The sequence below is a fragment of the Euprymna scolopes genome, chromosome 40 (assembly GCF_053919585.1).
Source record: "Euprymna scolopes isolate OS-2025 chromosome 40, ASM5391958v1, whole genome shotgun sequence".
Lineage (NCBI taxonomy): Eukaryota > Metazoa > Mollusca > Cephalopoda > Sepiida > Sepiolidae > Euprymna > Euprymna scolopes.
Genome location: NC_136521.1, coordinates 47,804,920 through 47,877,008, shown reverse-complemented (window position 1 = coordinate 47,877,008; position 72,089 = coordinate 47,804,920). Strand labels below are relative to the sequence as shown.

At 34.3% G+C, this 72,089-nt stretch overlaps 1 protein-coding gene across 1 annotated transcript; it reads left to right on the top strand.

Annotated features, from left to right (window-relative positions):
* Window positions 1-24,169: 24,169 nt before the first annotated feature.
* Window positions 24,170-65,699, top strand: LOC145265546 (uncharacterized). The gene is made up of 8 exons (XM_080121511.1): window positions 24,170-24,546; window positions 31,562-32,769; window positions 38,978-39,126; window positions 41,288-41,419; window positions 45,891-45,974; window positions 49,141-49,324; window positions 52,655-52,753; window positions 56,192-65,699. Exons 2-8 carry the CDS (start codon window positions 31,584-31,586, stop codon window positions 56,314-56,316), a joined length of 1,959 nt encoding a protein of 652 aa, XP_079977637.1. The 5' UTR covers window positions 24,170-24,546; window positions 31,562-31,583; the 3' UTR covers window positions 56,317-65,699.
* The last annotated feature ends 6,390 nt before the right edge of the window (window positions 65,700-72,089 follow it).

Genomic DNA, 72,089 nt, shown 5'->3' with positions numbered 1-72,089 from the left:
CAATATTTCAGAGGCATAGAGTAGGGATGGCAATACACGTGCTTGATATACTGAAATTTTAGTTGTCAGAGTTAGATCACCGTCAGACCAGACTATCTTGTAATCTTCCAAAAAACATTTGATGCTTTGCTGATTCTCTGTCTTAATTCCGCATCAAGAGTGCCATCATTTGATAAGGTACTACCAAGGTAGACAAAATTTTTTATGATTTCAAGGCGCTTTCCACAGACGAAGATATCTGACTTCAGTTTAATTAATGCTGTCAGTCCGAAGCAGGTACAAGCATTCGTAAAGAGATCCATCACTAGTTGCATATTTACAAGGGTGTGTGTTACCAGGTCAGCATCATCAGCATACAACAGTTCCCTAACAAGTCCATCACTAACAAGTGTTTTGGCTTGGAATCTTCTGAGGTTGAACACCTTTCCAGTCAGAATCTAATATAAACACCCACATCGCAATCGTGGAAACCATACCAGAGCACAGCAGTCAGATAGAGCGAAAACAATGTTGGTGCAATCACCCTGCTTGACACTATTATCAATGGGGAATTCTTCCAAAAGTCGACCATTCATACTATGATGAAGTTGCTTGAACTTTTCTGTAAAAGCAGGTGTACAGCCAAATTTTTCCAGCACTTTCCAGAGAGCCTCACGGTTGACTGTGTCAAACACCTTGGTTAAGTCCACAAACACATGGCAAAGAGGCATACGCTGCTCAATACACTTTTCCAAAAGCTGTCTAGCAGAAAACACCATATCCACGGTTCCTCATCCATCTCTAAAACGAGACTGGGATTCCAATCGGTTTAGCAAGAGCCGTGCAAATACCTTTCCAACTGCAGTCAGCAGCAAGATACCTCAATAATTTCCATAATCAGACCTTGTACCCTTTCCTTTGTACAACATAACCAGGATTGCACCTACCCAATCTTGAGCAACCGAGTTACCCTGCCATACTGACAGTATCAAATAGTGGACCACACAATGTACATTGACACCACCATGTTTCAGCAGCTCAATAGGGATGCCATCCAGCCCAGGGGCTTTGTTCGAGTTTATCTGTTTAATGCAGTCAACTGTTTCCACAAGAGTCAGTTCAGCATCAAGTTCCAGACAAAAGGAACATTGAGGGATGCTTTCTACTGCAGCAACATCAACATTGGATGGGTTGTGAAAAAGATCATGAAAGTGTTTGTGCCATCGATGCATAATTTTATCTGAGGTTTTTAGCAGGGTTTTCCCATCCTTCGCCAGGAGTGGTGTAGTTGAAGAGGATTTTGGACCATAAGCCTGATGAACCAAAGTGTAAAATGTCTGTATCTCCCTGGAGAGGTCAGACCACCATTTGTTTTTTATTTGACGCACACAACACTGAACCTCACTCCGCACAGAAGAGAAGTGGACAGCGAAAGATGGCTTGTTCAGAGGTGAAGAGTTAAGAAGTTTCAAATAAGCTTTCCACTTTCTATCAATTTGAGGGTTAATGTGATTGAAATTATCAGCAAACCAATCTCGATGTCTGGGAACCTTCAATCCAAGAACTTCAACACCTTTTTGGTATATTGTATCTCTTACTGTCTCCCAATCACAATCTGAGAAATCCACCTGGTTGAAAGCAGATTTCAAGGAATTTTGTATGACTGGATCCTTCAATTTGGAGACATCAATACGCTTAGGCACTTTGACTCCATTGAAACGGCTTTTTTTGCGAACTGTAATTTTCAGTTTAGCTCTGACCATTAAATGATCAGTACCACAGTCGGCATCACGCATTACTCTAATTTTGCAAAAATTTCCAAGGTCACCATGTCTACACAGTATGTAATCAAGCAAATGGCCATATTTAGATTGGGGATGGAACCAGGTCTCCTTGTTTTTCTGGTGGGAAAAATTGTTGGTGATAACAAGATTTAGTTCACTGCAGAGATGGAGAAGCAGCATACCATTTGAATTGACTCTACCAATGCCATATTGACCCAATGGAGACCAAGTCTCATTGTCTGATCCAACCCGTGCATTGAAGTCACCAAGAACCACCAAACTCTCAGCACTTGGCAAACCGGTAGTAATAGATCTAAGCATATGATAAAAGGAAGTAATATTGTCTTCAGATGAAGTAAGAGTCGGCGCATAGACTGAAAGAAGATTCATGTAATGATCAGCAGCAAGGGGCATTCTTAATCTCATTGCACGATCATTTATGCCTACTGGCTGTTCAATCTTGTTAATTAAGGAGTTCTTAACTGCAAAGCCAACACCAGCCTCACGCCTCTCCTTTTCAGATCTACCAGACCAGAAGATCGTGTAGCCCGACTCATGCTCAACCAGTTGATCCTTACCTGCGAAACAGCCCTGTCGGTGGGGCATTAGAATACGCCGACTGATCCCCTGCAGAGGGTAAAAGTCCCTCAACGGGGGTCTTGGATATGACCTTAAACTATATCCAGTGGTGAGGCCCCGGCTTGTGGGCTTTGGGGAGTGTGGAGCCACCCTTTAATTACAATTGCTCCCAGGTCCACTCTGACCCGGAATGGTAGTACCTGTTAGAGTCCCAACTATGGGTTAAATAGAAATCGACTTGAAAACAACAAATATATTCTATTACAAAAAATTTTCCTTCAAAATCTTTGGATTCAGCATTAAATAACCCGAAAAGGGTTGATATGCCGTAAAACAAAAACAACCAACCAGCCAATCACCTGCGAAACGTGTCTCAGAAGGTGCAGCAATGTCTATATTGTATCTTTGCAATTCCTTACCTAAAATTGCAGTCTTCCGTTCTAGTCTTTTACCATTGTCAATAAGTGTTCTCACATTTCAGCTGAAATGGGTGTCCTTTAGCATAATATCTTCTGTTCCTGTTAATATGGACAGCCATCAGCCACAGGTTGCTGATCAGCTGGTCAAAGGCAGCTTTGTTTAGGACGCATTTTCTTGTTCCTTCCCAAATTCTTGGGTGAGCAGTACTATTCTGAAAAGGCTGCTCAGTCACAAAAAGCCCCACCAAGCAAACAACTGTCTAAGTATTGAAGCCATGTTAGGCTTTTTGTCACTTGTGTGTAGATCAGATATTACATGCTTCCAGCCTATCAGGCTAACTTGCGCCATAATTTTTCATCACTATAGGTCTTTTTGTTTTTTTTAGAAAAATGTCTGAGGGAGTACCTGTAGAAAAATGTTATTAGAGAGATTTAACTTTTTACAACAGCTAGTCTCTCTCTCGGTTGAAAATGTTGATATCCAGAAAGAAGCAAGAGCAAGATAACCAGCAACAAGTCAAACTGTAGACCAGCTTAATGCGGGTACTGGTCTTCCACTTTCTGGTTTTTTAAAATCAGAGATTTGCTTCTCCTAAAGAGGCTGCCTTCACCATGGCTTGCGGGAACTCTCTCCACCCCAATACCATTTGTCTAGAACTTAGGTTGCTGGTCATCACAGCATACTTCACATGCCTGTGGGTCATGCATGCCGCAGCACACAGGGCCTAAGCTCCTCTGGGGGTTTCTGTCAGGGTTGCCTCACCCTTAGCCTTTGGTTAAAAAACCTTGGCCCGCAAGGAAGTGGGGGACCAGTTATATGTTCATCAGAGCCCCAACAATGAATAAATAAAAACAAATCCAACAGACGCAACACGTAAAAAAAGCAGTCATGAATCTCGGTGTTAATTTTGAATTGAGAGAAGCGTTTAAAAACGGTAGAATTCCTCAATGATCATGACAACAGTGATGATGTTTAAAATTAAATGAATCCAAACGATGAATAAAAATAAAAACAAATCCAACACATGCAAACATACATAGATGCATGCATGCATACATGATGATGATTGCAACGTCTTGTCAGACGAGTGCCACTCCCTCAGTCGCTGAAAGTCCATGAGCTCGAAGATGACCTTCTTTTTTTTTTTTGTCCTGCCAGCGAATTCACCCGCTCAAACAGACATGACATTGAAGACGATCATTGGCATACATACATATATATACCTACATGCATACATATACACACATACATACACATGCATACCCATAAACATACACACATGCACACATCCATACATGCATACATAATACACATACATACAAACATATACATACATATACATCCACACACATATACCTACATATGCATACACATATATACACACATATACAAATACATACATACATATATATATATATTCACATACATATACGTACACATGTATGCACATATACATACATACACATAAATGTACCTACATATACATACACATACATATATATGCACTTATATGCATACATATATATGCATATATACATATACATACACACAAACAAATATATATACGCATATACATACAAACACACATAAACATATATACAAAAAAATAAATTAGTAAATAAAAATATATATACACATACATATATACGTACATGTACACATAGATATACATACACATACATACACTAGTACATATATAAACATACATACACATATACATATATACATACACACATAAACATACATACACATATACATACATACATACACACATTCATATATAGAATGATGGCAGATCAATTATTACATGCTTTCAGCATTTCAGGCCTACATGCATGACAATTTTTTCATCGCCATGGACTACTTTTTATAGACAAATGCCTGAGGAAGTATCTATACAAAGATGATGTTACAGAGTTTTAGCTTTGTACGACAGCTAAGTGTCTCTCTCGGTTCAAAATGTTGAGATCCAGCAAAAAGCAAGAGCAAGATAGCCAGCAACAAGTCAAACTGCAGACCAGCTTAATGCAGGTACTGGTCTCCCGCTTTATGTTTTTTTAAATCAGAGATTGCTTCACCTAGAGGGGTTGCCTTCTCCAAGGCTTTTGGGAGTCCTCTCAACCCCACACACACACATGGAAATAAACACATACACGCACACATACAAGCATGCATACATACAGATGGACGCAAACATACATACGCAAGGACACACACACACACATTCATGCAAACGTACACGCATGTACATACATATGCACATATACGCACACATACACATACATGTAGAATATACATAAAGGAGCTTTCATGATGACGATGATGATGGTTAGTACGAATAAGTGAATTTAACAGGAATAAGCTAACATACATACATACATACATACATACATATATTTAAACAGACAGGTGAGATTTATATTATAGATAACCTATATATGTATATATGTCCATGGATAAATAAAAATAAAATCATATAAACAAATATATATATATATATATATATATATATATATATATATATATATATAATATATATATATATATCAACAATAAAAAACACTGTATAAAAACAACACTAGCAAATAAATACTGGGAACTCAAAGAAAGCGGACATTCGCCGGTAGTCGAATGGAAAATAATAAGACAAGCTACCACGTGCAGGGACCTAGACGACCCATGTAGATTATGCCTTCATGAAAAATTTGCTATCCTATACTTTAAAGAACCCCAACATCTATTAAACTGTAGAAGAGAAATAGCAAATAACTGTGTTCACAAGATAAAATTTACTCTAGGATAGCGATACAAAATAGTTTTAAAACTAACAAAAACAATAGAAAATAAACAAATAAATAAATTAAATAAACATGAATATACATAAACGATCACACATATATGTATGTATATATATATATATATATATATGTATATATATGTGCATATATGTATGTACACATATATATATTTATATATAAACTAACAAAAAAAACAAAAACACTAACCTAGTTTTAAAACAGATCCTTTGTCTGATAAAATGCATGCCCATTGGCTGATAGGAAGGGCGTGGTGGATATTAGAAAGATGATTGGCTAACTAAAATCTCAATACAAGAGGAGCATATATAAACGATAAACAAACACAGAATTCGCGCATAAGCCTGAGGAGTCCTAGAGTGGATGAAACGCGGAATATTCAGTGTAGCTTAATCGCCATATATATTTTATAAATTACTAACTAGCTCTACCTATGTATTGAGCACTTTTGAAGTAAATACTTAAAGTTTACGCATAAATCTATACTTTTGTATATTAATTTTATGTGAGTAAATTAAGTAATTATATATATATATATATATATATATAAGACGTTAGTTTTTTTTTACACCTAATTTTCCTCCTACGGGTGTCGAACCTGCCTGCCTCCTACTACTACTTTTTAACACCTCTCTCCACCCGGACTGCCTACTATTGTTTTGATTCCCTCTCCGCTACTACAGCTTTTTTTAGCACCTCCCTCCACCCAGGTTTCCTTACTACACTGCCTCTACATACTCGAGCAATGCCAGGTATCCCTGCTAGTATATATATATATATATATATATATATATATATATATATATATATATATATATATACTAGCAAAGTACCCGTCGTTGACTGGGTTCAAAAACAGCCTACAGAAAATGGACTCTGATTTATGAAAGTATGATAGGTTATGAAAAGGAAAGGTTGTAAAGAGATAGCTTCGAATTTGGGGGTATCAAAACCAAAGCAAAATATAATGAACGTAAAAATAAAATAGATAAACTCCATAATTTATTATACCATACCTGTTCATACTGAAACACTTATCACAATATTCTGTGGATCTATATTAAAAACCTTGTTAAACTTTGTGACATATTTCCATTCTATGGAGGTCAGGCCAGAACGAACACCCCATAATTTTATTATAGCATATTTCTTCAAACTGAAACATAATTATCAAAGTATACTTATGCAGATAGATATAAAAAGTCTTTATTAAAGTTTGTGCCTATTTCCATTCTATGGAGGCCAGGCGCGAACGCAGGCCCCACAATTTTATTATACCATCCCTATTTAAGTTAAAACATACTTATCAAAGTATTCTTATGTACATCTATATCAAAAACATTTGTAAACGTTTTTTTTTAATTTTTCAATTTTTTATTTCCATACTTTGTGGACCAGGCGCAAACGCAGACCCCACAATTTTAATGAACCACCGTTCTGCCAGATCAAACATATCCATTCCTGTGTTTCAATACATCTTCTATCATTATATGTAATCAGTTTTTTAAAATAGACAACCATATAGGAGTCTATTCGTGACCAGACACACACACACACACACACATATTCAGCTTTATATATATACTAGCGGGGGTACCCGGCGTTGCCCGAGTGTTTGTTTCCGGGACGGGGGGGGGGGGGTTAAAAAATGTTATGGTAGGTAAGTAGGAAGGATCAAACCCGGAGTCATGAGTAAAAGTAGGAAAATAAAGTGTGAAAAAAAAAGAAAAACATCTGCAACGTTAACAGTTCGGCCACCAAGAAAAGTCCATTCCAGTTGTTTAGGGAAAAAAAAAAAAAAAAAAAACGACTACGGTAGGTCAGCGCAAACGTGAAAATATAATGTGAATTGTCCAGCATGCTAACCACTACGCCACAGAGCACTGCAGCTTAGTTTAGTGATTTTAAATAACTTCACATGAAAGAACTATGAAGCCAAACCGGTGTTCTCTTCTCAACTGTTCCTTGTGAACGATCCCTAAACGGTGTTAAGAGGTGGCAGGAGGAGGAGGAATTTATTAGAGAGAAAATATTTTACCACTTCCATTGATCTTAAGCGATTTTGGCCGTGACTTCTCAGCAGAAAAAGTATAGAAATCTAAGATTATCGAGGAATTTGAGAAATAATAAGCCTATAACACACCTCAGATATTGTTCTGCCGTTTGTGCATATTATATTTGCATGAAATATCTTGATTTTTAATTCTATTAATGTCAAAATCAGACGGGAAAAAATGAGTTCATTTTATTTATATATATATATATATATGGTTAAATATGTTTATTCAATTATATTTCAAATATAACAAATAAATGACAAAAGTTTATATTCCAAATTTTAAGATGTTGACTATCTTACTATTTATTTATACGTTGTATTGGACCTGTTTCGTCAGGAAGAATTGTTCATGTAATTATTATGTCAGTTTTTAATTTATTCCACCCTTAACTCCTCAGAAAAAAGGAACATCAACTTTAAAAGAAAATAAAGGCATATAGGCATGATTACAAAATCCGAAAATTGGAAGTTGCAGTTATTTTTCAATGTGTTTGGCCATCTTTTAATTTTAATGATTAGTCACTTACTATAAATTCCCATAATTAATAAATTGTATTCATATTGATATATATTAACATAAAAATATTTTATTTAATATTTTGTAAATTGATTTTTTATAATTGGTCTATATTTCTTTACTTAAATAACATTGATAATTGTCAAATCTATAATTTATGTTTAGTTTTATATGCAACTAATTATCAATCCCATCTCAGTGACTACTGTTGCTACCAATTCACTGCTCTCGCGAAAAGAGAAGTAACAAATGAAACAGAGAGAATGAAGGAATGAAAGCAAGATAATTGGGGGGATTTTACTGAAAGCAGACGAGTGCCGTACATTGTTATTACATATGTGTATGTTATGTTTATGGGGGCAAAAAATTGAGGCTGAAATTAAACAAAGAACAAGTGAATTTATTGGAAGCCTGCAAAAGTCATGGATTACAATAGAAAAATGCGAGCATGAAAAGTAATAGGGTTAAGCTTAAACATGGAAAAGTAAAGGACTAGTTGTTAAAACTGGAAAAGAAAAGGATAAGATATTCTAGTAAAAACTATAATAAATTTATAATTTAAAATATTGCAGCATTAAGAATTTTTTTTAATTCAATTTATAACATTATATAATCAATTCTTAATGGTGCAATATTTTAAGTTATAAATTTATTATATTTTTTATTAGAATATCTTGTCCTTTTCTTTACAAGTTTTAACAACTAGTCCTTTACTTTTCCATGTTTAAGCTTAACCATATTACTTTACATGCTCGCATTTTTCTATTATAATATATCAATATATTTATATATATATATCTATATATTTATATATATCTATATATATTTATATATATATCTATATATATATATATATATATATTTATATATATATATATATATATTTATATATATATATATATATATATATATATATATATATATATATGGAAGGAATTAAAAAATTGCAAATAATGACATATAACATTTATTGTTCGCACACAAGGAATACAAGATAAAGATAATTATTTCCTTATTCCATGGAGTTTCAAAGATTTAGGTTTTTTTCTTTAGAGGAAAAGCAGTTAGCAAAAGAAGTTTTATAGAGATTAGCTATAATTCTGCTAATTAGCACAAAAATCGAAACCTTCAAAGTTTGAAAGAAAGTAATGTTCGAAAGATTATATAGAAATATACAAAAAGGATATTTAAATTGATGTTCAAGTATGAAGATGTATTTAGACAGTAACAAGATCCAATCAATTGGTAGAAACTTGGTAAAATCTGTAAATTCATTGCTGGTATGTAGATCTGAAAATTTGCGGTAAGAATATTTAGATCGGATTTTCATGCTAACCAGCAAAATTATTGCTGATCAATATAAAACTTCTTTTGCTAGGCATGCAAGTTCTCTACTATAGACATTCCAGATTTTTCTAATAGCCATTCAAGTTTTCTCTAGTTGGCATTCAAGTTCTTTCTAATAGCCATTCAAGTTTTCTCTAGTTGACATTCAAGTTCTTTCTTTTTGGCATTTAAGTTCTCTTCAGTTGGCATTCGTTTTCCCCTGTAGTCATTCAAGTTCTCTCTAGTAAGCATTCAAGTTCTCTCCTATGGATATTCAAGTTCTCTCCAGTAGATATTCAGGTTCTCTTCTGTAGACATTCAAGTTCTCTTCTTTTGGCATTCAAGTTCTCTCCTGTAGGTATAAAGTACTTTCCTGTAGACATTTAACTTCTCTCCGGTAAGCATTCAATTTCTCTTCAGTGGATATTCAAGTTCTCTCCAGTAAGCATTCAAGTTCTCTCCAGTAGACATTCAAGTTCTCTCCTGTAGACATTTAACTTCTCTCCAGTAAGCATTCAATTTTTTCTCTTGAAGGCATTCAGGTTCCCTCCTTTTGGCATTGAACTTCTCTCCTGTATGCATTCAACTTCTCTCCTTTATGCATTCAACTTCTCTCCTTTTGGCATTCAATTTCTCTCCAGTAGGCATTCAAGTTCTGTCTTGTATTAAAGTTCTCTTCTGTAGACATTTAAGTTCTCTCCAGTAGGCATTCTAGTTTTCTCCTGCAGGTATTCAAATTCTTTCCAGCAGGCAATCAAGTTCTCTATAGTTGATTTTCAAGTTTTCTCCAGTTGACATTGAAGTTCTTTCCAGTAGGAATTCAAGTTCTCTCTAGTAGGCATTCAAGTTCTCTCAAACTTTTTAAAAAATTTTCTTATTCTCTTATTATCTACTGAATGCCAGTCATTCCTCCGCTACCTCAAATATTCCAACTGAGAGATCTTTTTAAGATTCTAACAAGCCCTTTAAACGCAATTGTTTGCATCTCTCTGGCACTTGATTCATCGGGTATATATTTGCTGGGTAGTTTTTGTGATTCCTTTCCATGAGTCCGGTTTCTCTCCTAAAATTACTGGAATGATTGAAATTGCTGAAAATGAGTTTTATGTGTTATAAAACTTTTTAATACGAACATTTAAAATTTTATTTGGATATAAATATATAAACAAAGCGGTTTATTGCCCTGTTCAAATTCTATGCTTGTCTAGAAATAAAGTTTTATTTAAAGAGTTCAGAATGTAACTTTAATCCAATGTTTTAAACAATGGCGCACACTATCTTTCTGTTTTAGAATTTTAATACGTAAAAGAACGATAAGGAGGATTTCAAATATGGAATGCAGCAGCAAATGCTGGAAATATGTTTACCAGAAAAAACAGTTGGAAATAAGTCATACACCAACCACTATGATTATGTAATTCCTACAGCTAAGTACCTAGAAACCAGAGCTATTAAACCTGACATAGTGATCTGAGATAAGAAAGAGGAAGAAGCAACCTTAGTTGAAGTAAGTGTCCCCATCAATGCTGGGTTAAACAGCGCTCAGAGAGAAAAGATAACGAAATATGTAGGACACAAAAAGAAATTGGAATCTTAGGAGGATTTCCATCATTCTAGTAATTATAGAAGGAACCGTGCCCTTGTAAAATAATTTTAAAAACCACCTGGAAAATATACCCGGCAAACCAAGTGCAAGAGAGATACAAACAATTGCACTTAAAGTGGAGGTTAGAATCTTGAAAAGATCTCTCTGTTGGAATGTATGAGACAGTGGGTGAATGCCTGGTATCCAGTAGAAAGCCCCCCCCCCATCCCCTGCTAGGACAAAATAAAGATTCCAAAGTAATCGACGATCATATTAATTTGTGTGCGATGTTCTTTGTGTTTATCAATTGTTTGTGTAAGTTAATTACTTTCATTCCATGGGAAAGAGGTTAAAAACAGTTTCCATTTGTTATCAACAACAAACCAATATTTATTCTTTTATTTTAGGAGTGATTAAGTTTTTACTGTCCTCTTCATTAACTCTTATGAAATTCCTGGATTATTATATGATAGTGTTGCAAGTGTTGCAAGGCGAGCCTCAATACTCATGAGATCGCAGATTGTGTAAGGCACGGTAGCACATAAAAAAATGTGAACATTACAACAATGAAAAGGAAACGATTCATATATTTAGTTAACGGCAATAACGCAGCCTTTGCTCCATGATAAACAGACAGAAACTAAACGGTGTCAGCCTATTTAGTATCCTGATGAATAAAGTTCCACGAGTTATTGTTTGTTTCATTCCAGAATTGACTTTAAATATAATAATTAGGAATATCCGATTATTACAGAGGGAACAATAAAGTTGTCATCCTAAAGAAAACAACACTACAGCTTTATTTTATTTTATTTTTTTTACATGGGGGTCACCACTTATCAAGGCCCAGGAGCCACTCGGGGATAAGGGTTATTGTGTGTACACTAATTAGTGGGATAGTATCCTAGTAATAGTTAGTATTGGGGATTTGATAAGTGTCATTACTTAAGGGGGCGGTTCATCAGGAATTTGTTTGTGTTGGACTTGAAGACATCCAAGTTGAATTCGGGGGAGGGGGGAACAGGCAAGCGGCAGAGAGTTCCACAGAGGAAAAACTTTTATTGAAAAAAATTAATTCAGCTAACTTGATTATGTAGTAGAGTTGACATCTATTCAAAGTAGCCACTTTCAGCCTCAATCACCGCCTCGATACGGGTCTGGAACTGGGAGCATGCCTTTTCCACAAGCGACGGCAGGAACTAGGAGAATACTTGGCACATGGCGGTGATCAGGCTGGTTTTGGCATTGTGGGAGATCATGTCGACTTTGAAGATGTGTGGTGACATGATGTGGTTCTCAGAGATGCACCGCTGTACAGTTCATGCTCTCTACCAATCCAAGTTATGACAACAGGATCATTGCTAGCACCCTCAAAATGTATCACTGGGTTGCCATGAATAACAGGGACGTGCTCAGAGTGATGAAAACAAGTTCTGGCCACAGTTATGGTCTTAAGTGTGGTTTCAAGTGTTGGACACATCATGCCACCTCACATCTTCGAAGACGGCTTGAAAAATTACTGCCATCTTGTTTAAATCGAAATGGAAAATTATCTCCCTTTTGGGTTCTCCTGTGTCTTACTATCGTTTTCATCAAATTCTATTTTTTATTTTCTTTAATTAATAATTTTCTACCTCATCAATTTTTTGTAATTTTTTGATATAATCATCTTAAAAATACAAGGAATACGTAGATACCATTGTTTTTATGTGAAATTCAGTTTTATGATTTCCAAAATTTCGTCCTAATAGTGTAGAAGCGCCGGGACTTTTCTAGGGTATTCATTGTAAACCATGATTGTACTTATATATTGAATTTTTGGAAAATTTTTACTTACTTTCCACCTTAACAATCATCTTTAAAATGACGAGGTATGCTGAAAACGAATATCGCATTTAAATTTTCCGCAAACAAATAGTTTTCCGCTCGAATACAACAATGGTCACCACTCATAACTGCAAAAAATTCTACAGAAATAAGCAGACACCTCATTCGTCGGTTTGACCGCCCACAATTTTGTTTGGACCAATCAGATTGATTGTTGTTATTAACTGCCGAGTCGTATTTTGGTGCTATTTTTCTGTTTTAGGTGGCGTCAGTTTTTCTTCAAGACAGCAGGCCGAATGGACATGAAAAATTCATCTCCTTATCTGAAGCATGGAGCCTCCAAACCCATTTGTCTCTTTGAGATGTATTAATGCCCTAACATGAGGTGAAACGTTATTATCATTTGCAAACACTAATGCCCTTATGTCAGACGGCATATTATCTTCTTTGTACACTGATGTGCTCTTACGATTGAACTGACTTTCATCATTACATATTTAATGTCTCTCCAAGATGATTCTTAAGGTCTACATTTTGACCTGCCACTCGTCCGCCATTCGGACAGTTTTTACTGGAACTCCATGATGACAACCGCACTTGAAGTATTCATCCTTGGAAGGCATCACTTCAAATCCATCGACCTGCTGCAATTATTCTTCAGACAGCGTAGAAACTTGAATCGTGGCCTTCGGTATAAAGATGGCCGGCCAGCTGAAAAAATGACGTCATCGCCGAGGTCCCAACAAGCAAGATATGTGGAACTCGTAGACTGTCAATAATGAACAGTAATTTTTACAGACAGCGTTACAAAACTTCAAAATTGGATTAAAATAAAGAAATAAAGAAAGAACACGATGATTTATACTGAAACTCATCTAATATTAATAATAAAAAATAATAAAAAAAACACAAGTTGTTTGTTTAAGTATTATAAGCAATTGAATATTTCGTTGTATTATAGATTTTAAAGATTAGAATGCGTTCTTTAATTACTTATAAATTACATTTTAAAAAAGTGAAGGAACATGATTTGATTTGTAGTAAACTTGAAGTTTATTTAATATAATTAAATGAAAATTATGCGTGTAAGATTATGAATATTTGAAGCAGAACACAAGCAAAACATTTGATATGAGTTAAGACAATAAACAAATATTAAAATTAAACTATTTTTTTAATCAAAATGAATATTTTTTAATCAAAATGAACAATATTTTTTAAATCAAAATGAACAATATTTTTTAAATCAAAATGAACAATATTTTTTAAATGAAAATGAATTTTTTTTTAATCAAAATGAATTTTTTTAAAATCAAAATTAATATTTTTTAATCAAAATGAACAATATTTTTTTTTAAATCAAAATGAATATTTTTTAATCAAAATGAACCACAATATTTTTTAATTGAATTGACATATTTGAATGACTCATCTTGTACTAATAACAAAAATGACAAGATTAATTTTAATAAAGAAATTGTATTTGACGTTTTGGTTTGCTGTTCTTCGATGTCCATTTTTTTCATGTTTTCCATCAAAATCTGTAGAGTATTTTTATCGGTTACATGTTTAGGAACCTTATACTCTCCTATAGAACTCATTTTAACATCATTGCAGAATACTGCAACGGGCAAGTCCGATTCAATTACAAGGGACATTTTTATCTTTGGGCATGGGCATCTGTATATATGATATATCATAATGGTATTTTCCTGCCTAATAAAAGTCCAATGATTTTTATTTAGGAAGTTCAATTTTGTTTCCAAATCATCGATGCTATGGAAAGTGTTACGTTTTTGTAACTCTAACTCGTCAGCAACACTTTCACATAAGGCACGCTTAAGGGCAGAGTTTTCTAAACGCATTTTCTTTGCGTTAGGGGACTCTCTAAAAGTGGTTGATGATGATAAATCGGAGGGACAGTTTGGTAGTATTCTAGGAATAGCACCATCTCTAAGACATGGATTTTTTAATTTAGCAGTGATTGACTTTCCGGTTTTTTCATCAAATGCTGTAGTCTCTCGCCGTATGTCTTCAGGTCGAAAATGAAGTTCACATACCTAAAGAAATAATTTAAAAGAAAACCGTACCATATGTTTGACTTTTATAAAAATTACATGACAAAAAAACGATAAGATAGAAAAATAATTATTAATGAACTTTTTTTTGTTGTTGTTGACTAAAATAGTCACAAACAGTTTTTGGTAAATATGAAGAATTACTTCACCTTGGAAAATTCCTGTATAATTCCTAATTTTATAGATTTTTGAGGTCGCTGTAAACGAAAATAACATTTAAAATTAAGGCAAACGAGTAGTTTCCAAGAAATGTTAGTTAAAAAAATGGGGGATCACTTTTCTATAATAATTTAACGTAAACTGACCATCCACTTTGTGGCCACTATTTACCCTCGGAAAATCCTTTAAAATTCCAGGAAACAAGTAGTTTTTTTTTTTAAAGATATCTTAGAAAATACTCGTTTGTCTTAATTTTAAATGTTATTTTCGTTTTCAGCGCACCCGAAAACCTATAAAAGTAGTAATTTTAAAGGAATTCTCGAAGGTGGAGTTATTCTTCATATTTAACCATTTTTTTAAAACTTTAATAAATTCATGAAGTATTGCACAGTAAAAAATAATCAACCTAAAGAAAAAATCATGTTTCTTATTTAAGATTATTTCACCACATAACAAAAATAACATGCAAAATCATTTTTTTATATCCATATTTTCAGTTTGTTAATGAAATGAACTGTAAGACCACGAGTGAACGCGCGTTTTTTTTTTTTAGTTTAGTTTCATATATATATATATAAAAAATAAGTATTTTTAAATTTTATCTTTCTAGCTTTAAAAAAAAAGTTTTAAAATTTTATCAGCCGCCATAATTTATTTTTAAATATTGAAAAATTTCAGGAAAATTAATTTTTGCTAGATTTTTAAAACATGTGTGTCAACAGTTTAAAAAAATCGTCTCTTCAAAAGAACGTGTTTTAAAGAGTCGATAATATAAACGCAAATGTTGTCTCGCATTTTCATTAGTTTTGTATGCAGTGAAAAATTTTTTTTTAATATTAGCAATTTATTTGAAGCTTCTTCTTTTGAATGGTAAAAATCTTAGGATGATAATCTTGAATTAAATTGTAGTTACATCGTGTTAAATACAGGGGGGGGGAACACGTTAAAACTTACTTTGCTGAATGGAGATGGTGTAAAATCTTTTCTTTTTACTGCATTAATCCATAGGCAATATAATTCTTTATCTTTCGGAAATGAAAATACTGTCACTTTTGGTCCTTTACGATAATTTCCTCGGCAATTTGGAACGATGCACCGTGAAGGCATTTTAATAAAAAAAGAAATATTACACTGACTTCAAGACATTACGATATCCACGAGTGACTACCGGTGACTACCGGTGTCAAGCAACCAAATGTTAAGGGACTATCCGTGATGACGTCAGCAGATTAAATTATTTTTGCCCACCGGCCATCTTGTCTTTTAAGATGGTCTTGCTTGAATCCTGCAAACGCGAAGATAGACATGAACTATTACCATTTATGGGTGTTACCCGTTCTGTTCTGCAGAAAGCTAAAGATGGCACATCTTTTGCAATTAGATCTTTTACTTTAATAAAATTTGCGTTGAATGTTAAAGGTGAGCCTGTTACCTTTTTTTCACTCTGCCAAGAGCAAAACCGAGGTGGGAAAATATCTCACATAACATAAGGAATTACATTGCTTAATATCCAGAAAACTACTTGTTTGCAGAAATTTTAAATGTGATATTCGTTTTCAGCATACCCGAAAACCTAACAAAATCGTCATTTTACAGCTGATTGTTAAGATGGAAAAAAAGTAAAAAATTTGCCGAATTTTCTGGCTTCCTTCAAGATCAGCATTTTTTTGTGTTGACAAGTGATTTCAAAATGCTCTGTGCAGTCCTGTCAGCCGGGCAAAAAAAAAACAATACTTTTAAAAATCCGATCACATTTTTTATGATGTTTAATTAAAAATAAAAGGGTGCTTGTTCAGATTGACACTTATAGCGATAACCAAAAATGAAGAAAAACTTTTGTATTGTACTTACTTGTCGTGGAATGAACATTGTATATTCGAAGAATTGATCAACCATATTTTTTTTTTATTTTATTTTTACAAAAAACAAGTTTGCCGTTTTTTACTTATCAGTGACAAACGATGCCATGTTTCTCGAGAGACCAAAATAAGGGGAAATAATCAGTTGTTGGTTGGTCGTTTTTGTTTTACGGCATATCAAACCTTTTCAGGTTATTTAATGCCGAATCCAGTGATTTTGAAGAACAATTTCTTAATAGAGTATATTTGGGTTTTTTTTTAAGTCGGTTTCTATTCAACCCATAGTTGGGACCCTAACAGGTACTACCAGTCCGGGTAAGAGTGGACCTGGGAGCAATGGCAATTAAAGGGTGGCTCCACATTCCCCAAAACTCGCAAGCTGGGGCCTCACCATCGGATATAGTTCAAGGTCATATCCAGGACCAGGAAGTAATCAGTGATTAGTTTTGAATTTCTACTTGCATTAGGAATGTCTGCCCTTATCCACCGATTTGATTTGATTTTTTTTTTTTTTTTTCACACTTGTCGAAACAGTAAAATTTGATTGTCTTGAAGTTTTTTTTTTGTTCAAGAAAATCAAATTTTACTACTTGATCAAATTACATGATTTTTGGAATATTTCATCTTAATCCCGTGACTGATATGTACATCATACAAACATAGGTGTTAATGTGAATAAGCACCAAAAAAGTAACACTTTGTTTCATGGGTAAATTTTTACTTTTTTTTTTTAAATTCCATTTTCACCCCAAACAAGCCACAGTGCCACTTTGATGTAGGGGGCTACTATCAGGGACATAAGTTGCAAGGATACTATGTAGGGAGTTGAGCAGCAAGATGTCTGTTCACATTACACTTGAACTTCTGCATGTCAGTACGATTGGGGAAGCAGGAACCCGGAAGGGAATTCCAGAGTCTAACAGTTCTGAGGAAGAAACTTAGAGTAGAAGGCTTTCTAGCATATGGGGATCTTTACTGTGTAGGAGTGGGACTTAGCTGTTTATCGGGAGTATTTACGCTGATGGGGTACAAGGGCTTGTAGTTTATCAGGTTGGCGACTCTCTTTTGAACCCTGTCCAGGAGTGAGAGACTAGTAGCAGGTGCACCAGCACAAATATTGGTGGTTTGGTTGGTTGTTTTGTTTTACGGCATATCAACCCTTTTCAGGTTATTTAATGCCGCATCTGGTGATTTTGAGGAACGATTTTTTTATATAGTATATTTGTTTTTTAGGTCGTATTCTATTTAACCCATAGTTGGGACTCTAACAGGTACTACCACTCCGGGTCAGAGTGGACCTGGGAGCAATGGCAATTAAAAGGTGGCTCCACACTCCCTAAGGCCTGCAAGCTGGGGCCTCACCATCGGATATAGTTTAAGGTCATATTCAGGACCCCAGCACAAATGTGACAACAATACTCCATACATGAGTGAATGGTGGCTTTGTAGAGGTACAGAATACTTTCAGACAGCTGCCCTGGCAATGCTCTCAATGTATTTGTTCCAACTCATGTTCCCTGTGAACATTAAGCCGAGGAGCTTGAAAGAAGTACTTTTAGGTAATGTATCTTTAGACATAGCTATTAATGGTTGAGAAGGTTTCTCTTGTAATTGTTGAAGGAAACAAGCTTAAGTCTTGGTAGCATTGAATGAGAACATCATTTTTTTCTTCATTCTACTTCAGGTCTGCTGAAAACGAATATCACATTCAAATTTGAGGAAGACAAGTAGTTTTCTGGATATGAAAACATTTTTTGTTAATGAATTTCAATGGCCGGCACATTTCTTAAGCTAGGGAGGAGGGAGTGTTTTATAACATGCATGCGCATTAGTACTTGTCCAGTTGAAAATAAAACATGGCCACCAGTGAAGACATAAGGGATTAGATTGGATAATAAAGATCTCAATATCCAGCAAACTACTTGTCTACCTCAAACCCAAAAACTTATAAAAGTTGCCAACTTAATGGTGAATGTTGAGTTGCAGTTAAAGTTTAAAACATATCGTTTCACAAATATATTTTTAATTATAAAAGTTCAACTGAAGATTTTTTTTGTCTAGTCGGTAAGACCGCAGCAAGCCTTTTGAAAACCTTTGTCAACACAGGGATGCTGATCTTGAAAAAAGCCAATTATTTTTCTCTATCCTTTCTATCCGAGCAGCGCCATATCCCCCCCCCCCCATTAAATTGAGCTCGTGTTAAACAGGTTCTGGTTTGGCCTTCTGGCCAAGATCAGGGTGTAGCATCCGTTCTGATACAACACTTCACCTTTTCTGTCCTCGGTCAGTGGAGGAGAAATCCTTCATGACTGAGACAATTTTAATTTTTGTTCCTATCCAGAGTGCCCCTTTTTGGGGAGCTGGATTTTCCCCACTTTAAAAACCAATTTTGTGTCTAACTCTGCCCTCGTGGGGAGGTAAGTAAATAGGAACCAAAACTCGGTCCTCCTGTAGGAGACGTTTTTCTAAACTACTTTGCTTTTTCACACTCACATGCCGCTATTCCGAATTCGTAGCAGCAGGCCGATATCAATTTTTCTTGCTTTCCGAGCTGTTGGAAAACTGCTTCTGTAGTACCAGTATTCAAGAATTCTGGCGAAAGAACTGACCCATTAAATTATCGCCCTATTAGCCTCCTCCCACTTTTTGCCAAAATATTTGAGACCTTAATTAACCATGCTCTAGTCCAGCACCTTACAGATGCTAAACTTCTGACCGACCATCAATATGGATTTAGACAAGCCCGTTCCACGGCAGACATCCTCACTGTAATCTCTGAACGCATATACCATTCACTGGACAAAGCGGGAGAAGGCAGAGCGGTAGCTCTAGATATATCTAAGGCTTTTGACAGGGTATGGCATGAGGGTCTCCTCAGGAAGATTAGATCTTACGGTATCACTGGTAGAATACTTAACATAATTAAATCCTTCTTAGATAAGAGAAAAATCCAGGTTGTCCTCGACGGTCGTACATCTAAACAATATGATATAAATACGGGAGTGCCCCAGGGATCTATCCTTGGACCTCTGCTGTTCCTGATATTCATAAATGACCTCCCCGACAAAATTGCCTCTGAGATGGGTATATATGCTGATGACACCACACTCTATAGCAGGCACGACAGGAAAACAAATGAACATATATCTAAAGTAATGGCAGGAGCACTAGAGGATGACCTCCAATCAGTAGTGGAATGGGGACAAAAATGGATGGTAACGTTCAATGCCACCAAGACAAAACTGGTTTCATTCAATAATTACAAGAAACCTTCTCTACCACCTATAGCAATGGCCAACGACTCTTTATCTGAGAGTACGTCTCTCAAGCTCCTTGGCCTAACGTTCACAGGAAACATGAGTTGGAACAATTACACCGAGGGCATTGCCAGGGCTGCTGCAAGGAAGGTGGGCTCTCTCTACCGTGCTAGAAAACTTCTAACACCCGAAAGTATCCTGTACCTCTATAAGGCCACTATTCGCCCATGTATGGAGTATTGCTGTCATATTTGGGCTGGTGCATCGGCTACTAGTCTCTTGCTCCTTGACAGGGTTCAAAAGAGAGTCGCAAATCTGATAGGCCCTAAACTGGCATCTAAACTTCAGCCTCTGTCCCATCGTCGAAACGTTGCATCCCTCTGCCTGTTCTATAAGTATTATAATGGTGAATGCTCTGAAGAACTGCAAGCACTTGTGCCCCCACGACGTGAACACCCTCGAGAGACCCGACAAGCTGCAAAATCCCACCCCCACACTGTAGAGATCCCTAGATGTAAAAGATCTTTCTACTCCAGTAGTTTCTTCCCCAGAACTGCTAGACTTTGGAATTCCATTCCAGGTCACTGCTTCCCCAACTGTACTGACATGCATAAGTTCAAGTGCAACGTGAACCAACATCTCGCTGCCCTAATCCCTACATAGTGCCCCAGTAGATGTTTCCCCTGACAGTAGCCCCCTACACCAAAGTGGCAATGTGCCTTGTTTGGGGTGAAAATGTAATAAAAAAAATTTAAAAAAATAAAAAAAAGGTACCGTGTTGCTAGAATAACTTTTGAAAATTTAGTAATCAAGTAAAAAATGGAACTTTTGATTAAATAATATAAATGATATCGGGCCGCTGCTATGAATACGAAACAGGAGTGTAAAAAAGCAGAAGTAGTTTAGGGAGACGTCTCTTACGGGAGAACCCAAAAGGCGCACGTATGGAAGCGCCGAGGCGATGTCCTCCTCTGTATTTTTTCTTATTTTCATCGTTGTTGCATTTTTTTTTTTCAGCAGATTATTATCGAACAGTCACAGTCACTAATCTACCAGATTATTTTTAAAAATACAAAAAAATTCAATTCGTTTCTAATACAACGTTCTAGTCAAATCGATCCCCATTTTGGAAGTATCGACTTATTTCGGCTAAATTTCGCGAATTAAGTCTTTTTTGTTTAAAAAAAAAAAAAAAAAAAGAAAAGAAGTTTGGCCTTTAAAAAATAGGTTTAAAAAGGCTAAATTCGCGAAACTTGGCCGAAAAAAAGTAGCTACTTCCAAAATTGGGGGATCGATTTACAAGAACGTTGTATCAGAAACGGAGCAGAGAGCAGCAGTGCTGAGCAGAGCATCCATAAAAAATGTTAAAAATCGATGGGGGGGGTGATAATCTAGTAGATTAGTAACCATTCGATAATAATCTGTTGAAAAAAAAAAAACGAAAATTAAAAAAATTACAGGGGGGGGGGCGCTTCCAGACGTGAACGTGCGCATTCTTTTAATTTGACACAATTTTAATGTTGATTTCAATCCAGAGTGTCCCTTTAGGAGGAGTGGAGTGGGGTATATTAGAAAATAACCTTGAGTTATAGGTACCTCCAACGCGCGCCATAGTTTTAACCCCCTTTGTAATTTAATATTATCATAGTAATTTGTTTACCATTTTAAAAAAGCTTCAAATAAACTGTTAATATTAAAAAAAAAAAAAAAAAAATGGGTTTGTATTACTGTACACATAGATTCGAAAAAGTTGTCAAAAAACAAATATAGAACAAATAAATGTTATCAAAGGCAAGATAAGTTACTTTTCTACCTAACTGGATATATTTTTTGTGTTTTTATTCAGTGTAACATGTTTATTCAGCTCGAAAAACATGCAATGTTTACCGATGTATTGGAAAATTCAAAATGGCAGCCGACTGTCTCTCGGAGAGGGTACGTTTGGGATAGGCACCGCCAAAAATGGCCGCAAAATCAAGTTGTTGTTGTTTTTTAAAACTAAATTACATTTATTAAAATCCATTATTTCTGAGTAACTTTTTTTTTCCAGAAAGATAAAACCCTGAATTTTATCATATAGAAAACAGAATAATGTAAAACTTTTTCTACTATTTTTAATTCAATTTTAAATGTTAAATTTTCCCAAAAAGTTAACAATTGTTATTTTTTGTCTTGCACAAAAAACGTACTTAAATATTTAAAAAAAAGGGTTTTTGAAATAATTTATTTATTCATTTATTGTCTAACTAAGATTTAGGATGATTTTCTAAGAGAATATGCAAAAATATTATAATATAAGTACCTGAATTTCAAATAATTCCACTTATTCATATATGTAACCAGATATTTCGCGTCGCCGAAGAGTTCAGATCGACTCTGTTTACGTTTTCTTTCGATGAGACGAAAACTATGGAAGACTAAACAGGCCAAAAAAACTTATTTTTCAGTGACGAAAATTTCAATGTATTATTAAGCTGAGGCTGGCCAGTACCAGATGGGTGACCATTTGTATGAGTTTGGTTTTTAATGTGTATGTGTGTGGGGGCCAGGCTCCCCAAAATGGGGGGAGGGGGCAATTTAAAGCAGAATAAAAAAAAATTATTTCAGCGCGTTTGGTCCACCGTAGTCGAAAGGCGGCAAACGTTTTCAAACGAGATCGAAAAAAATGATGCTATTTTTAACACAAAGGGCACAATATTTATCGAATGTTTTTTTTTTTGTATCGATTATTCAAAGCATGCTCTGTTTAATAATGGTCATGCATTATTCGGCTCGCTAAAAAAAAATTGTTAATTTATTTATCAAAAATTTTAAAATGGCTTTTTTCGTATAAATATAAAAAAATTTTTTTTTTTGTTTTGCTTAACTTAAATTAATTATTTTACTTAACATATTCACCGAATTTCACACTTCAAAACTCAAAAGCGGGATAATTAAACACAATCGAAGTTCTGATATTCAGACGTCAAAATAAGGTATGCAAACAATTTTTTTTTTTTTTTTTTTTTTTTAATCTATAATTCTGTCCCTTACAACAACACAATATGTTTTGTTCAGTTTCAGATGATTATTTTAAGCATATTTGTTCCCACTTCAAAACAAGGGGGGGGTTTGTAAGCAAAAAAACATATATATATAAATATCGTTTATGAGAAATAAGTACATTGTTATAAAGTTCATTCTTCTCCTAATAATCGCTGAAAATTTCGTATTGATCGGATAATTACCTGATTTTTGGTAGATTTTTAAAAAGACGGTCCGTCAAAAAGTACTGACCTGCCCCCCCAGTTTTGGCGGTGCCTAGTTTGGGAAAAGGTATTATAAATAATAAACTAGACAAAATACTGTTAGAAAACAACCGAATACATGTCAACTTATGTCACGGTAACATATATTGACCGAATTTCTAACAGTATTTTGTCTAGTTTATTATTTATAATACCTTTTTCCAAACGTACCCTCTCCGAGAGACAGTCGGCTGCCATTTTGAATTTTCCAATACATCGGTAAACATTGCATGTTTTTCGAGCTGAATAAACATGTTACACTGAATAAAAACACAAAAAATATATCCAGTTAGGTAGAAAAGTAACTTATCTTGCCTTTGATAACATTTATTTGTTCTGTATTTGTTTTTTGACAACTTTTTCGAATCTATGTGTACAGTAATACAAACCCTAAACAACGTTCCTATGTAATAATGTTTTTGAAGCCGTAGACATACGCATGTTTTAAAAATCTAGCAAAAATCAAATAATAGTCATATTTTCCTGAATTTTTTTATATTTATTCATTATCAAATAAACTTACATAATAAAAGTAGGTTTCGTTAAATATATTAGAGGAAATATTTAGAGTTATATATATATATATATTTCTATCTCCTCTGAAGACTTGCACAAGAAAACTAAAGTAAATACGAAAACACGTGGTTCCAGAAATCGGAAGTAAAAAGAAGAAAAGACAATCCCGTTTTTTAAACCACATTTTCTGTCGATAATATTTGGCAAAAGAAAAAAGAAAAAAAAATAATGATTCAATTGATTTTAATTTTATTTTTAAAAAATCAAAATCAGAATTAATTTCATGAAAATAAATACTTTTTCCCTTAAATTTCTTTTTAAAAAATATTTTACGAAAATAATTCTAAGTTGTTTAGTTGGGGTTGTTTTTTTTTTTTTAGTACCAATAAATCTTTCTTCTTAAAAAAATAAATAAATCCATTTTGTTGTTTATCCATATGAATTTTTGACAGAATCGTTAATCTTAGTATCTTTGACGGTGCAGAAAATTCCCCACAGGTAATTATTTTATTTTCATTTCTTTTGTTTGTTTTTTTAAATATTTTCACATGTTTTCATTCTGTTTTATCGGTGTGTATTATTTATCTCGCCTCATATTAAAACCACTTTTATATTTTAATTTAATTATTATACTGTTTTATTCTGCAACTAATTGTACCTAATCGGCGTTGTCTGGGAGTGTTTTATTTTACTAAACATTTTAATAGCATTTTGATTATCAACACAGTTTATTATTTTCAATTCTACAGTTTAAATGCTTTCAAATTCCATTCAAATTTGAAATGTTTCGAAGTAATCCAATCCATTCAGGGTATTTATGAGTATAGACAACAAACTGAAAAAAGTGTCCAAGAAACAAATATATAAAAAATAAATGTTACCAAAGGCAAGATAAGTTACTCTTTTACCTACCGGAATAAATATTTTTTTAATGTTTTAACTTATTTTAAAGCCTTTATTTACTATGAAACGCAAATAGTGCTGAGTTTTAAATTAGAACAACAAAATGGCTTACATGATCGTTCAAAAATCGAAAATAAAAGAAAATACTGATAGAAAGGCTTATATTAAACTTTTAGCGAACCTGAACGAGCTTTCCCTTTTTGGACCTGAACGAGCTTGCCCCCTGCCGTAAAATTAATTCCTTTTTACGTTTTTTTTTTTTTTTTTTTTTTTTTCTGCGCTTCCATCGTCGACAACAGACTTAACTTTCATATTAGCATGGAAAATATTTTACAAAGTTTATTTAATGACTTTTAACATGAGTGATCACTTTTCAGTTAGAACGTTCTATTAAATTGAGACCCCACTTTGCAGTCCATCAGTAGTACACCTCTCCTTCTTTAGATGCCACGTGTCCACTGTGGTATAAAATGAAATTGTAATAATTCAAACTGAAATAATTTATTAAAGAAGTCAGCTATCAATTTAATAGAACGTTATAATTGAAAAGTGATCCCCCACATTAAGTCATTAAATACACTTTGTAAAACAAATTTCGGTACTTGTACAGCCATTTAAAAAATGAAAATATCGAGAAAAAAAAATGTATATTATATGTATCCGTTATGGAATGAAGTTCTCTGAAAAAAAAATTTCACTTAATTTGATCAAGTGTTGTTGTTTTTTTTTTTTATGATACCGAGCAAAACGTTCGATTTTTAGGAAGAAAAGTTAGTATTAAAGATGGGGAGGGAGTGTTGGCGCTTTAAACTGAGTTATCTCCTCATGGCGTGTTCAAAAGATTCAAAGATGGCTACCTTCAACGTGCTGTCATAAAAACATGTTTTTCCGCTGTAAAAAAAAACAAAAACAAAAGACTATTCGATCAAATTAAGTGAAATTTTTTTTGGATATCTTCAGTCCAAAACCGATACGTACAATATAATCTTTTATCGATATTTTCATTTTTTTTTTTTTTTTTTTTTTTTGATGTCTTCATTCAACTGTACAAGTACCCAAAAAAAAAAAAACCTGAAAAAGAATTAATTTTACGGCAGGGCGGAAAGCTCGTTCAATCCCACCAAATTTTTTAGCTCTTCAGTGGCTGCCAAATGTTTGCGATTCGTTTCATCTTATTGCAATGAGGAGAAAAGGTACAAAAATAAAAAATTGTCTCAATTGTGAAGGATTTCTCCTCCACCGAAAGAGAACAAGAAATAGAAGTGCAGCAATCTGAAGAACAGATACTACACTTTGATCTTGACCAAAAGGCCAAGTAAATGTAAGATAATACATTGTATTGCTCCATTCACCGATTGCAATGTGAAATGAAAATAATCGCAAAATTTGGCAGTCATTATAAAGCTAAAAAGTTCAATATAACCAACAAGAATTTAAATGGTTTACTACAAAGAAATTGAAACATATTCTGGTTGATTTAATTTCGTATATATTTTCTTTTAAATAAAACTAGGATTTTTTTAAGATCTTTTACACTATTGAATTTTTTTATTTCAATAAATAAATATTTGATTAAAAATATTTGTTTAAAATATTTTTTTTGGAGATTCACGACGTTTCGGCTAAGTATTCCTCTGGCCTTCGTCAGGTGATAACTACAACAGGATAGGAACTCCAAATCTCCTAACTGCATTCTCAGCAATTACTGCCTTCCTGAGTAACTAACGCAAAAGACTGAATACCTGGGTTTTCCACGTTCAAATTTAGTTTGTTCCACAGAAACACTTTCATCAAACTCGCACATGACCTTGTGTCTAACCTATGAGAGAGAAGGTAAATAAAATGGTATCCAAGATAAAAACAGTCGTCCGAATATCCGAATTATCAATCCTTACCTTTTTTTTTACTCGCATTCACCCCTAACAAGGTATATCGTCACGTGGATGTAAGGGGCTACTAATTCGAACCATGCCTAGGAAAAATTAACAAGATGTTGGTTTACGTTACATTTAAACTTCTGCATATCAGTACAATCAGGGAAGCAAGTAACAGGAAGGGAATTCCAAAGTTTAGTTGTTCGAGGGAAGAAGCTATTAGAATAGAAAGTTTTCTGACACTTAGGGAACTCAACAGTGAAGGGGTGTGATTTTGTTTCTTAGCAGGTTTGTTGGGTATATGTACATCAAGGGGACACACGTGCAACAAGTTCATCAGAGCACATTCCATTAAAATATTTGTAAAACAGGCAGAGAGATGCAACACTGGTGATGGGACAGGGGTTGGAGCTTAGTTGACATAGTGGGACCTATTAGATTGAAAATTCTTTTTCGGACCCTATCCAAGAGAGAGACTAAGAGTAGATGCACCAGTCCAGATGTGGCAACAATACTCCATGCATGGGCGAATGGTGGCCTTGTAGAGGTACAGGATACTCTCAGGTGTGAGTAGTTTTCTAGCACGAAAGAGAGAACCTACCTTCTTGGCAGCAGCCTTTGCAATGTCCTCAATATATTACTGAAAAATTATTAGCAAAAATTCATTTTCAAGTTTAATATTTCGTCCAAGTATGTCTGAAGCAGTTTATGGATAAACAGTCACCAATTTTTTTGTAGTTGTTCTATGAAAAATAATTTTTTTTTTTCTTTTTTTTTTTTTTTACACAGTGATCACCACTTATCAAGGCCCGGAAGCCACTCAGGGATTAGTGGGACTCATTCATATGTAATATATTGATGTTGGTATTCTGAAGATGTTCAGCGTAAATGGAGACGCTCTGATATTATTGTAGCTCATAAAATTTGATTATTTAAAAATGAAACTACTTGATCAATTTACATGACTCTAAAAAGCAATAAAAATGGTGGCCACTCAAGGATAAGGGTTAATGAGTGTACAGTTGTCAATGGGACAATATCGTAGTAATCGTTAGTAGTGCGAACTTGGTAAATTGGATTACTTAAGGGGAACGGCTCATCAAGAACTTGTTTACATTGGACTTGAAGATGACCAAATTGTAGTCAGCTGGAAAGCAAGGAAATGGAAGAGAATTCCACTGGTGTGCAGTTCTAAGAAAGAAGCTTTGTTCATGGACTCTACGTTTAGGTTTAGGTACAGATAAAGAGTGGGAGAAATTATCGATAATGGTTTCAGCTAGACGAGTATATTTTCGTAAAAAGTCAGGCAAGAGGAGACCATAGATTGGAGCTCAGCCGAGCACTTGCCACGAAAATAACGATAAAGCAGAGACAGGCTCGCAACATCTCTTCTGTGGGAAAGAGGTTGCAGGTAAGAGAAAAAGGCATCTCCCACTAAGCTACAAAGTCTATTTTGAACTCTTCCAAGGCAGGATAAGGTGCTTCTAGCAACTCCTGCCCAGGTGTGTCAGCAGTAATCCATTTTTGGACATACTTGACTCTTATACAGTTAGAGAATTGCGTCAGCAATTAGATATCTACTGGAGCAGTGGAATGATCCCACCATTTTTATTACATTCTAAAAATCATATAAATTGATCAATTAGTTTTATTTTTTTTTTAAAAATCAAATTTTATGCGTAACGGAAGAGCGGCTGTCTTGTCTGCCATTTTGAAAACATGAACAAGGGAGATAACTCAATTACAACCTTGCGAGATTTTTGTAATGTCTATGAATTTCTAATTAACCGCTTAAAAATGATTTTCTACTTGATCAATTTATATGATTTTTGGAATATGATCTTTTCATTTCATCGTGGTACTGTACATCCTGCTGATTTTTTTTGTATTATTATTCTTATCTATTATAATAAATTCATATTTCTGTTTGTTCACAATTTTTTTTTTTTTTTTTATTCAATATTCATCCCAAACAAGGCACAGTGCCACTTTGAAGTAGGGTCTACTATCGGGGACATAAGTTGCAGGGGTATTATGAAAGGAGACTAGTAGCAAGATGTCTGTTCACATTACACTTGAACTTCTGCATGTCAGTACAGTTGGGAAAACAGAATCCCGGAAGCTACTGTAGTAGAATGCTTTCTTATACCTAAGGATTTCTACTGTGAAGGGGTGGGATTTAGCTGCTTGTCGGGTTTGTCGGAGGTATTCACGTCGAGGGGGTACAAGTGCTTGTAGTTCGTCAGAGCATTCACCATTAAAGTACTTGTAGAACAGGCAGAAGGATGCAACATTTCATCGATGAGACAGAGGCTGTAGCTTAGATGACAATTCAGGACCTATCAGGTTGACGACTCTCTTTTGAACCCTGTCCAGGAGTGAGAGACAAGTAGCAGATGCACCAGCCCAAATATGACAACAGTACTCCATACATGGTCAAATGGTGACCTTATACAGGTACAGGATACTTTCAGGCGTAAGTAGCTTTCTAGCACGGTAGAGAGAGCCCACCTTCTTCGCAGCAGCCTTGGCAATGCTCTCAATGTATCTATTCCAGTTCATGTTCCCTGTAAACGTTAGGCCAAGGAGTTTAAAGGAAGTACTTTCGGGTGAAAGGTTGATTAATATGTACAAAAGGTACACTTTTTTATTTATCCTGTCTGTTATCCTCATCTTTCATAGTTGTTGTTTTATGACGTTTCGGACAACTAATCCTCTTGTCTTCGTCATGTACTTAACTACGATGGGATAGGAATGCTGAATTGCTTTACTGTATCCTCCGTAATTACTGCCTTCCATAGTTGTTGTTGTTGTTGTCCTATCATATTTTGGCCAACTAAACCTCTGGCCTGCTTTGGGTAGGATTGAAACCGCTATCTTCAGACAATAATCATCTGGAACCATAGAGATTCAACACCTCTATCCATGGGCCATAAAAGGAGGTGATCACGGTTGGATTTTTTGATTTTATAAATCCAAGTTTTTTCATTCTTATCTGGTCTTCCATCGTCGGGTCCGTACTGAATGGCATTATATATTATGTTTTTATTGTGTTTTTATTATTGTTTTTATTATTGTTTTTATTGTTGTTTTTATTATTGTTTTTATTATTGTTTTTATTATTGTTTTTATTGTGTTTTTATTAGTGTTTTTATTAGTGTTTTTATTATTGTTTTTATTGTGTTTTTATTGTGTTTTTATTATTGGAATCCTTTGTGATGAGTAATTTGTATATCTCTACAGTTATATTAACCCTTATCCTTGAGTGACCTATCGGCCTTGATAAGTGGTGACGCCTATGTAAAAATATATATATATATATATATATATATATATATATATATATATATAAATGCAACTTTGTGTGTGAGTTCATTCCTTATAGACTCCGAAATGGCTGAACAGATTTTCTTTAAAATTTACAGAATTTTAGGAGTGATCTTAGTTAAGTTTTGTCTCAGAATACCTCTGATAACTGATAATCGAAACCGTTATTTTAATTTATCTATCATCGGTAAATCCATTTTTTCCATATCATCAGTTAGCAACAATGATAGAAAAATTGACTGTAAAAATACTATTCTGGGTAAGTTGATAATGTTTTTTTTTTTTTTTTTTTTTTTTTTTTTTTTCATGACATGGTCTGTAGGTTCAAAACTCGCTCGCAAATTTCTTAATGTTCTTTTTTTCATTATCTGGAAAGAAGTTTATATAAAATAACTTTATAAAAGAAACAGTAGATTCTCTAGAGTGCGATGTGGAATAACATATATTTTGGACTAAGTTACTGCATGGAGGCATGTGAAGCTTCCTCCCGGGCGATTTCACAGATTTCGATGACAATAAAAATATAGGAGTGTGAAATATTTGTTGATCATCATTCGATCCCGGGCAACGTCGGGTCTCCCTGCTAGTTTATTTATGAACAAATTCTTCATCTCAAAGGTACACTGTTTCACAAATAAACTTTTATACTAGAAAACAGACGTTTACACATTTTCGTTCCAGAAGGATTTCTATCTAAACTATTTATTCAGATGGAAATCCACATTTAAGAAGTAGCCTCTTTTGCATATTACATTATAGCCGCTGTTTTACAATTTGTCACTGTGTAAAGGGAAGACAACTCTCGTTTACTAAAAGATCCGTTCATTTTTTATCTCATAATTTAGAACGCAATATTTTTTTTTTACTCAATCAAAACATTAAAAAAAGAATGCTGCAACGATTTTTTTTTTTAACATTAATAATACAAAATGTAGTCATTACGCGACTATTAGGAGAATCGTTTTGTTTTCATATAATTTACGATGGTCAAAGGAATGAACAAACAATATTTGCATTAGATGAAAACATTTAAAAATAAACCGTCGTAAATTATGATATGAAAGCAAAACTATTTTTTTAATAGTCGTGTAAAGAGTACATTTTATAATTATTAATGTTATCAACCTTGTTATTAAAAAAAAATCGTCGCAGCTTCCTTTTGCAATTTAATAAAAAAATCATTGAGCGTCCTAAATTATGAGATGAAAAAATGAACAAATCTTTTAGTAAACGAGAGTTGTCTCCCTTTGCACAGTGACAAACTGTAAAACAGCGCCACATTGTATATAGTTAGTGTTTTTATGTAGGGGGAATTCTGGGTAAGAACCTAAATATGGTTTGAAGAGCAAGAAAGCAAAGGGGAGGTAACTGCGTTTTTAAATCATTTTCATACTTTTTGTATTTTTCAGGAAATTCCTGTGAATATCAATCATGAATGAAACAACCAATCGGGATTCAGATGATAAAGATTCACTGACAAACCGGGTGAAGAAAAAGCGAGTACGTTCATCGCATTCCAAAAAAGGTCTGACCAATGGGAAAAAGAAAAATCCTAAGGATTCAGAACCCCTTAGTAGAAAACCTCGACACAAGGCGTCAAAAGGCGCCTCAAGATCAACTCCAGAAGATGACGTTACAGATTTAACATCAAATACGATCCAGGAAGGGATTTCTGAACTGCATATTGATGGTATTGATAGCCAGGACTGTAACTATCCAAGTTCCAACCTTAAGTCTTGTAGTACCCGAAGTAACGGCTTCAGACAATGTGAAGAAGTTGTGGTCGAATCAGTTGAGGAACTACTTCATTTATTACGGCATAGTTTAGGAAACTTGGAGGATACCTTTATCCGTGACAGAGTGACAGTTTTAAAACTTGTTGATTGTAATTTATCAGTGCTGCCCTATGAACTAGGTTGTCTCGTTAACCTGAAAATTATAAATGTGCGGCAAAACAAACTAAAAAAGTTGCCAGAATCAATCGGAGGGTTGACACGATTAGATTCCTTAATGGCGGAGTACAATTGTCTCGAGTGTCTTCCCGAGAGCCTCAAAAACTTGAAATCGTTATCTTTGCTTAGCGTCAATGATAATGTGTTAAAATCCCTGCCGAATGGTATTTCCGAATTGGAACAATTGAACACGCTCGACGTGTCCAACAACATGTTACTAACTTTGCCGGACGTATTCAAATCAGCCGAGACAATAAAACGGATTTACGCGCAAAAGAATCAGCTCAGATCTTTGCCTTCTTGGTTGAGTCGGGCTAAGAACCTTCAAGAGCTCCACCTTGGAGAGAACCAGATCTCTGCCTGGTCGGAATTTAAGACCTTCGGAAAGACGGCTTCGAATCTGCAAATGCTTGATCTCAGTGAAAACAAGCTGTGCAAGCTGGCCGATAGTTTTGACGGCCTTTCGGAATTGTCCTGCTTGAACCTGGGTCGGAATCCATTTGAAAACCAGAAAAGACCGTGGGCTACTGGAAACTTCCTCACGTCGCTACCGCACACGTTTTGTCAGTTGAGGAAAGTTACTTTGCTAAGTCTCGATGGAAACCAGCTGAAAAGTCTCCCGAATAATTTCAGTGATCTTGTTAATCTGAGAATGATTAACCTTGGTAAGTTAATGGATGTAGAGATTGAAATTCTTTCTTTTTTTTTTTTTTTTTATTAAACCCCAAACAAGGCATGTTACCATTTAGATGCAAATGGGGCTATTATTTTGGATTGTGTCTAGTGGGGAGTTGAGCAGCAAGATGTCTATTTGTATTACATATAAATTTCTGCATGTTAATACAGTCAGGGAAGTAGGAAACAGGGAGGGAATTCTAAATTCTTACAGTCTGAGGGAAGAAGCTATTAAAGTGGTATCTAGGGATCAAAAAAGTGTAGAGGTAAGATTTTGCTGTTTGTCAGACTAGTCAAGTTACATACGTCGAGGGGTAAGAAGTGCTATGAGTTCATCACAGCATGTTTCATTAAAGTACTTGTAAAACAGGAACAGGGATGCAACATTGCTGGGGTCCTAACCTCTAGACGATCACGGCTAACATTGACGTCTGCCTGTTCTTGCAATAATAACCATGATTACTGTGAACCAATTGAAAAATAAGAAAGCAAAATCAAGTCTCATGACTAGAAATATTAACTGTTACTCAATGTCATCTATATACATGTTAACAAAGATGAAGTAAAAAATCAATGTTTTAAAAGTGTACAGTGATGGGACGGAGGTTGGAGCTTGGCTCACAGTGTGGAACCTATTAGATGTGAAACTCTTTTTTTGGACCCTGTTGAAGAGTAAGTGATGAATGCAATAACTCAGATATAACATGTATGAGTGAATTGTGACTTTGTAGAGATATAGGAGTTTGCTTACTTTTTAGTGGAATTCTGTTTTTTGGGGGTTTTTTTTAATCCAGAAAAAGCAGATTTCCTATCAAATCATTAGAACCTTTTGTGAATGTTGGGTTTTTCAGTTTTTAGTCGCATGCAAGCGACTCTATAAGTCACTCTGTAGGTCGGTCTGTAACTCTTTTGTGCTTGGTCTTTTTGGTTAAGATCAAAAGTCTGTTGTTAATAGATGCTGTTCTTAGCTTTTCAAGCTTTTCTTCGCCTTTTGGCCGAGATGCTGTACTTATGTTTGTAACTTTGTGATATAAAGTGGGGGATTACTTTTCTGTATTAATTTAATGTAAAATGATCACCCACTTTACAACAAGTCAGTCTCAAAGCCATTCAAATCATTCTCCAGATCATTCTAGTTGTTTTTGAAGGATTCCAATTATTTTTTAAGCATTCAAGTCATTCTTAAGGTCATTCAATTCATCCTTAAGTTCATTAAAGTCATTCTAAGTCATTTACTTTTTATTTATTTAAGACATTTCAACCCATTTTTCGGTCATTTTACTTTATCTTTAAGAATTTCATGTCAATCCTACATTCACGCATTCATTCATTACATGAGAGCACGCAACTAATGGCTATCGGCCTTGTTTGGTTGAGGTCTGCTTTTTTTTTTTTTTAAGAAAAAAAAACAATTCCTGCCAAATCACACACTACTGTCAAAGCTTCTCAAAATCCATTCCAACATACTGCTGTCAAAGCTTACTACTCCAAAATATTTTTAATAGAATTCTGCTCTTTTTGTTAAATTCGGGCAAAGTAGTTGATTTCCACTCTAAGCATTAGAGCCAACTATGGATGTTCTGTTTGTTTGTTTTTTTTTATCAAAATCCGCATTTTTTTTTTTTTAAAATAAGAAAAGATTGACTTTTTAGCTTACTGTGTGGTTAAATAATCAATTGTTAACTATTCTGTACTTTCCCAAATGGATTGTTAACTATTCTACCCTTCCAACTAACAACTTCTGGGTTAAATTTGACACACTGCTGTCAAAGCTCCCAACTCCAAATCTGACATGCTGTTATCGATGCTTGATACTCCAAAATACGACACACTACTACTCCCAAATCCCCGCAATCTCTGAAAAATATGTTTTTTAGCCAAACTGGCAGCATCTCATTTTTATATGAGGTGATATCTTACTGCAGGAGTTTGCCAGCATCTATATATAAATAGGATAGCATGTGTGTTATTTATTTTGTGTGTCAAGCTTACATCCGAGTGACTGTCATTTGTTATCGACTTCCTGTGGGGTATATGGTTAGAAAAGAAGAAAAAAAAAAAAAGAAAAAAAAGAAACGTACCGGGCGTATCTGCATCACTCTTTGGGAAAGAAGAAGGAAAGGATGGCCACCGCATTTATATACGCGAAGGGCATCTTGGGAAGGCAGAGCATGATGGGAGAAGCTATTTTTTTTCCTGTCTCTTCCTTTTTTTTCTAGATAGGATGATATAAAAGCTGGGAAAAATTCCCTGGGGCAGCAGAGAGAAAAGAGTCGTGAACATCTTCTCTTGAAAAGAATTTTGTATTGCTGGCATTTGGATTGTGCGGTGTGACATTGATGGCGAGAGGCCAGGTGTGGTCGATTGGAAAAGAAGAGGGCAGAAACGTGCTATTGTCGAGAGAGTGACTCACTCCTTCCCGAACCCCAGAACCAAATCCTGATTATAACGCTAGACCTCCATTTGTTGTAATAAATAATTTTACAAAGAATTCTTCATAGGTTTTGGTTTCGATTTTGATTAAAGCTGATAGCACTCCAGTAATCTATTTTTTTTATAAATAATTTTTATCAAGAATTCTTCATAAGTTTTGGTTCCAGTTTCAATTATAGCTGAAGGAACTCAAGTTATATATATATTTCATAAGTTTTGGTTTCAGTTTCGGTTTTGATTCAAGCTAATGCACCCAAGTCATATGGACATATTTTTTTATTTTTGAAATCGCAACTTTATAATATATAAAAATCGATAGAACATTAACTCTATAATAACATATACGAAATCTGCAAGAATTAAAATATCATATTTAAGCATACTTTACGACCAGGCGTCCCTGCTAGCTTCGATAAATACTTTTGCAGTTTTAACAAAAGAGCTACAATAATATCAGTGTCTCTATTTACACTGAACATCTACAGAATGCCAACATCAGTATATTATATATGAATGAGTCCCTTGTGGAATTTCCACAAGTCCTGCTAGTATGAATAAAAGCAGTAGTCATTTTTTTTTCCTCATTCCTTTAGCATGTAATCAGACACTACATGCTGCACAAAATCAGGTTTGCACCAATTTTTATGGCATTTAATGACATGTTGTATAATGCTGGGATGTGAGTCCACTTGTTAATAGAATTCTGCTCTTTTTTTTTTTTTTTTTTTTTTTTTTTTAATTTGCAAAAAGTAATTGATTATTACTTCACTTTAAGTATTAGAGCCACCTATGGATGTGAGTTCTGTTTTTTTTTTTTCTTTTTCAAATAAGAAAAGATTTATTTTTGACAAATTGTTAGAACCTTACCTCCTTATTTTATCATCACTATTTGGCTGCATTTTATTTTTTTCTCTTTGTTCTGCTATTAGATTGGATTTTATTCATTTCTTCCTCTCCATTGCTTTAGCTTCCTTCCACGTTTCCTTTCTCTCTCTCTCTCTCTCTCTCTCTCTCTCTCTCTCTCTCTCTCTCTCTGTCTATCTCTCTCCCTTTCATTTCCCCGTCTTATGACAGTTCTCTCTGTGAATTTTGCCATGAAGGTTAAGACATTAAATGATTCATGAAGGAAGAAGGGAAGTTAGACGACTATTGTCTCATCAAAGAATGACTTCCTATCTCCTTCCCTTCCACATGCACACACAGTGTCTTTCTCTTAATTTTGAATTTTCAAATTGAAACTAATTAGAGTTGTTTAGGAAAACCAAGCCAAATTGTTTTATTTTTTTTTTAATCTGAAAAAGTAACTGTTCAACTTGTGTACCTCCTCTCTGCAAAATCACCAACCCTCACAATGCTGTATCCATGGCCTTTTTCTCTTCTGACTGTATCATTGTCTTTTACATTCGTGATTGCTGAAAAGGCAAGTACAGTGATTCACTAGTATAAAAAACTAGCAGGACCCATATACCAGTGTTGCACACTGGAAGTATGCCCCCCCCCCACCTCACTTGTACAAAAAAAATCAATTAAACTACGGTTGTTAGTGGGAGCCAGTGCCAGCCCAGTATAATAGTGAGCACTGGCACCCGTGGATAAAATGAATGAACCCTAGCGAAGTACAGATACATTGCATATATATTTATGTATTGAAGAGCTTAGCTTCCAAGTAATCAAGTACACGTTCTGATAATTTGTTCCAATAAAAAAAAATTACTAAAATGTTGGCAAAAAATAAATTTTGTTTCATATCGTTCAATAAAAAAAAAAACGCAAATATTTGGGAGCTAACCATTAAAATTTGTTATGACAAAGACGTCATCATTGTTTTTGTATGTTTTTAGAAAAAATCTTAAGATAAAATTACTAAGTATTTGGGAGTTAAAATCTTCAATATATAAATACATATGAAATACGTTGTTTTGAAACCTCACAGCGGGCCAAGATCACAGTGTAGTATCTGTTCTGATGCTACATTTCACCTTTTCTGTTCTTGGTTAGTGGAGGAGAAATTCTCCATGACTGGACAATTTTTATTTTTGTTCCTATCCAGACTGTCACTTTTTGGGGAGCTGGATTTTCCCCACATTAAAAACTGATCTTGTGTCTAACTCTGGTCTTGTGGGGAGACAAGTAAATAGGAACATCACACGCAGTGTGATTAAGGTATAAAAACTCAGGTTTGTTGATGATTTGATGAAGAGGTTGTTGTCATCGAGGAAGATGTTTTTTTGTTTTTGTTTTTTTTTTACATGGAAGTCACCACTTATCAAGGTCCGGAAACCACTCGGGGATAAGGGTTATTGCATGTACAGTAATCAATGGGATAGTATCGTAGTAATCGTTAGTATTTATTTGATTCAAACTCAACCAGCGGTTTCTATTCAAGGAACACGAACCCTAACGTGAATTCTGCGTGACCAACGCACCGTTCCAACATTTGAAAAGATTACTGCAGAAACAACAAACGGACTTCTACTGCTTCTATGCTCCAACAACAACATGGCAAAAAAAAGAAAAGAAAGACATACTGAAGATGAAGTATATCTTCAAAATATATTTATAAATTTTAATATAAATTTTAATATAAATTTTAATATAAATTTCAAACAAAATAAATATCTGTTTATTTTGTAATAATGCGCTGTTTTGGCTTCAAACGTATCTAATGCATATTTATTTTAAATATAGCAATGTTATATATATATATCGGATCTTTTCCCCCAGTTACCTACCACACTTTGATTAACAATCCTATTTCAGCTGCTTTTTGTGTACCTTAGTGAACAACTTCCTCCCTTTGTTCTGCTGATCAACTTATTTCCTCTTTTTGTTATAGAGTGATCAAGTAGTTTGTTTTTTTGGGGTTTTTTTTTGTCGAAAATAAATGTGCCATTTTTTTACCGATAAGATAATTTGACGCTTTTACAGAATTCGGACGAGATTTTCGGAAATCATAAAACTGAATTTCACATGAAAACAATGATATCTTCGTATTTTTAAGATGATTATATCCAAAAAGTGATAAGGTAGAAAATTTTTTATTAAAGAAAATCAAAAAAATAGAATTTGATGAAAACGATCATAAAACACCGGAGTGTTCAACAGAGAGGTAATTTTCCGTTCAAATTAAACAAATATGGCGGCAATTTTTCACCTGCTAATACGATCAAAGTGATTTTTTTTAATAAATCAGTAATATTCAGGTAATTTCGACTGCATAATTTCGAAACTACAATTGTAACTTATTAGAATTGACAAAAAAATCAGTTGAAACCATTGTTTTTTATCTGAAAAATCCATTTATTGGCTACAAAATCTTGTTCTGATAATGTAGAAGCACTGATAATTTTTCTAAAAAAATGTTTTCATAATTTGAAAATTTTACTATCTAAAAAAATTAAATTTAAAAAAATACATATGTTAATAAATTATTTGGTTTTAAATTTTACATTTCTGTTGTCTTTCCAGCATTACACCCCCCCAAAAAATGAAATAAAAATCAGTTGTCTGCCCTTGATTTTACTATTGCTGCTACTTTTTTCCCCCCCTTATTGACACAGTAAAATTTAATTTTTTGAATAAAAAAAAAAATCTACTTGATAAAATTACACGATTTTTGGAATATTTCATCTTCGTTCCATGATATACAGACTTTTTTGTATTTTCTTTACCTTTAATTGCTGTCCTAAGTTCCAATCTTAATAAGCACCATATATATATAGTTTTCGCTGATCATCTTATAATGTTTATTCTTTCTTTCTTCAGTTCAGAATTGTCTGGAGACCTTACCAGATTCCTTCTGCAAACTTCCGTCTTTGGAACTTTGTTTATTATCAAGAAATTGTCTTCAACGTCTGCCAGAAAATTTTGGAAATTTACCGCTCTTGAACCATCTCGAGGTCAGCGACAATAAAGTAAGTTTTGATTCAATATTTGCAAATTCTTATCAGTAAACAAAATAGCATCAGAAACGAAAATGCCGACATACAATATCTTTACTGGTAGTTATTTTTTAATTTTGTTTTCTTTTGCTTTTTTTTTACATATATTGTGGAAGCGTGCTGGGCCCATAACCTCTGTTTAGTTTCAGAACAGTTTCCAATGGTTAGTTGTTCTACACAAGTCCTGGAGGTGACTGGTTCTCAGTAGACAGTTCTTGAGTTGGAAGCCACAGAACAAAAGATTCTTCCCGTGTTGACACAAAGAAAACATATGCAAAGTTGCTACAGAAAAGGTTTAATTTTTATGGAGCAATTCTGGTTTCTGGTTGGTTAGTAGCAGAACATGAATTAATTTGATTCGTCAGTCCCCAGCAGCATCGTTTATAAATAGAATCTCCCGACTGTGCGGGATCATACACCATTTAGAGTTAAAAATATATTGTAACATTTTTTATCCTTTATTATTTTATTTTCCTTTATTCTATTAGAAATACCAGCCACCATAACGTTCAGCGCTGGACAAGCACACTGCTACTTATTTTGGCATTCATATTCTTTAAATCAGTAATAAGTACATTTCTCCTACCTCCATCAAAATAAAACTTTTATACAACTGGATTCACAATAAAATTTACTTTAAAATGGTATTTAAATATTTTTGTTGTAATTCGTACATTCGAAGAAATCAATATTTAAATCTGACTATTCATGACGAAACATGCCACTTTTTGCAAATAAGCAGTCGGGGTGTGTTATGTAAATACTCAAAGTGGAAGTTGTACCCGTCGACGACGTTTCTAGTTGTTTTAGCTAACAAGGGAAAAGAATTGTCTTTGCTACAGAATTTGAACACAACGCAAGCATTTTTCTAGTCAAAGGTTAGAATATCTCAAAACTGAGCCTTTGTAGTACAACAATAAGTAAAGATAGAAACTGTGTTCAAATGCTATTTAATAGCGAAAATATTAATTTCTTTTATCTTAAATTTTGAAAGAATCATCATATTCTGTTACTGTTAATTAATAAATACTGAAAATTTCGTTGAAATTGATTGATTTCCTGAATTTAATTTAGTAAAAATAAAAAAAATGGAAAGAAACTGGGACATGTGCATGCAAGTATTATGTTTTTTCTTAAGTCACATCTTGTAAATAAATATAAAAGTTAAACTGAGATCAAAACAAAAACCTAAAGATACTGAATCAAGTACGATAACCATTAGGCCAGCTTGATATAATCTTTAAAAAGTGTTTTCAAACCTACTATTCTTAACACAAGGCAGCTTTCATGTGAACCATTTATGTATGCACAGTCGTGAAACAGTTGACAGATTAAATTTAATAATCCCCAAGTATCAATTTTTCAGTTTTGACCCCTTAGCCGGTCCTTTTTCCGGATGAAAACCAATGAAATGTTTTCCACATGTCTGAATACCCTATATACTAAATTTGAAGTCTATAGATAAAAAACTTTGAGTATGTAGGTTGAGAATTGTCCTCACACACACACACATTCTCACTTTTATAGATATATAGATATATAAAGAGAGAGAGAGAGAGAGAGAAAAAGTAAAATGAAATAATGAAATTTATAACTTATCCTTTATATCAGTTCCACGAATTCAACATCAACAATCTTCTGGTGTACGATCGTTTCTAAGATGAAATAAAATTTTTAATTGTTTCAATAAGTCACTTCCTCAGTATCAATTCCATAACATCACAAATAGAAATCCACTAAAAATATTGGTCCTGGATATGACCTTAAACTATATCCGATGGTGAGGCCCCAGCTTGCGGGTTTTGGGGAGTGTGGAGCCACCCTTTAATTGCCATTGCTCCCAGGTCCACTCTTACCCGGAGTGGTAGTACCTGTTAGGGTCCCAACAATGGGTTAAATACAAACCGACTTGAAAAAAGACAAATATATTCTATTAAAAAATTTTTCTTCAAAATAACTGGATTCGGCATTAAATAACCTGAAAAGAGTTGATATGCCGTAAAACAAAAACAACCAACAACTAAAACCATCAGCATTAATATCAACTAATTATTCCTGTTTGTCATTTTTTTTGTTTCATTTTCTTTGTGTTAATAGCGATTTTTATTCTTGATATTTTTTTTTCCCCTGACAGTTGATAAACTTACCAGTGACTTTTAAAAATCTCAGCAGGCTGACTTACCTCGATCTTTCAAACAATTGTCTCGTCAAAGAACCAGACTTTCTGCATCTATTGACCAACCTGAACTACCTGAACTTCCATTCAGTAAGTGTTTTTTTTTCATTTTACTTGGGATCTGTCACTTATAACGGCCCAACGTAATTGAGGATAAGGATAACTGTGCAGTTTTTGTAAATCGTATCTACAAAAAAGTTGAATCATAATATAGTTACAATGTATCGTCATATTTTAAAAAAATCATATCTACAAAAAAGTTGAATCGTAATATAGTTACGATGTAACGCCATACTTTTTAAAAAAATCATATCTACAAAAAAGTTGAATCGTAATATAGTTACAATGTAACGCCATACTTTTTAAAAAAATCATATCTACAAAAAAGTTAAATCATAATATAGGTAAAGGGTATCATCATATTTAAAAAAAAATCATATCTACAAAAAAGTTCAATCATAATATAATGACAATGTATTGTCATACTTTTTAAAAAAATCATATCTACAAAAAAGCTGAATCATAATATAGTGACAATGTATTGTTATACTTTTTTAAAAAATCATAACTACAAAAAAATTGCATCGTAATATAGGTACAATGTATTGTCATATTTAAAAAAAATCATATCTACAAAAAAAATTAAATTGTAATATAGGTGAATGTATTGTCATATTCAAAAAAATTATATCTACAAAAAAGTTGAATCGTAATATAAGTACAATGTATTGTCATATTTTTAAAAAATTTTATGTACAAAAAAGTTGAATCATAATATAGGTACAATGTATTGTTATATTTTTTTAAAAAATCATATCTACAAAAAATTTTAATCGTAATATAGGTACAATGTATTCTGATATTTTTAAAATATCGTATCTACAAAAAAATTTAATCGTAATATAGGTAAATGTATTGTCACATTTAAAAAAAGATCATATCTACAAAACAATTGAATCGTAATAGAGGTACAATGTATTGTCATATTTTTAAAAAAAAAGATCATATCTACAAAAAAATTTAATCGTAATATAGGTATAATGTATTGTCATATTTTAAAAAATCATATCTTAGTGCATTACTGTACTTCACTCAGACTTTTCTGAAGATGAATTGTAATAGAAAGTATTATTCGTGCAAGCGACTGTGCCTCTGTTTGGTTTGTATGGTGACAGGATCAGTGACGGAAGAAGGGAAAATGCGAAACAATTTTGTAGATGGATATTTTGTTGTCTATTTTATTTTATTGTTTTTTATTTATTTTTTAATAATAGCACATGTGCGATTACTTTGCATATGATGGCGACATGTTGATGACTAAAGGGACGAATTAGAACTTCAATTTGAGACAGCCAAGGGAGAGTAGAGGCAGCAGTTTGTGTTGGAAAGAGTTTTGAATTCTGAGATTTTTTGTCTATTCGCTTTTGGACGTTGTTTTGTTTTCTGTGTACGAGTTTACGGTCAGTTGGGATTGAGAGAGAGAGAGAAAGACTGCTGCAGAAAATAAGCAAACGTTTCGTAGTGGGCGAAACACAAACGTAACTTCGACTACGTTTGTTCTCAATTTAGAAAGAATTTATGTGACTAAAATGGGAATTAATTCCTGGAAAAAAATATTGCTTGATAACAAAAAAACTATAGACAATCTATAGAGATGTTTTCAAACTGCTAATTCTTCTAACAAATGACATCATTCTTACGAACACAACAAATTGGTGACAAAATTAAATATAATTAGAGATTTTTTTTTATTTTTCTTGTCACCACATGGTATAAAGACATGTCAAACTGCTAGCCAGCCTAGTTCGCACAAACAGACACAATGCACAATAACCTCAAGTTTGAGACATATACAGTTATTGCTCCTTATTTCCAGCAGTTGCATGTTCCAGCCCACAGGTGGCGATATCAACTTCCTTTCTCTCTTTCTCATTCTCTTACATCTGGAGCACCAAGCTGTCAGGACTCCTTCAGCATATTTTGTAAGCCAAAAGTGCTCTTCCTCTTGGCTGCTGTCTTTTTAACTTCCACCTTCTGACCTTGGGTCACATCCTCCTGCAGTGGGGAGGAAAGTAAATACCAGATGATGTATGGTCCAGCTCTATCCTAGGAGATTTGCTTTTATAGAGACGTGTTATCAAACTGCTATCCAGCCTACTTTTCACACACGGACACAATGCACAACAACCTCAAGTTTTAGACATATACACTTATTGCTCCTTATTTCCAGCAGTTGCATGTTCCAACCCACAAGTGGCGATATCGACTTCCTTTCTCTCTCTCACTTGTTCTCTTACATCTGGGACGCCAAGCTGAACGGACATGTTATAAACACACACCTCCTGACTTTCTTGTAATCATGTCTTGTACTCGTTTCCCATAATAAATTCACATGATTTGTAAATTACGCAGTTAGTGACCATTGTTTCTTTATTCATTGTTCACCTATAAATGTTACTTTTTTCGACGTGATAGACAACATCCAACGATGTCCATTACACAATCTTTCTTAAATTCTTAAATATAGCACCAGTCGTACTACACTACAATCATTATTCATCGCTTTTGTTTTGGTTTTATTGGCCCTCAGTTTTCTCACTTTCCAGTGGGTCTCTCTGTTTATTATTTTTACTTCATCCCATAGGTCCCACCTCTCCATCCAGACATGGTTGGCTATACCCGATTTTTCCGTCCCCCCTTTAGTTACCGCTTTTCGGTGTTCTTCCACCAAAGCGGTAACTAAAGGGGAGACGGAAAAATCGGGTATAGCCAACCATGTCTAGATGGAGAGGGGGGACCATCGGCCCCTATGGGATGAAGTAAAAATGATAAACAGAGAGACCCACTGGAAAGTGAGAAAACTTAAAGAAACAGCTCACATGCTCGGACATAACAACCTACTGAGCAAACCAAGCATAGAGCTGAATGCAATTTGGACAGAGAGAGAAAACCTTGAATAACAACATAGGTTTAACATTAACAAAAACCAACTAAGAATTGTCCTAGTGACATATGGCCGAGTGGTCCTAGTTACCCAGAGGTGCTGAGTTCAATCCTGAACGAAGGCAGTGAAAAGTAACATTCGAAACAGAGAATCAGCAACTATGTCCCAGAGCCTAACTGGAGTCCGAACATGGTACCCCCGTAATAATAATAAAGAGTTGGGTTCGAGACTCCTAACAAACGGAGGGCAAAATGGCCGAAACGTTGTGACTATAACAACCAAGATGAGGAAGTCAGTCCGACAATCTCAATCAATATACAGGGTAGAAATTCTCTATTGATTACAGTATGGAACAATAAATTTGTCACCCTAAAGAAAACAACACTACAGCTTTATTTTAAAACTTTAATGAAAAAATCAATTCAGGTAACTTGATTATGTAGTAGAGCTGACATCTATTCAATGTAGCCGCCTTCAGCCTCAATCACTGCCTTGATATGCGTCCAGAAGTGGGATCATGCCTTTTCCATAAGCAATCGGGCTTTGGTGTTATAGGAGGTCATGTTGGTGATGTTCTTGATAAATGACCAAACAAAGTAGTCCAGCGAGTTCGGGGGAGGAGGGGAGGGCAGTAAGTGTCGAGTCCTGCTGCCACACCCAGGGTCTGCCAGCAGCCATCTGATTGCAGCAGGGGATCATTACACTCTTCAGCACAGGTACACTTTGGTGTTGACTTTCAAGTTGATTTCGAAGATGTGAGGTGGCATGATGTGGTGGTTGAAGCCACACCAAAGACCATAACCGTGGCCGGAAACTTCATTGAGTTGTGCCCTCAAGCGTTGAACTGTCCGGATTAGCATTTTGTGAGTGCTGGCAATGGTCCTGTTGTCATAACTTGGATCGGTAGAGAGCATGAGTTATACAGCGGCGCATCACCGATCTCGCTCGTTGAACATTGTGTCACTTTCAGGCATAATAGAAGGCTCCTATTACTCTTGGGATTTGTACACAACTGGCCGACTAGTAGATGGTCTGCAACAGAAAAAGAAAACCAGTTTTCATCAAATGGAAATGGAACCATGTCATCTTTTCTAGTGCACCAATTTTATTGTTCCGCCCTGTATAATTTTTAAACAGCATCTAACACATACCAGCATGCAAAACTTATGTTAAACCGATGATAACGATGTTGTATTTGAGTATCTAGATTTGTTTTAGTCTCATCAACATGTTACGGTGATGATGGTTCAGTGGTTAATTGCACAGATTGACAATCTGGGTGTCCCAAATTCGAATCCAGTTCTGTTCTACAGAAAAATTATTTTCACTTAGGATGTTGGTAACCTTCACGTGGTCCCTCCAGTAAGTACCAGATATCTTTCCAGAACTAATTCTGACTATAAAAATATCGGGGAAACCAATGCCAGCAATAGAATTTTCAGATTCATGTCATATGATGACGATGAGCATGTTAGTTGTTGTTTTGTTTTTTTTATGGTGAAAGTTGTTGTCATAGGAAGCAAGGATTGGATTTCTTAGCGGCTAGACGTAGTTATCTCCTTTTTTACTTATTTTTTTATTTATTTATTTATTTTTTTAAATATCTTATCATTCCAGAATCCGTTTGAGCATTCCAATGGTGATATTGTTGATCCTGAACTCTGTTATGCTTATGCCGAAGCACCTACAGATTCTGTAAGAGTAAGTAGCCTTTTCTGTCTTTTTCTTTTTTTTAGTCCCCCCAAGCTTTTGATAAACTCACTGTGAGATTTTCATCTACATATTTTCACTTTTATATCGGCGCCATTTTTTTTTTTTTTTTTTTTTTTTTTTTTTTGGTCTCCCAACAAAAGGAAGGTGCACCTGTAAATTCACCCTTGTCCGTTCGTCTGTCTGTACTTTTCTCAATAACTATGCCTTGGAATTTTTTTTTTAATTTTTGCACAAACATTAAACATGATATGAGTAAAAAAGTAACACAATGGATTTTCTGGGAAAACCCCGGTTGCCCCCCCCCCCCCCCTAGGGTGCCTTTCGAGTTAAATGGCTAAAATTGACAATTTTCGTGCTTATTAAAAAAAATATTGATGCCTTGGATTTTTATAAAACTTTCTGAAAAGTTGTAACTAACTGATTTCTATATAATTTTGTTGGTCTATACTTCGCGATAACGGGCTCTTTTAGGGCTAATAAAAACACTCCGTTTTTTAGACTATTTTACCATATTTGTCCAAAGTTTTCTGTGTATATCTATTTGACAGTCTTGCATGGTGCTGAACTCAAATTTAAATATGTTAAGGCCTTGGGGACTTTTGGGGCTAAATGGGGGTTGGGGGGTGCAAATAATGGACTTAGTTATTTCTTTTTTTGCATGGTGCAGAACTCAAATTTACATTTACACCATTTGTTCATTTTCACCAAGATTTGACGTGCCCTGGGGATTTTTGGAACGAAACGCTGAACTTAGTCATTTTTTTTAGGCCTCATTCATGGTGCACTTGCGGGGGACCATGCATGTTGTTTTTTAATATTCTTTTGATCTTCTTCAAACTGATGTTTTTTTTGGACATCAGTACATAGATGAACTTGTTGCATTGCTGTGCTCATAAGTGTGAACCTATTTTTCTTCGTTGCCTTTGGTTATAGGTGAAACTACATTCAATTTTCCTTCCAAAATGACAATTGATCAATATTTGACAGCAGAAAAGGGCAAGTTGTAGTTGTAAGTTTTTGTTTTGATGACTTTGCAGAACATGATTGATTTTTGCAAAAGCAGGGTTCGTACAAGTTTAAAAAGTCCTTGAATTTTATTTTTACCTTGAAAAGGCCTTATTTTTATTACTATCTTGAAAAATCCTTGAAAATATGGAAAATGTCTTGAAAATATGAAAAATCCTTGAAAATATGGAAAATGTCTTGAAAGGCCTTGAAAATTATATTCTTTATGTCCAGTAAAATTTTGTGTTTAAATATTAAAAATAACATCAAAATAAATACTATTAAATTATATTTTAAGTATTCATAAAAGTACCATTAAAATATTTTTAAAATATTGAAAATAAAATCCAAATACAGTGTTTTGAAATTGTATAGTTTTATTATAGAATACAAGAGTTACGTCCCTTTTGGGGGGGGGGGTCAAATCTCCCTCTACTTTTGCTTTTATTTATAACTAGCGAGGGGTACCCGGCGTTGCCCGGGTGTTTGTAGGTGTGTGTACAAAAAAAACGAAGACTTGACGCGCATAGTAAAATCTGAAAAAAAAACAGGTGCCCGTTTTTTACAAGTTAAAAAAAGCCGAAGCCTTGACGCGCAGTTGGAAAATAGTAAAGTGTGAAAAAAACAGGTGTGCGCTTTTGACGAGTTATTGACGTGACGGCGATAGCTATTCAGCAGTTACGATTTTGTGCGGGACAGTTTTTAAATAAATAAATAAATAAATCGGTTTGTTTGTTTTTAACTAAGTTCAGGGAAAACCAGTTCCCTGTTTATTAGGAGGAGTGTCTCGTCTCGAAATGAAAGCTACCGTCTGATATGACGAAGTCGACATTGACCAAACGTTACTTAGCTCTCTAAAGACCACTGTAATTAGAGTCAAGTTTCGCTTTTTGTTTATACCGAAAACCGAATGTAACGCGTGCCGATGCGGGAAATGTGGAATAATTAACGTTTGAAAGTCAAATAGACAGGCAAGCTCTGTGGTTAAGTGTGAGATATTACAATTTATAGATAATATAAAAAGTTTTAAGAAGTTGTGAAGCGAGCGAGCGCTTCTCTGAAAGAAGCCTTTTGTAGACATCGAGGAAAAGCGTACATACATACATACATACATACATATATACATACATTTTCGCTTTTATATTTATAGATTTGATCTTTTGTTGGGGGTATGGGGGGGGTAATGGGAGCCATTATAAATAAAAATGACCCCTTCCTTTCCTCGCTCTTAAAAAAACTTTCTTTATGCAGTCTGGACTTTCTAATGGCGACCTGAGCTTTTTTGAATCACTGCGGATTGTAAAATAAACCCCAAATTGTTTTGAAACCTAGAATTTTGTCTGGAGAAGGCCTGGAAAAACTTTGAAAAGTCCTTGAAAATGGACATTGAAAATCTGTACGCACCCAGAAAAAGAAAGGAAAAAAAAACAATAACATCAATGTTTGGTGCATCAGGAAGCCAGTATTTTCAGACAGCCTGATCTGGTAGCACGAGAAGTTGTATAGTATGCAACATTAACCATATGAATCCAAAGATTCTATTGTTGGCATTGGTTTCCCTGATATTTTCCTAGTAAGACTAGAAGGACCATGTGAAGGTTGCCAGCATACCTAAATGAAAGTAATTTTTTTGCGGAACAAACTGGATTCGAACTTGAAACACTCGCTCAACTGATGAACTCGTTGCACTTGTGCCCCCTCAGTGTACATATCCTTGGCAAACCCACTTAGCAACAAAATCTCACCCCTTCACTATTGAGGTCCCTAAATGCCAGAAAGCTTTCTACTCTAATAGTTTCTTTCCTTGAACAGCTAGAATTTGGTATTCCCTTCCTGCTACCTGCTTCCCTGACTGTACTGATATGCAGAAGTTTAAATGTAACGTAAACCAACATCTTGTTAATCTTTCTTAGGCATGGTCCCAAATAGTAGCCCCTTACATTGAAATGGCGATATGCCTTGTTGGGGGTAAACATGAGTTAAAAAACAAAAGAAAACACTCAAGTTGTCAGTCTGTATCATTAATCACTTGTTCACCAGCTCCGCTCTTCTTTTAGACCAATATTCTATCAATGTTAAGATTCTGTTACCATGACATTGTTAGAAGTTATTTTGGGGGTATTAATATTTCTTGTTCTTTCGCATTCAGAGTGGTCAGTTTGAAGATATTGAGGTTGACCAGACCACTGCTGACCCCTGGACTGAGGAATTGGACTTTGATAATGAAAACCATGACAGCAGCAGTGAACAGACGAACAAAGTCGTCACATTGCCCTCCACCTCTCTAGAACTGGACCTCCCAGTCGATACTCTACCCTCAAAAAATCCAAACCGTAAGTATTTTTTTTTACAATATCAGTTTCAGGTTCTTTGACTGTCGAAGAAAATAAAGTCAGTTTTTTTTTATGAGAAATTATTTTATTTTAACATCAGGATTGTGAGTTCCATTATAGAAACGTTGATTTAATTTGAATAAAATAAAATATGCATCAAGTGCGTTTGAAAGCCAAATCACAAAGCAATATTATGAAAATAAACAAATATTTTACTTGTTTGAAGTTTATAACATAAATATATTTTGGAACTATACTCCATCCTTAGTGTTTTTTTTTTTTCTTCTTTCTTGCAACATTGTAAAGTATACAACCGCTGAGAGAGAACGCGCGGATCTGTACTACTGAATTTTCTTTCTCCAACTTTACAAATAGCAAGAAAGAAGTCTGTTGCCAAGGTCACTGGAAAGATGGTGGGATCCTTCTACCGCTCCAGAAGATATCTCACTACTGATGCAATTCTCTATCTATATAAAAGCCAAGTACGTCCAAGGATGGAATACTGTTGCCATATCTGGGAAGGAGCTGCTAAAAACAGCCTATCCTGCCTTGACAGAGTACAAAATAGACTTCGTGGCTTAGTGGGGGATGGCCTTTTCTCTACCCTGCAACCTCTCTCCCACAGAAGAGACGTTGCGAGCCTATCCTTGTTTTATCGTTATTTCCATGGCAGGTGCTCGTCTGAACTCCAATCCCTGGTCCCCCCTCGCCAATCTTTCACGAAAAACACCCGTCTAGCTGAATCCACTGTGAAAAATTTCCCCCACTCTATATCTGTGCCTGAATCAAAACGTGGATTCCATGAACAAAGCTTCTTTCTTAGAACTGCACGCCTGTGGAGCTCTTTTCCGTCTGCCTGCTTCCCACCGGACTACAACTTGGATGTCTTCAAGTCCAATGTTAACAAATTCCTAATGAACCGCCCCCTTAAGTAAACACTTCATCAAATCTCCACACTAATGTAATGTACTTGCAATAACCCTTATCCCTGAGTGGCTTCCGGGCCTTGATAAGTGATGATCACTGTGTAAAAAAAAAAAAAGAAGAAAAAAAAAATACTGAGGATGGAGTTTGACTCGAAAATATATTTGAATTATAAATTTCAAACAAGTAAAATATTTGTTTATTTTCCTAATCTTACATTGTGATTTGGCTTTCAAGCGCACTTGATGCATATTTTATTTTATTCCATTTTTTTTAACTTTTAAAATAATTTCTTCATCATCATCATAACCATTATCATCATCATAATCCTTATCATAATTATCATCATTATTGCCATTATCGTTATCATCATCATCATATTCAGTTAAACATCTGTATTACATACTGGCATGCGTAGGATGGCTTTGAGAAATTGACTTTGAAATTAATCTGTCTCATGCTTCTCTTTACCTCAGATCCAAAGGTTATCATTTCCTCACATGTTTTCTTTGGCCTTCCCATATAAATTGATTGTGCTACCTCAACTGTTCTACATCTACTAACACAAGGAATCCCATTCGTTCTTTCAACGTGGCTATACCATCAAAGTCTCCTGTTCTGTACACATCTCGCTAAACTGTCAGAATATAATCTTCCTTTGAAGTCAGTAGATGTAAGCCTGTCTTATATGCTCATCATGTTGCTGACATGTTTCTTTCCCTGTGAAATTGCATCATGTGGACTCTCCAGCTATGATCATCTTCCGCTTCGTGTCGGGGCAAGGCTGTTCAGTGATCCAATCAATGCTGTAATGAAAAACCCTCATCTATAAATATAAAAGCGAAAATGTGTGTATGTATGTGTGTATATGTGTGCACTTTTTGTGTATGTCTGCAAAAGGCTTTTTTTGTCGACCTTCTCACTCGGCTCACTCCTTCTTAAAACTGTTTATATCACGTCTAAATCGTAATATCTATGACTTAAGAACGGATCGCGTGTGTATTTAATTTGCCCAACTTTTGCCAGCTATTTTTCCATCGTCACATCTTCGAAAAGCGAATGATGGGGCAGAGGAAACAGTAACTGGCTTGCAGTGCAAAACTAGGTCGAACATCACGCCACTTAACTTCCTCGCACCTGTATATTTCACTTTATAAACCTTGACTTAACACGCTTATCAATTCCTCTCCCCTCGTGGCCGAGATGGCTAGGTCTCAGGTTTTTTTCCCCTTTCCTTTCCACCGTCAAGGCTTTGGGGGTTCAATCCTACCGTCCTACTAAAACTTTTTTTTTCTTTTACACCTCCAAAAACCCGGCCAACGTGTTTTTTTTTTGGGGGGGGGTTTACTCCCCCACCACCAACACACACACCTCCAAACACCCGGGCAATGCCGGGTACCCCCCGCTAGTATGTAGTAAAACCAAAACATCAGTTTATAAACAAATAACAGATATTTATATATATATTTTTTTTTTAATTAATGCCGTAAAACAAAAACAACCAACCAACCAATCCATCTGTGTCAAAATCCATTGATTAAAACAACCCATTGTCTAAACCTGGAATTGAAATCAATCTATAGAAATTTGTTAAGTTTTTGTCATGGCAAGATGTTATTTTCTCAGCCACAAGAGAAAATATTTAAAAAAAAAAAAAAAAAATTAAAAAAATAAAACTATACTTACACCAGGGAAAACTACTTGTTAAGTAAATAATTTGATAGACATTACGAAATTGTCGTTTTTTTTTTTTTTTGTTCTTTCCCAGAGTCAATTATTTAAAACAACCCTTTGTCTAAATCTGGAATTGAAATTAACGTATGGAAATTTTAAGTTTTTTTTTTTTTTTTTCGTTAACACGTTATTTCCTCAATCACTGGAGAGAAAAGAAGAAAAAAACTATACTTACTGTTATGTTTGACGTTCATCTTCGTCGGCAACTGTTATGTTTGCAGGTTGAACCAAATAACGTATAAGACAATACAAATGAAGACTCAACAAACAAAGGTACATCAATAAGAAGTGTATTAGGAAAAGTATATTTACAGTATATTTACATAATGGTTGTCAAGTAAGAGAGTCTTGGCTGGAGAACATATCTGCTCTCGGCTCGGCCTTCGGTGGCTTCTGGTTAACACACACTCAGACTAACCGAGTCTTGCTATTTATGTGTAATATTATCCACATATTTAAATGAGTGGGTGCCACCACAACACTTACTTTATAAGTGATTTGTCCTGATTTAAGTAATTAATTTGATGAACATTACAAAATTGTTCTTTTTTATTTTTGTCCTTTCCCAGAGTCAATTCATTACCGATTGGATTTGATTAAATAATTAAATTATTATTTTGTAAATCAATTATTTGTTAGAAATAAGATTTTTTTTCTTTCATTTCTCATCAGAATTGCCCGAGTGTGTTTCTCATTCAAAAACCCGACCAGTAGAAGACGATGACGATACAGATGTGGAATGGGAACTTTCTCACGGTGTTTATGATGTCAGTAAGTAACGTTTCTAATTTTCATTTATCGCCTCCTTCCTCTGCATTTTTAAAACAGTTTGATACATCTCATTAATAAAGCCAATTATGTTTGTCTGTCTGTCAACATGTTTAACTGAAAGCTTATCTCTTTTCTATCTTTTTTTTCTTCTTTTTTTTTTACATGGGAGTCACCATTTATCAAGGCCCGAAGGCCATTCAAGGATAAGGGTCAATGAGTGTACAGTAGTCACTGAGCCAACACCGAATTAATAGTTAATGGTGGAAATGGAGTAGAAATGGATTATTTAAGAGGGCAGCTTAACATGAACTTGTTTACATTAGACTTGAAGACGACCATATTGTAATTAATCAGCTGGAAAGCAGGCCAACGGAACAGTTCCTCAGGAGGTCAATTTTAGGAGAGAAGCTTTATTCATGGAATTTGCGTTTAGGTTAAGGCACAGATAAAGAATGGGGGTGGGGGCTGTTGATAGTTGTTACAGTTAGACGAGTATTTTTTATGAAAGTTTGGCAGGGGAGTGGCATAAATTGAAGCTCAGGCAAGAACTTGCCATGAAAATAACGATGGAGCAGAGACAGGTTCACGTCTCTTCTGTGGTTAAGAGGTTGCAGGGAAGAAAAACGGTGCATCACCTACTATGTTTTGAAGCCTGTTTTGAACTCTGTCAAGGCAGGATAGGGTGCTCCGAGTAGCTCCTGCCCAGATGTGGCAACAGTACTCTATTTTTATCTGCAAGACATCTTTTTGGTCCCCCGACAAAAGGAAGGTGGACTTGTAAATTCACCCTTGTCCATTCGTCTGTCCGTACTTTTCTCAATAACTGCGCCTTGGAATTTAAAAAAAATTTTGCACAAACATTAAACATGATATGAGTAAAAAAGTAACAGAATGGATTTTCCGAGAAAACTCCAGTTGCCTCCCCTAAGGGTGCTTTTCAAGTTAAAATTGCTAAAATTGACATTTTTGTGCTTATTAAAAAAAATTAATGCCTTGGATTTTTATAAAACTTTTTTAAAAGTTTTAACTGATTTCTACATAATTTTGTTTATCTATACTTCGCGATAACTCTTGGGTGTGCCCTAGGGGCTCTTTTAGGGCTAATAAAAACACTCCATTTTCGGGACTATTTTACCATATTTGTCCAAAATTTTCTGTCTATGTATATTTACCAGTTTTGCATGGTGCTGGACTCAAATTTAAATATGTTAAGGCCTTGAGAACTTTTGGGGCTAAATAGGAATGAAAATGATGGACTTAGTCATTTCTTTTTTTGCACGGGGCAAAACTCAAATACTCAAATTTACATATGTTAAGACCTAAAACTGCACCCTTTGTTCATTTTCACCAGGATTTTGGGGCTAAATGGGGGGGGGGTTGCAAATGCTGAACTTAGTCATTTTTTTTATGCCTCGTTCACTGTGCACTTACGGGGGACTATGCATGCTTCACTTGTTTCTCTTCTTTTTTCTAAGCTACAGCAAAGTCTGTGATAATGAATTTTTGTCTTCACTTGGTGTAATCACAGGCTTGATTCGAGTGAAGACCAAACTTCAGTTGAAATTGGAACTTTTTTTTGGTATCGGTATCGGATTCGGAAAAATTTTTAGCCTAATTTCCAATTTTAAAATTCATTCATTTTTTTTTTTTTTTTTTTTTTGTTCAAAACGTCATTTTTCATTGCTTGATAAAATGATAAATATGTACAGAGTTCGCAAAGACTTGAAAAATCCTTGAATTTTTACTTTTGCCTTGAAAAAACTTTATTTCCATTATTAGCTTGAAAAATCCTTGAAAATATGGAAAATGTCTTGAAAAGGCATTGAAAATTGTGTTATTCATGTCTAGTAAAAATTTGTATCGAAATATTAAAAATAAAATTGAAGTAAATAATATTAAATTATTTTTAAGTATTAATAAAAATACCGTTAAAATATTTTTTGAATATTGAAAATAAAATCAAATACATTGTTCTGAAATTGCATAGTTTTATTATGAATACAAGAGTTACGTCCCTTTATTACAAAACTACCTCGGGTAGTTTCGTGATAAAGATTCAAATCTCCATCTATTTTTGTTCTCATTTATAATTTAATTTTTTTTTTTTTTTTGGTTAGAGAGTACAACATGAGGGAGGAATAGTGGTGGCCGCTATAAATAAATACCCCCTACTTGAAGTAGTTTTATTTTTATAAAGAAAATCATTTATAAACGAAACCTTTGTATATTCTCACAGTTTTATGACCATGGCTTCATAAAGGAAAAAAAAATCTCAAATGGCTTTGGGCCTTAATAAGTGGTAACTCATTAGTAAAAAAAAAAAATAAAACAATAAATAAATGTTAAAATGTTTGTATCATTAAAAAATACTAGTTGACTTAAAATTCACCAAACATTAATTTGATTGTTTTTTTCTTCTTTTCCCTTTACAAAACTCAATCATGTTCTCCAAAAACAAAAACAATTTTCCTCTACGAAACAAGCAAACCAAACACCTTAAATAAATATTTGAAGATATAAAAATACTTGAAACTTTAAAACTTCTACTAAAATTACTGGATCTGGTGTAAAATAGCCCAAAAAGGGTTGATTCGTAGTTAAACAGCGAAACCAAGCACCATCAATAAATATTTGAAGATTCGAAGATATAAAAAAACTTAAAGCATAACATTTTCCAAGAATTCTGGATTCAACATTAAATAACCCAAAACAAGGGTTGATATGCCGTAAAACAAAAACAAGCCAACAACCAAATTGATTAAACTAACATTACATGGAATTTTTCAATTTTTAATGGTATTCTTATGCATGCCAAATTTTACACATCATAAAACAGAAACTGTTGTCCATTTTTGACTGAAACTTGATGGGCAAGTCAGGCATAGACAGAGGATTATATGTATCAAATATAATTGGATTACAAAAAAGACTGTGGATTTTTTTCTATACAAAACTGATTCACAAGAGGCTGACCCTTCGAGATTAATACCACCAGCTTAATAAGCCTCTTCCATTATTCAACCTAATTAAAAGGACAAAAATACAAAAAAAAATCTTTGATATACATACTGATCGAGCAACAAATATCATATTCCAAAAATCATATAAACTGATCAAGTTTTTTTTTTTATATATAGAAAATCATTTTCTTATTATTAATTACAAGGCTGATTTTGATCTCTATTTCTGTGTCAGTAGTTCGAGTTGAGTTGCCTCCCTTTATTAAATATGGCGGAGAGAGACACACCATCTTTGTTTCTTCATAAAATTTGATCTTATTTAAAAACCAAAGCAAACTCCACGAATAAATATTTGTAAGATATAAAGAATTTGAATCACTGTATTCAGCATTAAATAACCTGAAAAGGGTTGATATGCCATAAAACAAAGCAACCCAACCTATTGAAAAAAAGATTTTCTCATTTTCTTCTTTTGCAGATGCTTCCAATTACCAAGATCAATATTTGTTTATGCCATCGGATCTTCACTGCAAGATCGTCCATCATCAGAAACCAGTTCTACTGAAAACCTTTCCTGGTCAGTTTGACGATGCCGATGACTGATCTGTATATTCCGAGAGTGTCAGAACGGAAGGAACCGTTTTTGATACGTACATATACAGCATAAGGCTTGCGTGCATGATTGGATCTTTACATAAAATGCTTAAAAAAAATTTTTAAAGACAAATCAGCAATAACAAAGCTTTAAGAATGCTGGGCAAACATTAGAGGGTGCGACCAGGGCAGAATACGATAAAAATTTCTCTACAGGGATTAAAAATGGTTTTATGTTATTTTTTTTTTGTTATATGTGATTAAATGCTGAATCATTATGAATGGTGAATGCTCTGAAGAACTGCAAGCACTTGTGCCCCCACGACGTGAACACCCTCGACAGACCCGACAAGCTGCAAAATCCCACCCCCACACTGTAGAGATCCCTAGATGTAAAAGATCGTTCTACTCCAGTAGTTTCTTCCCCAGAACTGCTAGACTTTGGAATTCCATTCCAGGTCACTGCTTCCCCAACTGTACTGACATGCATAAGTTCAAGTGCAACGTGAACCAACATCTCGCTGCCCTAATCCCTACATAGTGCCCCAGTAGATGTTTCCCCTGATAGTAGCCCCCTACACCAAAGTGGCAATGTGCCTTGTTTGGGGTGAAAATATAATAAAAAAAAATAAAAAAAAAAAAAAATTTGAAATCAATTTAGTGTTACGCATGTAAACTTAAAAAAAACATGCTTGAAATGTATGAACATGATGTGAATAAGAAAAATCAAAGATGGCAGCCAAATTTAACCTGATGTCGTGTGATCTTTATTATTCAGATAATGTTGACGTATTTTCAAGCATACTTTTCTCAAGTTTACATTCATGATACTAAATTGATTTTAAATTAAAATGGTTCCTCTTTTAATAATTTATAAGAAAAACAATAACATAAAACCATTTTTAATGCCTATACAAAATTTTTCTTTCATTCTGCTCGGGTCGCAACCTTTAACGTTTACCGGATGCCAATAATATGGCCCTTCCTTTTCTATGAAACCCAGGAATCTATACAAAATTTTGAACCAAACCCTTTATTTACTTTATAGTATATTATTCTTATTCTATCAGCCATGACTGGATAAAAGTGTTAAGTAAATTTTATTTTATTGCTAATTATCGTCTGTGGTGAGGTTGAACCTTTAACCTCCAGATGACACTCTCTTAGATCTGATTGTTAATGAATACCTGTTTATTTATGACACATGTATTCATGTGGATTAAATGAAAGGTTCCGTTTGAAATTCCGTTATAGGTTTCTGAGTTGGGTATGAATATTTTTTCTGAATTTAGAAAAGATGCACCTGAAGAAGGTCGGAGGTTACATCTATAAGAATTACATCCAAGATGAGAAGAGTAGTCCGCATAAACTCTAAATAAAATCAAGTTATCAAATCTCGTCGCAAAATTTTTGAAACCTAATATTTAATGCTTCATGCAAATTCTTGATGCAAAGGTAATTGAAAAAGGCGGACTTATCCGAAATGTATAGGAAAGGGCCACAAAAAAAGGGACAAAGTAAAAACAGTGGATAATCGAAGGTAATTGTTTTGGTGACTAAACTAGAAAGAAGCTAGAAATTAGGCAAACATGGTCAACCACAAATTTAATCGTATCATTATTTTGTAGTATAAAAACAAATTAATAAGGCAGTTTGCAATGCAGAAAAAAATAAAATGTAACGGTGCAAGAAATGATTATTTCTTTTTATTTATACTAAAAAGAATTTAGTGATTGTCCAGCATCTTTATGACGTTCGTACCTATGATAGAAAGAAAAGATCTTATCCAAAAATCACATAAATTGATCAAGTAGTTTTATTTTTATAAAGAAAATTATTTTTAAAAAGATTTAAAGTGATTAATAGGAAATTGTAGACATTACAAGGCTGATCTTGCAAGTTTGAATTATTGTTGAGTTATCACTGTTTGTTTCACTAAGATAACGATGCAAGATGGTTACTTCTCGGATACTCATAGAATTTGATTTTCTTAGTTAAAATGAAACTATTTGATCAACTTATATGATTTTTGGAATAGGATTTTTCTTTCCATCATGGGTACATACATGGTATAGATTTTTTATTTAATTTTTGTTTTAATATAAGAGGAATTCTGGACAATGACTGAAAAATTAAATAGTTATCAATTTTTTATTTACATTAACTGCATTAGCATAAAATTATATTGATAAAAGTTAAAAAATAAAAATCATCTGAAAAATGGACAGAAACTTGTAGAGGAATTGTGTGATGTAAGTCGGGACATCGTTTTAGTTACAAACACAGGATTGCAAAGTGGACGGTTTTGGAATGAGTCAGGCTCTGACTCATAAAAGGAGTCAGATCTTTATCTCCAAAAGAATCAGCAGACGCTGGAAAAATGGTGGGATCCTTCTACCGCTCTAGAAGATATCTCACTACTGATGCAATTCTATCTGTATAAAAGCCAAGTATGTCCAAGGATGGAGTACTGCTGCCACATCTAGGCAGGAGCTAGTAAAAGCAGCCTATCCTGCCTTGACAGAGTACAAAATAGACTTCGTGGCTTAGTGGGAGTTGCCTTTTTCTCTTCCCTGCAGCGTCTCTCCCACAGAAGAGACGTTGCGAGCCTGTCTTTATTTTATCGTTATTTCCATGGCAAGTGTTCGTCTGAGCTCCAATCTCTGGTCCCCCCCTCACCAATCTTTCATGAAAAACACCCGTCTGGCTAAAACTACTCTCATTAATTTTCCCCACTCTTTATCTGTGCCTAAATCCAAACATAGATTCCATGAGCAGAGCTTCTTTCTTAGAAGTGCAGGCCTGTGGAGCTCTCTTCCGTTTGCCTGTTTCCCACCTGACTACAACTTGGATGTCTTCAAGTCTAACATAAACAAATTCCTGACAAACCGCACCCCCCCTAAGTTAGACACTCTATCAAATCTCCAATACTAATGATTACTACGATACTATCCCATTGATTACTGTACACGCAATAACCTTATCCCTGAGTGGCTTCTGGGCCTTGATAAGTGGTGACCTCCATGTAAAAAAAATAAATAAATAAATAAAAATAAGTATATGACTCCAGATACAGGTCGCCGACCCCAAACATTGTATGTGCCATTGATTTTTCATTCATCTTATCTTCTTATGGTTGTATCGTCATTTTCTCAGTGGTGACTGTCGATGAAGACGCATGAGTTGACAAGTATAGAAATAATAATAAAACATAGGAAAAACACAAACACCAATGAAGCTGTCCAATTTATGTACTCCATGCCATAAAGTACAACTGGGAGTTTGTAAATATTATAAAGCTTTAATGTGATACAGTACTCTTCTTGTAGTCAATACTACTTTGTTTTTGTGACGTCACATGGCCCCACTGACAAGTTGCCGACTCCAAACGTTGTGTGCTGTGGCCTCCTCCTTCATCTTCATCTTGAAGTTTTTGGCGTGTTGCCGTCTTGTTCACTGGTGATGATCGATGGAGCACACATGTCCACAAGTATAAAAATAAACAAAACACAGGAAAAACGCAGATGCCAATGCTTCACATATATGTCGTTTGGATTCTGAGTGTGTGTTTCTAGATGTTAACATTCGCATGTATGTTCAGTCGAGGCTGGGTGTGTCTATTGCTGTCAGTCCGTCTCCCCATCTGCTTCAAAACCACGATCCGTCTTCAACTGTATAAAAACTTTGAATGTCCACCTTGGACTTCAGGCCTCAACTAACTGTCCGACTGACACACACGCAAACGTCAAGTGTCATTCCTATTATTTCCTACCTACCCTTATTTCTCTTTGCCTACGTTAAGAACAAATTCCTATCCATTGTCTATTGATGAGTTCTTTTATTATTCGCTAAACCTACTTCCATTCCTTTTGTCATCTATCCATTTTATTTTCCTAGACCCCCCCCCTCCCAGTATTCAACGAACATAGTGTCACAAGGAATCGGACTCGGACTCCTAGGAATGTTAATCGTTGAGTTAAGTTTTTTATTCTTCCAAGAATCAACGACCTGAAATTTTAACGACCTGAAATTTTAACGACCTGAAATTTTAAAGACTTTAAAATAAGGAATCAGATCTTTTAGAATTCCACTAATGAAGGTCCAAATTTTTAGAATTGTAGTAGTTACGAACAAACATTAATACCTTCCTATTGGAAATTTGTCAATGTTAGTCAGGTTTTTAATACTGTGAAGACTACAACTACTATGTGAAGAGTTGCCGCCACCCTTGTCTGGTTTAGCCGGTATGCAATGTAAGCTGTTTAGTAACTCAGAGTTATCTCCCATTTGATTGTTTATATAAATGAGTGATTAATTGTTCTCTTTGTGTCTCATCATGTAAATAAACCAGACAAGTTTCGTCTGTGTCTCTGTGTGTAAAACTATAAACATGTTATGTTTTAATTGATTTATTTTTTATTTCAACCGTTGATATGACTTCCAATATGAATATGAATGTATTTTATTTGGTGCAGACAAGGTATGTTTTTATTTAATTCATAATTAACTATCAAATGTTGTTAATTAACTAATTAATTAACCTACACTTCCAACTCTGCAACTCTGTTTATAGGCAGACACATAATCTTCATTATAATTATTAGGTGCTTGTGTAGTGTAATACAATTTTAAATAAACCTATTTTAGGCAAAAACATATACTTAGAACTTAGTAGTCAGAGTTGGTTCATTTTTAATCTTCAAAAAATAAACAGTTTGAAATATCATCATCGTTTTAGGTCATCCTTAACTATCTGACTCCATGTGTTACATATTCAACCCCCCCCCGCTCCTTTATATCTCTCAACCACAATAAATCTATATCTGCTGACCGGATTTGCCTCATCCATCCTTTCGACAAGTATATACAACCTCAACCAATTCTGGCGGAAGACATCAAATATGTTGCGAATGTGTAATCTATTCCTCAATTCTTCTGAAATTTGGACGACTTTAAGGAATCCGATATTTTTAGAATTCCATCAATCAAAGTGAAAATTTTAAGAATTCCAGGAGTTACAATCGAACCTTAATACCTTCCAACTCTGCAACTCTGGTTACAGACAAACACAGTCTTTGTTATATTTATTAGGTGCTTGTGGAGTATGATAAAATTTCAAATAAATGCATTTCAGGTAAAAACATTATTACATACTTATAAAGTCATGTCAGAATTTGTCAAATTCGAAAAATTACAAAAAATCGTTGAGTAGAAAACCTACTCGTACTAGAACTAGTTTTTTTTTTTTATACGAAACAAAAAAAAATGTAGATATTAGCGACCCACCATTTTCTATTTTGAAATAGCTAATTACAGTTCTTATTTACAATGCCTCCCCACGGGACAGAGTTAGACACCAGGGTCGTTTTTTTAATGTGGAGAAAAGGAACAAAAATAAAAATTGTCTCAGTCGGGAAGGATTTCTCCTCCACTGACAGAGAACAAGAAATTGAAGTGTAGATCTGAAGAACAGATGCTACGCTTTGATCTTGACCCGAAGGCCAAACAGTTATTGTCCAAATAATAAACTGCAGTTACCTCCCCTGGATGTTAAATCTCTAATGTCAAATATGATAAAACTATTTTTCTTTTTTTTTTTTTCTTTTTTTTTTGTTTACTCACCTTCACCCCAAACAAGGCATATCTCCACTTGGACATAAGGAGCTACTAATTGGCATAATGCCTAAGAAAGATTAAGATGTTGGTTTACGTTACATTTGAACTTTTGCATATCAGTACAGTCAGGGAAGCAGATAGCAGGAAGAGAATTCTAAAGTCTAGCTGCTCGAGGGAAGAAGCTATTAGAGTAGGAAACTTTCTGGCATTTAGGGACCTCAACAGTGAAGGGGTGAGATTTTGTTGCTAAGCGGGTATGTCGAGGGGGCACAAGTGCAATGAGTTCATCAGAGCACATTCTATTAAAGTACTTGCGACATTTTAGCGATGGGACAATGGTTGAAGCCTAATTGACAAATTGGGACCGATTAGATTGAAAACTCTTTTTTAGACCCTATCCAAGAGGGAGACTAGTGGTAGATGCACCAGCCCAGATGTGGCAACAGTACTCCATGCATGAGTGATTGGTGGCTTTGTAGAGGTACTGGCTACTCTCGGGTGTGAGTAGTTTTCTAGCTCGATAGAGAGAGCCCACTTTCCTTGCGGCAGCCTTTGCAATATCCTCAATGTATTTGTTTCAGTTCATATTTCCTGTGAATGTCAAGCCGAGGAGTTTGAAGAAAGAATTCTCGGTAAAATTTTAGAAAAAGCGTAAACTCGAATAAAAAAAAAAAAAATTTTCTTGTAGATTTCGGTGTGCTAAAAAATAATCTGAAATCTGTCACAAATTAATAGTTTCGGAGATATTAATATTTTTCCAATAGATTATTTTCTTTATAAAATCAGCTATAATGGTGTAGGTCGGCTGATTGCGCATGCCCACAGAGGCCATTTCACTGACTTCATTTACGCTACGCATGTGCGATAATCACGTGACATTTCACAAGGCGCATGTATACATGGCGGACATTTTAAATTACAAGAAATATTTTCATAAAAAAAAAAAAATTATCTCATTTTATAGTAAAAATAATGCTGTTAGTAAGTTTTCACGACCAGTTTACAAAAAAACATCTTTGTTTTCATTCTTTTTTTGTGGTGGCGGGGGTAATTATATATAGAACTTGTATAGCTTAACAGGTGGTTCTACAGTTTAATTAACCGTTTTTCCGTAAGTAAGGTGCCAAAATTTATCGAGCAGAGTAATGATTAACATTTCAGAAAAATTCTGTGTTTACATTGGCGGGGGTGTTGCATGTTATACTACCATTAAATGTTACCATCCATCTGTGGCATTCTTACTACGTTCTGGAGGTCATTTTCTAAGGATTCAGCCATTTTCTTAGATTTGTGTATGTCCGTTCTTCCTTCATGCATGTTATAGAGCATTGTATCATTAGCAAATATACCCATCTCGGACACAATATTATCAGGCAGGTTGTTAATGAATATCAGAAATAATAGTGGTTCGAGGATCGACCCCTGAGGCACTCCTGCATTAATGTTATGCTGCTCTGATGAACGTCCATCAATGACAACCTGAAATGTAGCAACATTATCTGAATATTTTACTCGTATTTCTACTTGCTCATTTTTTATGATTTTTTTTTTAATTTCGACATGACACATAAATATGTAATAGTGTTTTTACCTAACATGCATTCATTTATTTGAAATCCCATTATATTGTACGAGTGCTTATTATTCCTATTTACAATGTCTCCCCACGGGACAGAGTTAGACACCAGGGTCGTTTTTTTAATGTGGAGAAAGGGAACAAAAATAAAAATTGTCTCAGTCGTGAAGGATTTCTCCTCCACTGACAGAGAACAAGAAATTGAAGTGCAGCATTAGGTGTATCAGAATTTTTGTAGGAATTTTTGACACCCCTAACACGAAACTGCAAATAAAATATAAAAAAAACTCATAATTTTCTCTTTTAAAAAGTAAATAATTAATTTACTCACCAAAGTGTTATGTGTCAGAAATTGAAGATAAAAGATCAATAAATAATATATTCAAATTTAAAACAAAAAAAGTAGTGTTTTTTTTTAGAAATTTACCTGTAAAATCCGAAGTTTAAAACTTTTTTTTAAAAAAAAAACACTTTTTTTTTTTTTTTTTTTTTTTTTTTTAATGAAACCTTGGTCCTTGCTCCTTTAATTGAAAAAAATATTAGGGCTTGAATTACATTTTTCGAGGAGTTATAAGCTTGGAAAGACGGGGTGGAATTATTCAATATTTTTCACGAAATTTCTGACACACCTAGTACAGCATCTGGAGAGCAGATACTACACTTTGATCTTGACCTGAAGAGGCTAAAAAGAAAGGTAACTTAGTATTTCTTGATACAGAGTTACTTCCCTTTACTCGCTGACAATCTGGTGTATTACATGAAAGTTAACATTTGACCTCATTTTGTATCGTTTGTATTGGCAGAATTTTGTTCTCATTAAAGTTTCAGCCTTTTCTGTAAAGTCTCTGACAGAAAAGTCCGATCAGTCGTTTGCCATGCACTGTATTGGAACACTATGATCCTGTAAAGCGTTTCTGCTGTCCAGATATTTGTTGTTGTTGTTGTTGTTATTTGCGATCTAATATTCTGAAAAAAAAAAAAATGGTTCATATAAAAAAGAAATAAATTAAAAACTGGCCAAGCTTATGTGGTCGTTTGACAAAGCAATTACATCTGTATTCAAGTTATTTATATATTTTAAACTGTTTTCCTTATCTTGATTGTTTCAATATTTACAAGATGCTTTAAATAAGTTTCTAGACTTTTTTGTATGGACACTTTTATTGATATTATACACATGAAACTCTAGTAACCTTCAAGGTAATCTCCTCCGACTGCAATACATTTGTTGTACCATTCCAACAACTTCTGGAAGGCCCCATGGAAGTCCTCTTGTGATCGTGTCAATGATCCTCGTCAAAGCCTATTTCATCTTCTCAATTGTTTTATAATGACAGCCTCTAAGGTTTCCTTGAGCTTAGGGAATAACCAAAAGTCACAGGGAGCAAGGTTTGGACTATAGGGAGGGTGATAAACTATCATGATGCCCATCTTGGTCAAATAGTCTGTGACAAGTATGGAGTACCCTTGGTACCAACTTCCACATCGTCAGCTTTTCATGAATAATTTGTGTATTCAGTTTCCACACTGACATCAAATTATTTCTCTATAGACACACAACAGTTCTTATCCACGAAATTCTTTATTTGGCCAATCAACTCTGGTGTTCTGACTTCCTTACTCCTCCCACACCTCTCATCATTCTTCAGAGACTCCCTGCCTTTCTTGAATCTCTTATGCCACTCAAAAATTAATGCTTGATTCATACAAGATGGTCCAAAAGCAGTCTGAAGCATTCCATATGTTTCTGTGGCATTTTTTCCAAGTTTAAAAAACAGAATTTTATTGCTTACCATTCTTCCAAAGTTTCTTCGTCCAGATTGCATTTTTGAAATTCACTAGCTGTGATAATCAGGCTTTAGTAGGGTGTATTCCAATTTTTGCTGTAGCTGTTCATATGAACCTGAAATCATAAAAATTGGTCAGTCATCTCATAAGATGTATAGCAATAACATACTGAATTTTCAAGAGTCTGTGACAATTTTAAATGTCTGGACAAAATAAGTCTGGAAACTTATTGAAGGCACCTCGAACACTTGCTGATCCACGGGACATAGAAGTTGGGATTGTTAATTTATCAAGTTAATCGTGTGAACTGTGTTCTTTATAAGATTGATGAAAAAAAGCTTCAAGAACACAACTGCAGAGTTTAAAGATTAATAATGTTATTTATAAAATAAATAAAAGTTTATATTTCTGACTTTCTTTTTGTATCTTGATGAGTTTGTCTGGCTACATATATTGCGAGAGTAGAAAGCTGGCTTTGGATTTACTTTGGCGCCTATCCTCTTTTTTTTTTTTTTTTTTTTTTTTTTTTTTTTTTTTTTTTTTTTTTTTTTTTTTTTTTAGTCCTCACTTTCCATGAGCAATGTTCCTGACATAGAGGGAAGAATTGCTGTTTTTTTTTTTTTTTGTGTCAGAATCTATCAGTCTAACGCTTATCGTTGGCTACATTTGACCTGAAAGTAGTAATTTTTTTTAAATTTTGCATTGAATTTGATATATACGAACACACAGGGAATAGAAACAACTTTGTTGGTGTTGGTTGTGTATTTTGCAGGTTTTAGCTGGATATACAAATAAACATAATAGATTAACCCTCTAAGCACTAATTTTTATTTTATTTTTTTTTTTTAAATATGATTTTTACGGCTATTTTAAAAATGGTTCTGTAAGTTTAAGCTTTCATTGTATGCTAAAATAATATGTACGACATTTGTAGCATATAAGTTGGGCTATTAAAATAATTTCTTAAATTTGACTAATTTGCATATTCTGTTGGCTGCCATCTTGAATTTATAATGAGGTTGACTGTCATCTTCTCATGCACATTTTAGTCAGTCCGTTTGTTGAACAATTTGTTTTACTTTTAAATCTCCTTATGAAGATTAAACTCAACATAACAAACTATTAAACCTTATGTCAAGAAACCTTGTTCAAATGTTGATCAAAATCCATGAAATGATTTTAATTCTTGAAAATGTTTAAAATTTAATGTTTAACTCACTGAACACTGAATTTTGTTTTGTAGAAATTGAGTTTTTTTTAACCTATTTTTAAAATAATTCTCCAAGATTAAGCTTTTATTGTATTCTCAAACAATATATATGAAATTTATAGTATAAGCAGGATTATTAAAATAAGTTGTAAATTTGAATGATTTGCGTATTGTGATGGTGGCCATTTTGAATTTATAATGAAATTGATCATCTGGCCATTGAAAATATTTTATGCACATATTAATGATTTTTTTTTAAAAATTTTATTACATTTTCACCCCAAACAAGGCACGTTGCCACTTTGATGTAGGGGGCTACTATCGAGGACCTAAGTTGCAGGGGTACTATGTAGGGAGTTTAGCAGCAAGATGTCTGTTCACATTACACTTGAACTTCTGCATATCAGTACAGTTGGGGAAGCAGGAAACCGGGAGAGAATTCCAAAGTCCTGCAATTCTGGGGAAGAAGCTATTAGAGTAAAAGGCTTTCTTACATCTAGGGATCTCAACTGTGTAGGGGTGGGACTTCGCTGCTTGTCGGGTTTATTTTCGTTGAAGGGGTACAAGGGCTTGTAGTTCATCAGAGCATCCACCATTAAAACACTTGTAAAACAGGCAGAGGGATGCAACATTTCGTCGGTGGGACAGGGGCTGAAGTTTAGATGACAGTTTGGGACCTATTAGGTTGAAGACTTTCTTTTGGACCCTGTCCAGGAGCGAGAGACTAGTAGCAGATGCACCAACCCAAATGTGACAGCAGTACTCCATACATGGGTGAATGGTGGCTTTGTAGAGGTACAGGATACTTTCAGGCGTAAGTAACTTTCTTTTAATTTTAATGATTCTGTAAGCTTAAACTTTAATTGTATGCCCAAACAATATGTACGACATTTATAACATAAGTAGGACTATTAAAATAAATTCTAAAATTTGACTGATTTGCATATTGTGATGGTGGCCATCTTGAATTTATAATGAAGTTGACCATCTGCTCATTGAAAATTGTCACGTATTAGTCAATTGCTGAAAATATTGTGCAAATTTGTACTGTTGTTTTATATTGCAAATAAAACCAGTTTTACATCTAGTGCCATCTGCTATTAAATGTGATAGACTTGTCACGATTGTGCAACAGCCGCACTAAGAAGGTTAATATCAAAGCTTAGAAAAAGAAGACCTATCTGCCTATACTGTCTATAGTTAATCTTCCTCTGAGGTCATCAGATCTAAGCCTGTTTCTAGACTCGCATTACACATCCACTGTATTATTTTCATGTTAATTTGTGCTGTTCCTATTTACTTGCCTCCCCACGAGGGCAGAGTTAGACACAAGGTCGGTTTTTAATGGGTGGAAAATCAAGCTCTCCAAAAAAGGGCAATCTGGAACAAAAATAAAAATGATCTCAGTCATGAAGGATTTCTCTTCCACTGATCGAGGATAGAAAAGGTGAAGTGTAGCATCAAAACAGATACTACACTGTGGTCTTGTCCCAAATTGCCTGTAGTATCGTCTGCTATTAGAGATGCTAGACTTGTCATAATTATGCGACAACTGCACTATAAGGGTTTATATTTTCACAGATTTCAAAATAATAAGTATCTCTCAAATACGTAAATGTAAACACGTACACTTTTTTTGATATGATGTAGAACGGCGCGTGGTACAATGGGGGAAGAGGTGACTGGTTACTTTTAATGCATCTAAAACCAAGCTTCTATCTCTACATCATCAACGCTTTGATCTCCAACTGGCATCAATTGAAATGGATGGCACTCGTCTTGGGGAGGCTCCATGTTTTGACAAGGTTCTGGGCTTGACCTTTACTCCTGATCTGAAATGGAACATGTACATCAAATCTGTTGCCAAGTTCGCCTCTGAAGAGCAGCCTATAAAACCAAAGACAATATTGCTTGTTGTGAAACGTATGCAAAACGGAAAGTAAAATATATAGGCATTTGCCAAAATAAAACTATGATTGTGTACTGATTCTTTCTTTGGTCAGTACATACATTACTTGTATGCGTATATTTCATGAAATAAATGCATGCGTATATTTCATAAAATAAATGTATGCATATATTTCATGAAATAAATGTATGCATATATTTCATGAAATAAATGTATGCATATATTTCATGAAATAAATGCATGCGTATATTTCATGAAATAAATGTATGCGTATATTTCATGAAATAAATGTATGCGTATATTTCATGAAATAAATGTATGCATATATTTCATGAAATAAATGTATGCGTATATTTCATGAAATAAATGCCTGCGTATATTTCATGAAATAAATGCCTGCGTATATTTCATGAAATAAATGCATGCATATATTTCATGAAATAAATGCATGCATATATTTCATGAAATAAATGCATGCGTATATTTCATGAAATAAATGTATGCATATATTTCATGAAATAAATGCATGCGTATATTTCATGAAATAAATGCGTGCGTATATTTCATGAAATAAATGCATGCGTATATTTCATGAAATAAATGCATGTGTATATTTCATGAAATAAATGTATGCATATATTTCATGAAATAAAAGACGATTTTCGTCTATTAAGTATATTTTTGATCCTCTCCAACTTCCAAACAATGGTCTTCACTTCTGGCAAGAACTGACTGATGTAATTGCCATATTTGTAAGTGTGAGTACTTTCCAATCCTCCTGGATTCATTATTAGGGATAGAGTAATCTGATTTTTAACAATTTATATAAGTTATTTTATAATGTATATATAGATATTTTTTTTTCATTGGTTAATTATTTTAATAACTTAACAAACATTTCTAGATGTTACTACTATTGTTGAAGGTTTTAGTTTGTTTGTTTTTTTAGCAATTTTCTTCTTTTTTTTTTACCTCCGTTCAAGAAGTACTTGGATTTATGGCGAATATTGCAGTAAGATCATCTAGTTCCTACCAGAAGTGGAGACCGTTATTCAGAAGTTAAAAAGGATCAAAAACAGAATTAATAGAAAAAAAAAACGCTTATTATTTTTTTTAATAAAATATGCTTCAGAGAAAAAATACTGCATATATATATATATATATATATATAAAATAAAAATCTTGATATTGAAAATTTATTCAAATTTTCAAAGAAAAATCTTATAAACCTGTAAGGAAGGTATACAAAATTTTAATTATCCAACAAGGAATACAAAGAAAAAATAAAAAATTTATTCCACGGAGTTTCGAAGAGATCAATTCTTCTCATCAGAGGGAAGAGGTTTGCAAAATATATAATGAATTTTGCAGGTTAATGCATCACAGGAATATATATATATATATATATTTCCACAGCCAAACAACGTCGCAGTCCACAAGAGCCATGACAGCCAACAAACCGGAAATCCAAGACTCGAGTTTCGCCCTCATTTGGGCTCATCAGTCAGACATATCTAAACCCGGGATTTGAAACCCGAGCTTAAACTTAGATATTAAGAATAAACAAGTGAAGCAGGCATGGTACCCCATGAGTGCACAGTGAACGAGGTATAAAAAAAAGTCCCTCATTTGCCCCCCCCCCCATTTAGCCCCAAAAGTCCCCATGGCCTTAACATATTTAAATTTGAGTTCAGTGTCATGCAAAAAAAAGATATACAGAAAATTTTGGACAAATATGATAAAATAGTCCCAAAAATGAAGTGTTTTTATTAGCCCTAAAAGAGCCCCTGGGGCACACCCAAGAGTTATTGTAAAGTATAGACAAACAAAATTATATAGAAATCAGTTAGTTACAACTTTTCAGAAAGTTTTATAAAAATCCAAGGCATTAATTTTTTTTTAATAAGCACAAACGTGTCAATTTTAGTCATTTTAACCCGAAAGGCAACCGGGGAGGGGGGTCCCAGAAAATCCATTCTGTTACTTTTTTACTCATATCATGTTTAATGTTTGTGCAAAATTTCAAAAACTTCCAAGGCGTAGTTATTGAGAAAAATACAGGCAGACAAACGGGCGAACGGACAAGGGTGAATTTACAGGTCCACCTTCCTTTTGTCAGGGGGACCAATAATTATATGCTTGACGAGTCACAGGCCGTTAAGACATTTAGGACACAAGGACAATAGTCCGTTAAAACAGTTAGATAAGAAATAGAAACGCAAAGTTAGAACACACTCACACACATATAACAATTGATATAACAATTGTGTTAGTAAAACTATACAATGTTTTAACATTATGAGATTAGTCTGGTATAATTATCCTTTTTTTCAATTTTGAATATGGATTAATTTTTCCTGTTGAATTAGCGATATAACTTTACATTTAATGGAGGCTTTGGTTGGTTGGTTGGTTAGTTGTTTTACGGCATATCAACCCTTTTCGGGTTATTTAATGCCGAATCCAAAGATTTTGAAGAAAAATTTTTTTAATAGAATATATTTGTTGTTTTCACGTCGGTTTCTATTTAACCCATAGTTGGGACCCTAACAGGTACTACCACTCCGGGTCAGAGTGGACCTGGGAGCAATGGCAATTAAAGGGTGGCTCCACACTCCCCAAAGCCCACAAGCTGGGGCCTCACCACTGGATATAGTTTAAGGTCATATCCAGGACCCCCATTGAGGGACTTTTACCCTCTGCAGGGGGGCAGTCGGTGTATTCTAATGCCCCACCGACAGGGCCAGGAGGGTTTGGGTAAGAGTACATATAAAAATAATTCAAGTATTGGAACCGGTTATAAATTGTTTAGAAATAGACTTTCAAATATAAGGGCGATAACTCAAAAAAAAATAAATGGAGTTATCTAACTTGGTTTTTTTTTTTTTAATTTTTATGGCATTAATTTATTTACTGTAAATCATGAATATTAAATAAATAATGCTTTTGTTTAGTGCTAGTTAATTAAAAAAATAAATTTGTTAATAATATTACTAGGATGAAAATTTAAAGTACTACTAATTTAATGCAAACATTTATTTACAAGACGAAAAATGTGTATTGTTGACAGTTGGTTATGTTATGTGAGTAATTTTTTGTTTTGTAAACTGTTAAAAACTTTTGATGGGCTAATGAATTTGATTCGATTAAAGGTGTTTTTTATTTTCTATATATACTAGCGAGGGGTACCCGGCGTTGCCCGGGTGTTTGGAGGTGTGCGTGAAAACTCCGGTGGGGGGGGGGGGTTAAAATAAAAAAAAAATGTTTTGGTAGGTAAGTATGAGGATCGAACCCGAACCGTTGAGGCAAAGTTGTAAATTAAAGTGTGAAAAAAAAAAGTGCGATGTTAACCATTGCCCCACCGCGAGATGCTAACAGAAACACGTTTGAATTTATTTAATTACTTAAATTAGCAGGTGCACGTTTTAATGACTTAATCAGGTCAACTTTTGACTGCGGGGTAGCATTTCATTTAGTGCGGGAATGCTTTTTTTTTCCCCCTCCCCCCAAGACGTTGGGGGTAGGGGGAAACATTATAGAAAAAGGCCTAACTTACATGCGGCAAGTGAAAACTGTTGAATATTTATCTTCCCGAAATCGAGCAAATTAAATAAACAGGCGAGCTCCGTTGTTAACTGTGAGATATTACGATTTACATGTGATATAAAAAGTTTTAAAAAGTT

Bases quoted from the DNA above. Each gene is read 5' to 3' on its own strand.
- LOC145265546 (XM_080121511.1), top strand. From the start codon at position 31,584: ATGAATGAAACAACCAATCGGGATTCAGATGATAAAGATTCACTGACA. The intron at 32,770-38,977 runs GTAAGTTAATGG...TTCTTTCTTCAG, and splicing joins TCTGAGAATGATTAACCTTG to TTCAGAATTGTCTGGAGACC. The intron at 52,754-56,191 runs GTAAGTAACGTT...CTTCTTTTGCAG, and splicing joins TCACGGTGTTTATGATGTCA to ATGCTTCCAATTACCAAGAT.